Source organism: Castor canadensis, chromosome 10 (genome assembly GCF_047511655.1).
Source record: "Castor canadensis chromosome 10, mCasCan1.hap1v2, whole genome shotgun sequence".
In the NCBI taxonomy this organism is placed as follows: Eukaryota; Metazoa; Chordata; class Mammalia; order Rodentia; family Castoridae; genus Castor; species Castor canadensis.
In genome coordinates this window covers 110501346-110573434 of record NC_133395.1, presented here as the reverse complement: position 1 = coordinate 110573434, position 72089 = coordinate 110501346, and the positions used below count along the sequence as shown (strand labels likewise).

The following is a 72089-nucleotide window of genomic DNA, read 5'->3' as shown; positions in this document are numbered from 1 at the left end:
TACCTTTGAAACTCTCTTGTCTGATACCTTGTTCTGCTTTCTCCCTCTTGTCTGTATATTTGTTTTCCCCTTTTCTTTAACTTCTTGCTTTCCATCTCAGCTCACTCTTCCATTCTCAATATTACCATTGTTATTATTACAAGCTAGAAAATACTTAATTACACACAGTACAGGGACAGTAACAACACCAAGGACAATGACAGGAAGACAGAAAAAACAAGGAAACCAGTTTCCCCACAGCAAAAAATCAGTACAGGAACCAGAGGGGAATGAAGAGAACAGAAACTCAGAGCCAGACTCCAACAAAATGAAGATAAACTATGCCAAAGGACCCAATGAAGCCTACAAGAATAATTTAAAAGAAGACATACTACAAGTACTCAATGAGAATTTTATAGAGATGATACTGGATAGGGTCAACCAAAATGTACAGGAGACACTCAAGAAATTCCAAGACAATAAAAATAGAGAATTTGAAAAAGCAAAAGAAGAAATAAAGGAAACCATAGAAGCACTGTATAAACACCAAAGTGAAAGAGAGAACACAATGAATAAATGGATAAATGAACTCAGGACAAAAATAGACAACAATAAAGAAGAAAACAGCCAGGATATGGAAAACCTCAGAAAAAAGAACGAAACAGAACTGCAAAACAAAACGGAAGGCCAATCCAGCAGAATAGAACAAACAGAAGACAGAATCTCAGAACTTGAAGATGAAATGGTAATTAAAGGAAAAACTGAAGAACTATTAATTAAACAACTCAAGACCTGTGAAAAGAAAATGCAAGAACTCACTGACTCCATCAAAAGACCAAACTTGAGAATCATGGGCATCGAAGAAGGAGAAGAGGTGCAAGCGAAGGGAATGCGTAATATATTCAACAAAATAATAACGGAAAATTTCCCAAATCTAGAGAAAGATATTCCCATACAAATGCAAGAGGCCTCCAGGACACCAAACAGACCAGATCAAAATAGAACTACTCCACGACATATCATCATTAAAACAACAAGTTCAGAAACTAAGGAAAGAATATTGAAGGCTGCAAGAGAGAAAAAACAAGTAACATACAAAGGTAAACCCATCAAAATCACAGCAGACTTCTCAACAGAAACATTAAAAGCAAGAAGAGCGTGGGGTGAGATCTTCCGGGCACTGAATGAAAATAACTTCAACCCCAGGATACTCTACCCAGCAAAGCTATCATTCAAAATAGATGGAGCAGTAAAAGTCTTCCATGATAAGCAGAAACTAAAACAATATGTGACCACAAAGCCACCATTACAAAAGATTCTGCAAGGGATCCTGCACACAGAAAGTGACACCCAACTTAACCATGAAAAGGCAGGCAGCACTAAACTACAGGATAAGAAAAAGCAAGACAGTAGAGAATAACATCAAGTTAGGTACACACAATCAAACCTTCAAACAACTAAGATAACTAAAGGCAGGAATCACCACATACCTATCAGTACTAACACTTAATGTTAATGGACTTAATTCACCCATCAAAAGACACCGTTTGACAAAATGGATTAAAAAAGAAGATCCAACAATTTGTTGCTTACAGGAGACTCATCTCACCGACAGAAATAAGCATATGCTTAGGATGAAAGGCTGGAAGAAGATTTACCAAGCCAATGGCCCCCGAAAACAAGCAGGAGTAGCAATATTTATCTCTGACAAAGTAGACTTCAAACCTACATTGATCAAACGAGATAAACACGGACATTCCATACTAATAAAAGGGGAAATAGACCAAAAGGAAATAATAATCATCAATCTGTACGCACCCAATGTCAACGCACCCAATTTCATCAAACATACCCTGAAAGACCTAAAAGCATATATAAACGCCAACACAGTGGTTGTGGGAGACTTTAACACTCCATTATCATCAATAGATAGGTCATCCAAACAAAAACTCAATAAAGAAATCCAAGATCTAAAATATGCAATGGATCAAGTGGACCTAGTAGATGTCTACAGAACATTTCATCCAACCTCTACACAATATACATTCTTCTCAGCAGCCCATGGAACCTTCTCCAAAATAGATCATATCCTAGGGCACAAAGCAAGCCTCAGCAAATATAAGAAAATAGAAATAATACCATGCATACTATCTGACCACAATGCAGTAAAAGTAGAACTCAACAACAAAAGTAAAGACAAAAAACATGCAAACAGCTGGAAAATAAATAACTCATTACTTAATGAAGAATGGATCATCGATGCAATAAAAGAGGAAATTAAAAAGTTCCTAGAAGTCAATGAAAATGAAAACACAACCTACCGGAACCTATGGGACACAGCTAAGGCAGTCTTGAGAGGAAAGTTTATAGCCATGAGTGCATATATTAAAAAGATTGAAAGATCCCAAATCAATGACCTAATGATACATCTCAAACTCCTAGAAAAACAAGAACAAGCAAATCCCAAAACAAATAGAAGGAGAGAAATAATAAAAATAAGAGCTGAAATCAACGAAATAGAAACCAAAAAAACCATACAAAGAATTAATGAAACAAAAAGTTGGTTCTTTGAAAAAATAAACAAGATCGATAGACCCCTGGCAAACCTGACTAAAATGAGGAGAGAAAAAACCCAAATTAGTAGAATCAGGAATGCAAAAGGGGAGATAACAACAAACACCATGGAAGTCCAGGAAATCATCAGAGACTACTTTGAGAACCTATATTCAAATAAATTTGAAAATCTGAAAGAAATGGACAGATTTCTAGATACATATGATCATCCAAAACTGAACCAAGAGGAAATTAATCACCTGAATAGACCTATAACACAAAATGAAATTGAAGCAGCAATCAAGAGTCTCCCCCAAAAGAAAAGTCCAGGACCTGATGGATTCTCTGCTGAATTCTATCAGACCTTTAAAGAAGAACTGATACCAACCCTCCTTAAACTGTTCCATGAAATAGAAAGGGAAGGAAAACTGCCAAACACATTTTATGAAGCCAGTATTACACTTATCCCAAAACCAGGCAAAGACACCTCCAAAAAGGAGAACTATAGGCCAATCTCCTTAATGAACATTGATGCAAAAATCCTCAACAAAATAATGGCAAATCGAATTCAGCAACACATCAAAAAGATTATTCACCACGACCAGGTAGGCTTCATCCCAGGGATGCAGGGGTGGTTCAACACACGAAAATCAATAAACGTAATAAACCACATTAACAGAAGCAAAGACAAAAACCACTTGATCATCTCAATAGATGCAGAAAAAGCCTTTGATAAGATCCAACATCATTTCATGATAAAAGCTCTAAGAAAACTAGGAATAGAAGGAAAGTTCCTCAACATTATAAAAGCTATATATGACAAACCTACAGCCAGCATTATACTTAATGGAGAAAAATTAAAACCATTCCCTCTAAAATCAGGAACCAGACAAGGATGCCCACTATCTCCACTCCTATTCAACATAGTACTGGAATTCCTAGCCAGAGCAATTAGGCAAGAAGAAGGAATAAAAGGAATACAAATAAGTAAAGAAACTGTCAAAATATCCCTATTTGCAGATGACATGATCCTATACCTTAAAGACCCAAAAAACTCTACTCAGAAGCTTCTAGACATCATCAATAGCTATAGCAAAGTAGCAGGATATAAAATCAACATAGAAAAATCATTAGCATTTCTATACACTAACAATGAGCAAACGGAAAAAGAATGTATGAAAACAATTCCATTTACAATAGCCTCAAAAAAAATCAAATACCTAGGTGTAAACCTAACAAAAGATGTGAAAGACCTCTACAAGGAAAACTATACACTTCTGAAGAAAGAGATTGAGGAAGACTATAGAAAGTGGAGAGATCTCCCATGCTCATGGATTGGTAGAATCAACATAGTAAAAATGTCAATACTCCCCAAAGTAATCTACATGTTTAATGCAATTCCCATCAAAATTCCAATGACATTCATTAAAGAGATTGAAAAATCTACTGTGAAATTTATATGGAAACACAAGAGGCCACGAACAGCCAAGGCAATACTCAGTCAAAAGAACAATGCAGGAGGTATCACAATACCTGACTTCAAACTATATTACAAAGCAATAACAATAAAAACAGCATGGTACTGGCACAAAAACAGACATGAAGACCAGTGGAACAGAATAGAGGACCCAGATATGAAGCCACACAAGTATAACCAACTTATCTTTGACAAAGGAGCTAAAAATATACGATGGAGAAATAGCAGCCTCTTCAACAAAAACTGCTGGGAAAACTGGTTAGCAGTCTGCAAAAAACTGAAACTAGATCCATGTATATCACCCTATACCAAGATTAACTCAAAATGGATCAAGGATCTTAATATCAGACCCCAAACTCTTAAGTTGATACAAGAAAGAGTAGGAAATACTCTGGAGTTAGTAGGTATAGGTAAGAACTTTCTCAATGAAACCCCAGTAGCACAGCAACTAAGAGATAGCATAGATAAATGGGACCTCATAAAACTAAAAAGCTTCTGTTCATCAAAAGAAATGGTCTCTAAACTGAAGAGAACACCCACAGAGTGGGAGAAAATATTTGCCAATTATACATCACACAAAGGACTGATAACCAGAATATACAGGGAACTTAAAAAACTAAATTCTCCCAAAACTAATGAACCAATAAAGAAATGGGCATGTGAACTAAACAGAACTTTCTCAAAAGAAGAAATTCAAATGGCCAGAAAACACATGAAAAAATGCTCACCATCTCTAGCAATAAAGGAAATGCAAATTAAAACCACGCTAAGATTCCACCTCACCCCTGTTAGAATAGCCATCATCAGCAACACCACCAACAACAGATGTTGGCGAGGATGCGGGGAAAAAGGAACCCTCTTACACTGCTGGTGGGAATGTAGACTAGTACAACCACTCTGGAAAAAAATTTGGAGGCTACTTAAAAAGCTAGACATCGATCTACCATTTGATCCAGCAATACCACTCTTGGGGATATACCCAAAAGACTGTTACTCCAGAGGCACCTGCACATCCATGTTTATTGCGGCACTATTCACAATAGCCAAGTTATGGAAACAGCCAAGATGCCCCACCACTGAAGAATGGATTAAGAAAATGTGGTATCTATACACAATGGAATTTTATGCAGCCATGAAGAAGAACGAAATGTTATCATTCGCTGGTAAATGGATGGAATTGGAGAACATCATTCTGAGTGAGGTTAGCCTGGCCCAAAAGACCAAAAATCGTATGTTCTCCCTCATATGTGGACATTAGATCAAGGGCAAACACAACAATGGGATTGGACTATGAGCACATGATAAAAGCGAGAGCACACAAGGGAGGGGTGAGGATAGGTAAGACACCTAAAAAACTAGCTAGCATTTGTTGCCCTTAATGCAGAGAAACTAAAGCAGACACCTTAAAGCAACTGAGGCCAATAGGAAAAGGGGACCAGGAACTAGAGAAAAGGTTAGATCAAAAAGAATTAACCTAGAAGGTAACACCCACGCACAGGAAATCAATGTGAGTCAATGCCCTGTATAGCTATCCTTATCTCAACCAGCAAAACCCCTTGTTCCTTCCTATTATTGCTTATACTCTCTCTACAACAAAATTAGAGCTAAGGGCAAAATAGTTTCTGCTGGGTATTGAGGGGGGTAGTGGGAGGGGGTGGAGTGTGTGGTAAGGGAGGGGGTGGGGGCACGGGGGAGAAATGAACCAAGCCTTGTATGCACATATGAATAATAAAAGAAAAATGAAAAAAAAAATCCTCAACAAAATAATGGCAAACCGAATTCAGCAACACATCAAAAAGATTATTCACCACGACCAAGTAGGCTTCATCCCAGGGATGCAGGGGTGTTTCAACATATGAAAATCAATAAACGTAATAAACCACATTAACAGAAGCAAAGACAAAAACCACTTGATCATCTCAATAGATGCAGAAAAAGCCTTTGATAAGATCCAACATCATTTCATGATAAAAGCTCTAAGAAAACTAGGAATAGAAGGAAAGTTCCTCAACATTATAAAAGCTATATATGACAAACCTACAGCCAGCATTATACTTAACGGAGAAAAACTGAAACCATTCCCTCTAAAATCAGGAACCAGACAAGGATGCCCACTATCTCCACTCCTATTCAACATAATACTGGAATTCCTAGCCAGAGCAATTAGGCAAGAAGAAGGAATAAAAGGAATACAAATAGGTAAAGAAACTGTCAAAATATCCCTATTTGCAGATGACATGATCCTATACCTTAAAGACCCAAAAAACTCTACTCAGAAGCTTCTAGACATCATCAATAGTGATAGCAAGGTAGCAGGATATAAAATCAACATAGAAAAATCATTAGCATTTCTATACATTAACAATGAACAAACTGAAAAAGAATATATGAAAAAATTCCATTTACAATAGCCTCAAAAAAAAATCAAATACCTAGGTGTAAACCTAACAAAAGATGTGAATGACCTCTACAAGGAAAACTATACGCTTCTGAAGAAAGAGATTGAGGAAGACTATAGAAAGTGGAGAGATCTCCCATGCTCATGGATTGGTAGAATCAACATAGTAAAAATGTCTATACTCCCAAAAGTAATCTACATGTTTAATGCAATTCCCATCAAAATTCCAATGCAATTCCCATCAAAATTCCAATGACATTCATTAAAGAGATTGAAAAATCTACTGTGAAATTTATATGGAAACACAAAAGGCCACGAACAGCCAAGGCAATACTCAGTCAAAAGAACAATGCAGGAGGTATCACAATACCTGACTTCAAACTATATTACAAAGCAATAACAATAAAAACAGCATGGTAATGGCACAAAAACAGACATGAAGACCAGTGGAACAGAATAGAGGACCCAGATATGAAGCCACACAAGTATAACCAACTTATCTTTGACAAAGGAGCTAAAAATATATGATGGAGAAATAGCAGCCTCTTCAACAAAAACTGCTGGGAAAACTGGTTAGCAGTCTGCAAAAAACTGAAACTAGATCCATGTATATCACCCTATACCAACATTAACTCAAAATGGATCAAGTATCTTAATATCAGACCCCAAACTCTAAAGTTGATACAGGAAAGAGTAGGAAATACTCTGGAGTTAGTAGGTATAGGTAAGAACTTTCTGAATGGAACCCCAGCAGCACAGCAACTAAGAGATAGCATAGATAAATGGGATTTCATAAAACTAAAAAGCTTCTACTCATCAAAAGAAATGGTCTCTAAACTGAAGAGAACACCCACAGAGTGGGAGAAAATATTTGCCAGCTACACATCTGACAAAGGACTGATAACCAGAATATATAGGGAACTTAAAAAACTAAATCCCAAAACTAATGAACCAATAAAGAAATGGGCAAGTGAACTAAACAGAACTTTCTCAAAAGAAGAAATTCAAATGGCCAAAAAAACACATGAAAAAATGCCCACCATCTCTAGCAATAAAGGAAATGCAAATTAAAACCACGCTAAGATTCCACCTCACCTGTTAGAATAGCTATCATCAGCAACACCACCAAAAACAGGTGTTGGCGAGGATGCGGGGAAAAAGGAACCCTCTTACACTGTTGGTGGGAATGTAGACTAGTACAACCACTCTGGAAAAAAATTTGGAGGCTACTTAAAAAGCTAGACATCGATCTACCATTTGATCCAGCAATACCACTCTTGGGGATATACCCAAAAGACTGTGACACAGGTTACTCCAGAGGCACCTGCACACCCATGTTTATTGCGGCACTATTCACAATGGCCAAGTTATGGAAACAGCCAAGATGCCCCAGCACTGACGAATGGATTAAGAAAATGTGGTATCTATACACAATGGAATTTTATGCAGCCATGAAGAAGAACGAAATGTTATCATTCTCTGGTAAATGGATGGAATTGGAGAACATCATTCTGAGTGAGGTTAGCCTGGCCCAAAAGACCAAAAATCGTATGTTCTCCCTCATATGTGGACATTAGATCAAGGGCAAACACAACAAGGGGATTGGACTATGAGCACATGATAAAAGCGAGAGCACACAAGGGAGGGGTGAGGATAGGTAAGACACCTAAAAAACTAGCTAGCATTTGTTGCCCTTAACGCAGAGAAACTAAAGCAGATACCTTAAAGCAACTGAGGCCAATAGGAAAAGGGGAACAGGTACTAGAGAAAAGGTTAGATCAAAAAGAATTAACCTAGAAGGTAACACCCACGCACAGGAAATCAATGTGAGTCAACTCCCTGTATAGCTATCCTTATCTCAACCAGCAAAAACCCTTGTTCCTTCCTATTATTGCTTATACTCTCTCTACAACAAAATTAGTAATAAGGGCAAAATAGTTTCTGCTAGGTATTGGGGAGGGGAGAGGGAGGGGGCGGAGTGGGTGGTAAGGGAGGGGGTGGGGGCAGGGGGGAGAAATGAACCAAGCCTTGTATGCACATATGAATAATAAAAGAAAAATGAAAAAAAAAAAAGAAGTTTATAGTTTTCCTTGTAGAAGTCCCGTTCACATCTTTTGTTAGGTTTACACCTAGGTATTTGATTTTTTTTGAGGCTATTGTAAATGGAATTGTTTTCATATATTCTTTTTCAGTTTGTTCATTATTAGTGCATAGAAATACTAATGATTTTTCTATGTTGCTTTTATATCCTGCTACCTTGCTGTAGCTATTGATGATGTCTAGAAGCTTCTGAGTAGAGTCTTTTGGGTCTTTAAGGTATAGGATCATGTTGTCTGCAAATAGGGATATTTTGACAGTTTCTTTACCTATTTGTATTCCTTTTATTCCTTCTTCTTGCCTAATTGCTCTGGCTAGGAATTCCAGTATTATGTTGAATAGGAGTGGAGATTGTGGGCATCCTTGTCTGGTTCCTGATTTTAGAGGGAATGGTTTCAGTTTTTCTCCGTTAAGTATAATGCTGGCTGTAGGTTTGTCATATATAGCTTTTATAATGTTGAGGTACTTTCCTTCTGAGTATTTGCTTTTTTAATGTTTTAAAAAATTATACTTTTGGCATTTCCCCACCACACACTCATTTTGGGTTTCCTTTGGACCCTCAAAAACACAGTTGTCCCTGTACAACAAATATATTCTGATAAAAATGGAAAAAAAATCACACAGTCATGATGATTCCTTTTCACCTTCATCCCTCAAACACAGAGAAAGCCTGGCCCTTCCTTGGGTGTGCTAAGAGGTACTTTTGGGCCAAAATTCTTTTGAAAGAGGAATTATTCAGTTGCAGAATTATAGAAGATAGCAAAATCTGTACACTGAGATATCCAGCAGTAAAAAACAGAAAATGATGGTACAGCAACCTTTAATATTAGGCAACTATAAGTACAGTCATCATAAAGACTATCCTAGCAACACAGAAAATGCTCACACCAATGTGCAGACAGCCATATGCACGCGGACAGCTCTGTGAGAGAGGCTATTAGGAAGCTTTCTTGTTTGCTTGCTTTTTCAATTATATTTAACATGTTTTTTTTTTTTCTTTCTTTTTTGGAAGTACTGGAGTTTGAACTCAGGGCTTCATGCTTTCAAGGCAGGGTTTGTACTTCTTCAGTCACGCCTCCAGATCTTTTGATCTGGTTATTTTGGAGATAAGATCCAGGCTGGACCATGGTTCTCCTGTCATAGCTGGGATGACAGACATGTCATCCATGCCCAACTTTTATCTGTTGAGATGGGTTCTCACAAACTTTTTGCCCAGGCTGACTGTGATCCTCCCAATCTCAGCCTCCCAAGTATCTAAGATTACAGGTGTGAGCCATCAGTTCCAGCTTGTTTTTGTTCTTTCAATGAAAAAAGTGTAAAGAAGAAAGTTTAAAACCTGAAGAAGCAGAATATTAATATAATATAGTATTGATTTTGCATGGATTGTCATGTCTGATGTGGTTATGAAGTGATGGCTGGTCATTTACACTAAGTGTCCTGAAATCTCTCCAAACATCCCATCCTCCACCCCTCACCCCTGAACACGTGGCAGTTCCAAGGTCACTTTCAAATCTATCACCCTTATGGATGGCGTCACAAAGGAAAGACCAAATTCTGTAACATAAGATTCAGTTGGCGGGGAGGACTTGGGCTTTTGAAGGCTTGTGAGGACACAGGAGACCCCAACTCTCACACCTGGGGTCCAGGATATTAACAGCTCTGTGCCCAGACACCTGGACAGGCTCCCAGATTCCGTTGGAGGAACTATCAAGTTCCGATCACCCATCTCTGACCTCACGGCAGTCCTAGTGCCAAATCCACTTAATCCAACTGCATACTTGGGCCAGCATGCTACAAATGCAACCACCCGGTTCCCAGCTGGGAACCCAAGCCCTGAATCCTTTGCTCACCCTTCTTCCCTCCCCTCTGAACATCCCTGCCTGGCCACCCAGAGGCTCTGCCTGCCATGAGTTCGGCGCCTTGCTGGCCTTCTGAAGACAGACTCCTCCCACCCTGACCTCTTGGAGGAAACCAAAACACAGCAGGAGCCAGTTTTGTTCCAAGAGGAACATTTTCTCCCCGAGCCCACTTCATGAAGCTCCTTGGCCTGGAACACAGGCAATGAAACATTTACGAGGCTTCCCGGAGGTACCACGCAGCAGGCCAGCACCTGCCAGCTCCGACCTCACTTGGAGCTGCTCTGGCTTCCCCAGCACTGATTTTTTTTTTTTTTAAAGCCAGCTCATCCTCTGTGTGTTTACAAACAGACCTTACTCATACTCTTTAAAAAAAAACCAAAAACAAAACCGCCTTCCTTCTGAGTACCCTACTCTTACTCTGTTCAGTGAGTCAGAGTCATGTTTTATTTTGTGTTTTGGTGCCTTCTTCAAGCACAGGGTAAGGGGACATATTTTACATTTATTTATAGACAGCAACTAGCATAGTGCTCACACAGAATAAATGGCTTTGTGGCAAACTAGAAGCAACCCAAATGTTCAGTAATAGAAGAATGGCAGAACAAATTCTGGTTTATTTGTGCACCAAAATAATTAAATAATACAGTAATAAAAAGGAATGAACCACTGATATAATAGCCATGGAATAGCATGGATGAACCTCAAAAACCATTACACCAAGCAAGAGAAACTGAGACAAAAGGGTGTATACTGCAGCTGTACAATTTCATTTATTTGAAACTCTAAGACCAGCAATACTAATCTAAGTGCTAGAGGTTTACTGTGCCTCTACCTGACCAAAGTCATGTTGAAGTTCTAGCCCCTGTGAAGTCCAAATCCCTAGCAGCTACACTAATCAAGGTTAAATGAGGTCATAAGGGTGGGGCCCCAATCTGATAGGATTAGTGTCCTTATGGGAAGATATGCCTCAGAGCTTACATGCACTGAGGAAAGACCATGTGAAGACAAAGAGCAAAGAGTTGGCCATCAGTGAGCCGGGAAGAAAGTCCTCTCAAGAAAGAGAATTGTCCAGAACCTTGATCTTGGATTTTTAGACTTCAGAACTGGGGTATTTTGTTTATAACAGGGTAAGCAGACTAAGACAAGATCAAAGTGGTGATATCTTAATTGCAGCTGCTGTAACAAAAATACCATGGATTGGATGGCTTAAACAACAAATACTGATTTCTCTTGGTTCTGGAGTCTGGAAAGTCCAAGGTCAAGGTGCTGGGAGGTTCAGTGTCTGGTTAGGGCTCTCTCCCAGTTTATAGATAGCAAAATTCCTGTTGTATCCTCATATGCACAGAGAGAGAGAGAGAGAGAGAGAGAGAGAGAATGCATGTTCTGGTCCCTTCCTTTTCTTCTGAAACTAATTACTCCCAAAGACCCTTCCTCCAAATGCCATCACATTTGGGACTAGGTTGGTGGGAGTCAATACATAAATCTTGAAGAGACACAAACAGTTCATAGAGAAGGTGTTACTTACTGACTGGACCTGGAACTTCTAGGGTGAAGGAAATATCTTTTTATTTTTATTTATTTATTTATTTTTTACCATTTTCATTAGCATACATGAGTGGTACAAGAGGCTTTCACTGTGATAACACCATAGATATGTATACATTCCACATCTTGATAGGATGATGGTCCCTTGGATTATTACATACATATGCACAAAAGCATTGAGTTGACACTGAAGATGTGTGCATTTTCTACTACATGTAAATCACACCTCAGTAAAGTAGTGGAAAATGTCTGTTGGAAAGAATGTCTATTTCCTCCCGGTCTGATGCTTCTCTAACTGATTGGTTGGGAAGATTTGCCAATCACCCACCGAGGGAGGGGTCTAGCATCACAAGTATAACAAGAGGGATGGGGAAGTAACATCAGTAGATCCTGGGTCTCAGGGAGGCTTTTTCAGCTCTAAAAGCAAAATCTGGAAGTCCTCAAGTCACAGCCACTACCCAGATTGTACCAAATTCTAACAGCTCATTAAGTGACTTTTTGACACTCGGGAGGCCACCTTAACTCCATGTTTCCAGGGAGGCAGCTGTTTGTTGCCTGGTTCCTTTTAGAGCTGGGCAGACCCCAGAGCTTCTCAGCTATTGGCAAATACCACCAGGAAAAACAAAAAGGGAATGGAAAACCAGCACAGGAAGTCTTATTGAGACCAGAAACGATGCAATTCTCACTTTAAAGACTCCCTGCACTCAAGCAAAAGAAACAGAAAAATTACACACTCTCTCTCTTTCTCTCTCTCTCTCTCTCTCTCTCCAGCAATTGACACCACTGTACTGTGTGGTATTAATGGGGGTGGGAGGACCTTGGGGGTTCCCCTTCCTTTCTTCCCAGGACTTCGGTGATGCTAATGAGATACAGTCAGACAGCACCTCAGAAGCACCATAAATGAGGGTCAGGATCTCTTTCCATGTTCTTTCCCAGGGGGAACTGTGCCATTGCCTGTGGGGATTCCAAGCTGCCTGCAATATAAAAACCTGAACAGGCTATTTTCATAAACTCACTAATTCTAGAAAAGGTAACATGAGTGCCACTGACCTCCCCTCCTGTGTCCTTTACAGACATTGTTAATTGATTCCAGCACTGTTCACCACTGAGCCCAGTTCCAAAAATCAGCAATGTGCTGAGTTAGCTATCTGGTACTCACTCACACAAGCTAACTGTTCAATTTTATTTTATTTTTTTTGCTAGCCAGTTGTTAAACACACCCTGATTAAAAATTTAATTATATGAGATTATATATAAATGAATTATATTTAAGGCAAAGATAATGGAGGATCATCATTCCCCTATTAGTTTATAATTATATGTGGTCCTGAGTTATTTATATATACAGTATCTGGAAAGTCTACAAAATGGTAGACCATTATACATCATTCCTCAACTTTGGTTCTGTGTGACCTGAAATAAGCCACAGTGTTATAGTGCAGAAATTGCCAAATGCTACAACTCAGGGCATCCCATGCTGCCCCCCTCACCAAGAGACAGATGTTAAACATTGGTCAGTGCACTGCTGCATCCAGTGACAAGAGACACCAGACGAAGCAAAGCCTGCCACCAAAATCCATGCCCGTGATATAGGCAGGGAGTGTTGGTCACCATGCTCTATGCCACACGAGACTTGACGTAGAAAGATGCACCTCTGAGTACTAGATCCAGCCATGCCTGAAGCCAGCCCTGTTGTACTTTTTCCCAACATGAAACTAGGTCGAGATATCATTTTCTAACTCTCACAAAGATACTGTGTGGACTAGCAGCCAGGCCCTGCAGTACACAGGTCATTTCTCTGGAGTCTTTTGCAAGGATACCGTGCAAGTCAGCCAAGGACAATGGGCAAGTCTGTCAAAATCAGAACCAAACACGAACAGTTGCACCTGGAAGGGTTGAACACAAGGTGGCACTGGAGAGCCTGTTAGCCCTAATCGGGGTGCAGGCAGGGAGATCGACCCCTGGTCTAAAGTTGGGTTCTTCCCAGGCCACTTGGCCTGGCCGCTAAGGACAGAAAAACCCTGCTTCAGGAATTACAGTGGAAATACTTTTGTCTCGATTTCAGGCAGTGAAGCACATGACAGAGAAAAGTCCCCATCATCTGGGCCAAACGGGAACTGTGGACAGTGTAATGGCCTCAGGTTTTGCCTCCAGGGTCACCCACTCCAAGCTAGTCCCACTTCTAAGTTTCATCCCTTTTCTTTTGTCTGTGACGTAAAGTCCACCTCTGCCCTACAGTAGTGAAGCTTACTTCAACGATGCTTCAGAACTCTTTCCGGCCCCAGGAGCTTCTGGGGTGCAAGCTTGGACGCTGCACACCTGGGAAATTTGATTGAGACGGTCCAGAACTAAGCCTGGTAATCAGCCAGGCTTGGGAGTCCCTGAGGTAAAAATCCTTGAATTTTAGTGTCATTTTTTTTTTCCACAATGGCACCCCTGGAAGAGGAAGTACAAGTCAATTTGCTGGGGTAGAATGAAGGCTGAAATGTCACCTTGGGGCTGCAAGGGGCCATACAACTTGTGGGGACTGGTGTAACATGTTGGGCCTCTTGTTCAAACTCAAGGGAGGATTTCAAGACAGTGACAACAGAAGACAGCATGAAACCTGGGACCTTCTGAACACAAAGCCTGTGGGACCCCATGGGTCACATGCCCAAGAAGTTAGCCCTGGGGCAGGCTGCCCTGTGGGGTCTTATTTTATCCCAGGGACCTCCCTGGCCACACCCCCCTGATTTTCAAGGACAAAGTCTTCAGGCAGAAGGCAGAGAGTCTGGCAGGACTCCTGCCTGACCTTGAAGAAGAGCTGTATCTCTGGAGGACCCAACAGTGCAGATCTTCAGAGTTTGAGGAAGTTGTATTGTTTCCCCAGAGGCTCCAGAGCACTGGCTGGCCTCCACAGATATGTCTGGGGAGTCAGGAATGGAGGTGGAGGAGGAGAACGCTGAGTTCAGTAGCCCTGCTGTAAGGGAGACCACAGCCTAGAGGGCCACCACCTTGTTGTCCCTTACAACTAGTCTGAGGTGGCTCAGGCCTTAGTCTTCTTCTTGATGAAGCCACCTTGCTCCACTCTCAGAAAAAACTGAACTAATAGGGTGGCCCATTCATCCCCATTTACCTGGGAAATCCCTGTCTTCTGGTCAGCCTAGCAAACCAGGATGAATGGTCACCCTACAAGATAGTCATGGTGAATGTCCAGGAGAGGCCCTGTTCTTAAAGGGCTTGAGTCAATCCTGTGACAGGTGTTCCCAAGATGGCTTGGCTAAGATCCAGCCATCCAGTGCCACAGGTCACCATGCCCAGGTTCATGTTCCTCAGTGTCTCTCATCATCACTTACAACCACTGTGAGAATCAACTAAAGTCAGGTCTTTTCTGCCAAAGGAGTTAATGTAAAACTATCACTATGTAGATGCCAGCTCACCTCCCCAAATTGCCACCTACATGTTTTGTGAAATATTACTTGACCTTGCAAGGTTCTTGAGGTCAAACAAAGACCTGTTTATCACCAAGTATCCTAATCTCAAATGGCTTGCTTAAAGATGAATATTGTCCAAAAGAATTTTCTTGTTCTTCCTGCTTCAAGGTCCCTCTTACCCACATGCCCCCTTTTCTAAGTAACGGATTGCAAAGACTGTGAACCCAAATCCATCCATCAGGGTGAGGGCAGACTTGCATGAGAGATAAAAACTGAGCAGACTTCCCACTCAGTGTGCTCGCCTACCTGACTCTGGTTGGAGGTTCACCTTCTGCAGAAGTAAACTTTGCCTTGCCTATTGGCTTTTGAGCATGTGTCTGATTTGTGGTTGCCATTATTTCTAACAACCACAGCACTCACAACCACAGACTGTGAGGGTATCGAACTACAGCAGTGATTGGTGATTGGTAACAGCTGCCCTGAGTGTTGCCCCCTTGAAATCCCCACCCATGCCCTGGGCAGTGATTCTCATCCCTGGTTGCACATGTGGATTTCCCTGCGGGTTGGCTTTGGTGTTGCTTAGAGCTCCCAGGTCATCCCGATGCACACCCAAATTGAGAACCCCTGCTCTCAGGTCTAGAACATTCTGAGAAAAACCATGGCCCACCTCCCTGCAAGGGTGGGGAGGCCTAGATAGGCATAGATCCTAATTGAAGCAACTTTTGTTGTTTTTGGCAGTACTGGGGTTTGAACTCAGGGCCTCATTCTTGCTAGGCAGGCACTTTACCACCTGAGCCACTCCCCCAGACTTTTTTATGTGTTGGGCATTTTCGAGATAGGGTCTTAGAACTATTTGCCTTATCTCTGCCTCTCAAGTAGCTAGGATTACAGGCGTGAGCCACTTGGCACCCAGCTCAAAGCAACTTTGCTTAAAGCTAAAAAGCCTATCAATCCCACATTTGATTTTCTTAATCATCACAGCAACTGGTACTGTCCTTGCTGATTGACTTAGAAATTTTCTCCCCATTCTTGCCATTTGGAGGCAAAAACTCTAAGACTCTAGGTGTCATGGACAATGGTCAGGAGGATCTACAGACCCACTGGAGTGTTCTTGTCCTGGCCTCTGATGAGTAATCATGTTCCTTTCTTTGTATTGGCCGCTAGGAAGCTCAGAGTCAATTTGTAGCAAGCAGAGCACTTGTGCAGACTCTATGATATGTATGCTTTGTGTGCTAACTTTACTTTGGTTTCCTCTTACTGTCTAAGCTTACCTTCTACCCAGTGTCCTTAGTATTTGTGCCATCGTGTTGAACTGAATGTACCACACAAGCTGCCACAAATTCCTTTTTTTTTTTTTTTGCAGTACTGGAGTTTGAACTCAGGACCTACACCTTGAGCCACTCCACCAGCCCCTTCTTTGTAATGGCTTTTTCAAGATAGGGTCTCCTGAACTATTTGTTGGGGCTGGCTTCGAACCACGATCCTCCTGATCTCTGCCTCTTGAGTAGCTAGGATTACAGGCGTGAGCCACTGGTGGTCCAGCTGCCACAAATTCTTTCAGAAGCAGAAGGGTATACTATAAAGCATATGCAATGCAAATGGCAATAGCTATTATTACAAAGAGGCAAAGAACAAAAAATATTGGACAAATTTACAAAGCAGCCATCCTGATTCTCTTGATGCAAGGCTTTCAATTCTCTTTTTTCCTCTTTGGGTGGTACTGGGGTTTGAACTCAGGGCCTCATACTTGCTTGCTAAGCAGATATTGTACCATTTGAGCCACTCCACCAACCCCAGGGCTTCCAATTCTGATGCAAAGGTCACCTTCCCAGGATACAATGGGTTTCTTTCTGATTCACACAGACAAAGCACTAATGCTTGAATACTTAAGCCAAGGAGGGCCTTTCAGCCTTCCCACTGAGGCATCTTCTAATCTCTCCACACGGTTGCTGTAGGAAGCAGACAGCTTCTTTCAACAGCATGCTCTTCTTCCCATTCAAGGACACAATTATTTCCACTGGTTTACAAGCTCAACTCTACACTCCTGGAGAAAGAGGGCAGCCACAGTCAGTTGTTCTAATTAATTTATTTGAATTATTTGTGAGGTTATGAGAAGGCTTTTTGAAATCAATATGCAAATAAAATTTAAATCAATATTATGAGCCAAAAGCCTTGGCTCCCTGGAGTCACAGGACTCCAGGGGAATCTCAAACACTTAAAACACAGCTCCCTGTGCTGATGACTTGGCTCTCCATGAAGGTATATTTGCTTAGTCCGCAAAGTCACTTGCTCAGGAAGCAGGAAGGTGGTGTAGGATGCTCAAGATTTCTTCCTGTTCCTCCAGTCACATGAGTGTTCAGAGGCCCTGTGTGAATGGCTTGGGCAAAATCTCCATATTATAAGCACATTTACAACTCAGCCCATCAAGCATTTGTTCACTTTCCATCATAGGATCAAACATCCAGGGAACATCTGACCCTGCCCTTTCCTTTTATGAATTAAAAAGGTTAAGGGCTCACTCAGGGTCACACAGAGAATGAGTGGCAGGGTTTGGAACAGGAGCCAATTCCCGAGGCAACTCTCATGGGAAAAGCTCTCATGGGAAAGACAGTTTTCTGTTGGGGAATCTGGTTTTTCCTCTTGTCTGAAGTCAGGGAAGGCCTACAGCTGCCTGCCTTGCTCCTGACTTATTAACCAACCTCTCCTGTCAAGAGTCATCTCCCAGGCTGATGGAGTGGCTCAAGGGGTAGAGTGCCAGCCTAGCAAGTGTGAGGACCTGAGTTCAAAGCCCAGTACTGTCATACACACAAAAAAAAAAAAAAAGAAAGAAAAAGTCATCCTTGTGTTTTCTCTCTCTCTCTCTCTCTGGAACCGACTCGTGTTTTTGAGATTACACAAGGTTTTCAAAGTCTCCTAGATATCCCCACCCTTGCACATGGGACACAGTGCAAAGAACACCCAAGGAGGGAAACCAGCCTAGCCCCATCTTGGAGATGGCTGTCCTTATTGTTTTCCTAAACCTGGGACTTCCTGCAATGCTGCACCTCTCCTCTCCAGGTGGGCACACATCTAGAGAGAGTTGGGTACTGATCATATCAGACCTTCAGATGTGAGGCTAAAGGTATTTTCTAGTCTTTCCCAGAGGGCTCGCAAAGTGAGTGCTCACAAAGTCATCTCTTCCCCACCCATTGGGGTTTGATGCTGTGAACACTCACAGATCAGATCTTGCCAACATCTTCCCATCTCAAATGGCAGCCGAGACTGGATGAGCTCAGGCCCTGCCGAGATGCCGAGAAATCATGAGCTGTGGCTGCGTGACCCATTGTTTGGGTGTTCAAGATTCTAGTAACGCTGGCTGGAGTTCACTTCACACATCCACCCTGTTGTCTCCGGCTCTGATCCAGACTACAGAAGGAAGGCAAAGAAGTTTTTCAAAATGACAGTAAACAATGAGGTCACAGCCCAGAGCAGCCCAGTCCTTCTGGACTCAGCCAAGAGAAAACAGTCTCAGAGGTCACAGTGGCTGAGGGCCATTCCAGGTCAAGGTATTAATGCTAGTGAGAACAACCCAATCTCAAGATTGGGAGAGCCACGTAAGAGCAGTGGTTTACAACTGAAGCCTCTCACACCAGCTCCACTTTGTCTTCTACTCTAGGCTCTAATCTCTAGCACCGACTGCAGTGCCCAGCACTACTGTAGTTGCCTTCCCCACTTGGCTGTGATTCCATAACCCAGTGGAGGAAAATCACAAGAAGGGTGAAAAGAAATCAACAAGTCTTTATTTTCCCACAAGGAATGCATCCGCTCTTGGTTTGCCAGGACCACCTCAGTGAGACACAGGAGGGATTTTTGTGAGAACTGGAGGGCCAAGAATGAACAGCCATTTGTAGCTCACACGTGACTGATCTGCTGACTTGACTTCACTGGCAGGAAGCAGTGGCAGGGCCTGCAGCTGCTCTACCTTTTCTTATGTCCTTCTCAGCTTCCCTCCTCCTAGGGCCAGGTGCCTGTGTTTAGCTCCATGATGAAGGGCCACAGTGTCTCCAGGATGCCATACCAACTATGTCAGTGGCAACAGAAATTGACATGGGTTGACTTTGTATTTATAGGTTCTAGCTTGCTCTTAATCTCCCCCACTCTGCACCCATCTTTCCTTCCCAACTGCCCACCCTGTGGACCCTCCAGCTCAAGCATCCCATGTGAGAACAACACCCTACAGAGACTACTCACCCAGCATCTTCCATCATACATAAGTCTGTATGTTTTAACAAATCCATTTATGAAAAGATAGCCAAGTGTGGTGGCACGAGCCTGTAATCTCAGCCACTTGAGAGGTGGAGATGGGAGGATCATGGTCCAAGGTTAGCCCAGGGAAAGTTAGCGTGAGGGCCTATCTGAAAACCAAAAGGAGTAGAGTGTGGCTCAAGTGGAAGGCATATACAGTCATACACCACATGACATTTCAGTAAATGAAACATATGAGGCTGGTCCCATAAGGTAATATTGCCTACTGCTTAGTCTGTATAATGTCATGAAGTTCCCACAGTACATATCACCTATGCTCCAGTCATTAGGTGATATGTGGCTATATATGTATGCGTGAGTGTCTGTCTGTCCGCCTATCTATCTATCTCCTAGTAATTCCGCTTCTCTGGTTAAGCCCTGACCCCTGACTGATACGGGCACTCTTCTGCTCTCTTGGAGGCCAGCCAGCCACTGATGTCTTCCTCTCTGTGGGCTGCAGAAGATACCAGATGGTGGCTAGTTCCCTAGACTCTGCTTCTGCAAACACTGCCCCTGGACTTGCAAGCTCCTTCTGACAGCCTGTATCCCACATGCAGGTGGAGGGCTGGACAGGCAACCCTGCTCTCAGCTATAGGGGTGGAATGGCCAGCTGTGCAGGCTGGCAGATGCCAGATGGACAACCCAACTGGCACAGATAGTATCTCACAAGGAATGAAATGCCAAAGAGTGACAAGAAATCACTGGAGAGCTCCACAAGCCGTGAAGAGTGGTGATTTTTGAACACCTCATAAATCTAGAGGCAGGAGAGCAAGACAGCATCACTAGACAGGCACAGAGGTACCTCTCTATATGGACTTGAAGGCCCATGTCTGGGGCACCTGCTGATCCCAGAATACCTTAGTGTGCACAAGGTAGGCTTTGCATGTGTCCTATAGTGAAGTTACAAATGACAGCCCCTAGCCTGGAGTTGGGCTGCCACCATCTTTTGTTTGGCCTCAACATGCTTTAAATTAAAAAAAAAAATTTGCCAACTTGTAAAAAATGGCTATTTCACATTTTTAAAAGCCTAAATTTCTCACTTTTCATGAAAAATCAGGAGATTTGGCAAGCATAGTTTTGTTCCATGCATGGCAAAATTTGGCAGTAGTTGAATGACACTGGTTCTATCAGGCAGGGGTAGGAGCTCTCCAGTTCATGAGCCTCTCCTTCTCCCCCAGATGCTTCCCTTGCTTTTGTTACCTGCCTGGCTTCGGGAAGCTCCTAAGTTCACAAGCCCTGGTCTTCTTATCTGTAGACAAGGCTGTCTGGCCTCCTACTTATACCTCTCCCATGTGGCAGAACCCAGGCTGGACTTCCAGCTGCCAGCATTCCACGCCTTTGCCTGAGGACTCTCTTTTTCTGTCTACTTCCCAGAAGGCAAGCTATGCCCTTCTTGGTAATCCTCCACTTATGTGAGTTGGTGTATACATTCCCCAGCTCCTCCCCCTTGGCTAAAATAACTCCCAGGTCCATGTTTAACCCTGACTCTCGGAGTTCCTCCAGGATAATACAGTCCAGTTAGCCACAGTGGTAGCTGACTTGGTAGCATTCTTTCCTTTTAATTTATTATTTAAATCTCGATATCTATATGTGACATGATTAAGAATACAATGTATTTTAGTGTATTTATTTTTATTTATTATTTTTATTTTCATTGTACACATTAATGGGATTCACTATGATATTTCCATATATGCATATACCATGAATTGATCAACTCCATCCTCTTCTACCTGCACCCCCCCACACACCTTTCACAGTCCCTAGTAATTCTTTTTCTACTTTCGGATCAACTTTTTATTTATTTATTTTTCCTTCTTAGTTTCCACATGTAAGAGAGAACGTGTATTTGTCTTTTCTGTGTCTGGCTTGTGCTTACCGTGCTGTCCCTGCCCCGTTCCTTCCATTTGACTGCAAATGATAGAATTTCATTCTTCTTTGTGGCGGAATCAAACTCTACTGTGTGTATTCACCACGTTTCCTTTTTCCATTCACCCACTGATTGGCAGCTAAGCTGAGTCCGTGTCTTGGCTACTGGAATAGAGCCACAATAAATGTGAACACACAGGTATTTCTTTTGTATACTGATTTCATTTCCTTTGATAGATAACATGCTCTTTAAAGGCTGCTTTACCTTCCCTCTCAATCTTCTTTTCTCCTCTATCAGTGTTTATTTTTAACCACTGAATAAACTACGTGCACAGTTTATTGTATAATGATGAGAATTTGTAGTCCTATAACCTTGCATGAATACTGAATTAGTGAATATTGAGCCTTTCTTCCTAGGGGAGATAGACATTTAGGCCCCTGTAAGCTTCCAGTCAGAACATTCTTGTCTTAATCAAGATATGACTTTGTTTTATGTGTGTTTATATTTAAAGGCAATCAGGAAGATTTGAGTTCAAGGCCAGCCTGGCCTACATAGTGAGACTCTATCTCAAGAAAAAAAATTTAAAACAACACCCAATTTATTATATATGGTTGGTTAATGAGTATTGAGTGGCGAAATACCACTATAACTCATTCGTGAAAGAAGTTTACCAACATACGTGTTTTTTTCCATAAGGCACATCACACCCTTCTTGTGCTCAGGAACACTGAATAGCACTCAGCAGTACCCTGGGGAGTTGTTTAAAACAGCAATCACCAAGAAAAAGCACAATAATGCAAAATAATGCCAAATAAAACATGAAAAGATACTTTTTACAACATGAAAGCTGAAACAAGAAGGCAGAAGCATTGGTTTGTTTGACCTCAGCTGGGAACATGTACATTTTTTTTCTACAGTGCACAAATGACTGTGAAAATGCCATGAATATTGATTTGGGGGATTACAAGTAAATTTTAGTTAATAGGCAAATTTGCAAATATGGAATCCACAAATAATAAGGATCTACTATAGCCATACTCCAAGGTCTGCTTCTAGAAGATCCCAGATGGAGACAACACCACCAGACTACTTTCCTCTTCGAGTCATTCAGAGGCCACTAAAAAACTGGGAAGAAATAAACCCAGCAGTTTTCAGGTCACATGGAATGAGTGTGTGCTATGATTTCTTCAGTGTATTGCCTGGAGACAATTGCCAGGCTGTAGTGTAGGTAAGAGGAACCCAAGTGGAACCAAGTGGTCTCTCTTAGTTGAGGAGACAGAACTGCAAGTCTAGGGAGGCCAACGTGGTGAGAATGTGCAGGGTGGAGTACTAGAAAGCAGAGCGCTGTGTGCAGAGGAAGTAGTAGACATTTGCAGAGGCTCCAGATGAGTTCTGATCTGAATTTGCATGTGAGGAAAGAAACCTTATGTGTATTTTGGGAAATGACCCACCTGAAAGGAGCAATCCTCAGAGCACACACAGGGGTGGGAATAGTACCCGACCGGCCAGAGTGGAAAACCCTGAAATTCATGGGCCATCAGACAGAATATTCAGAAGAATCTTGCCTCAGTATTAGAGAAAAAATTGACCTTCAACTACATTGACAGTATCAGACTTTTCAATATTTTAATCAGTCTTTATTCTCTATTCTGTTTCATTCCTATGGCAATACCACATTATTTTAATGATCAAAGTTTTATGATTCGAGATGCTGTTACTTGGATCCTAAATGTCTCCCTTGTTACTTTTGGGAAGCGATGGAAACTTTGAGGTGGGGCCTAGTGGGAGGTCTTAGGTCACTGAGGGTATGCCCTTGAAAGGGATGTGTCTAGACTTTTCCTTTTCTACTTCCTCTTTTTCATGCCCTGGCCAAGAGGTGAGCTTTGCTCTGCCACACTCTCCCTGTCATGGTATGCTGTCCTACCACAGCCCCAAAAGGAACAGTGCCAATTGAAACCTTTATATCTATGAGCCAAAATCAGCCTTTTCTCTTCATAAGTTGATTATCTTAGGTATTCATTACAGTATCAGGCAGGTAACTAATAGTAAATATCTGATAAGAGAGATTTCTCTCCTTTTTCTTTATAATTATCTATTCTTGGTCCTTTACCCTCTATAAGAATTGTAGAATTGCTGGCCAAGGGCTCTAGAAAGATGAGTTAGGATTTTTAATGTAATAATTCTGAATTTCTAAATGATTTGGGGAGAACTGATGTCTTTGTGATATTGAGTCTTTCCTTCTAGAATCATGTGATATCTCTCCAGGTTTACTTTTATTCTTTCAATAAAGTTGAGAGGGCTGTCCATAAATTTTGTGAGATTTATTACAAGGTACCTTAAAGTTTTTGTTCCTGAGCTGCCATTTTTCGCTTAGCAGATAGGCAGAGATCAAAAAAGGTCAATAACACTTTCTACTGGTAAGATCACAGGCATGCTCGCATTTCATCAGTGCAAGTGGAAATAAATTAATGGAGATGCTTTGGAGTACAATTTGTCTTTTGAAATTTTTTTAATATGCATGTTATTTGACTCAGACATTATACTTACAAGAATTCTTTGCAAATATATGCACATGTACGTACAATGTTGTGTGTATAGAATATTTAAGGAAATAGTACTATAAAAGCACATAATTTGTCAACAATCTAAATGTGTATTAGTGACATATTGGTTAAAGCAATCATTGGCTAATTGATCTACTTAATGAAATAGTATGCAGCCATTATAGAGAATGAAGGTTTATAAATACTTATATAGAACAATGGGCAAGATTTTTTTCTTTTTCTTTTTCTCTTTTTTTTTTTTTGTGGAACTGGGGTTTGAACTCAGGGCTTTGCACTAGCAGAGCAGGTGCTCTATCACTTGATCCATGCCTCCAGTCCTCATTTTTGTCTTCTTATTTATTTTAGCTTTAGTTTTCTTTTCCAGCATATTGAGGTATTAGGTTAGGTTATTGATTAGGAATATTTATTTTTTATTATTTACTTATTTATGTATTTTCGAGACAGGTTCTCATTATGTAGCCCTGGCTGGCCTCAAGCTCACAATCTTCCTGCCTCAGACTCCTGAATGCTGAGATTACAGCATGAGTCACCACACCAGCTTTTCTTTTGCAAATATAGACCCTTAAAACTCTAAATTTCCTTTCAATTCTGCTTTAACTCCATTCCCCAATCACAAGTTTTAGCTTGTTTTATCTTCATTTTCATTTATTTCTAGGTATTTTCTAAGCTCTGATATGATTTCTTCTCTGACCCACTGGTTATTTCATTGTATGTAGATTTTTGGGGGGGAGGTTATTTGTTTTTTGGGGTGGAACTGGGCTTTGAACTCAGGGCTTTGCACTCACATACCACTTGTGTCATGCTACCAATCCCTGTCATTCCATTTTGGTCAGAGGATATACTTCAATCCTTTAAATTTATTGAGACTTGCTCTGTGGTTTGGCATATGGTCCATCCTGGAGGATGCTCCATGTGCACTTGAAAAGATTGTATTCTATCAGTGAGTGGGGAAACTCCTCTCCTCTCTTTCCCTACTGTCTCTTCCCTACAGTTACTTTAGAGGATTTCAGCCTCCAAACTTGAAATCCCTTCCTTTTGTGTCCTGTCCATAAGGTCTTCTTTTTCTTTCTTTCCTTTCTGCTTCCTCTTACCTGCTTATAATGTAGATCAGTTTAGCCTCTCTCATGGTAGCTTTTCCTTTTCTTTCTCCTCTGTCTCTTCCTCTACTTCACCCATCACTCAGATTCTCCCAGAACAAATTAGAACTGAAGAACTCCCCCAAACAAAAGAATTCACCCCTTTCTATGTCTCTGTAGTTCAGTCTTTGTCTACTCCCTTTTCTGAACCTGCATAACAGAAAACTCAGAAACCAAATGACCAGGAGAGAACTCTTTATATAGTCAGAATGCTAAGGTTAAAATGAGCTGGTGAAGATGACTTTTCCTTCTAGACTTATCGTCCATGGATCACAGGCCCAATGAGAGATCCCTTCAAATGTCTAATCAACCATGACAGGATTGTCTAACCCTATTCCCTCAAAGCCTCCCAGGTCAATCTTTTCTCAGCCCATGGCTAATGGAACTCAGTGTACAGCTTTGATAGTGGCAGCCTCAAGGTGGGCATCAATGTGGCCTTAATTCACTATTAACACACTACCAAGAGCCCTTTGAAGTCTCAGCACCGGCAGATGCCAAGAACACGAGACCAAATCCCTCAGCTTTCTGAGCATTTGCAATAGAGGCTTCTGTTGCACTTCTGTTGTTCATCTTCAGGCTTAGAGAAGAGCTCGATCTTTGCATTTCATTTTATTCTCTTTATAGTTACTCAATTATTGGTCGTTCCCATCTCTGATTGCTGTCAGCACACTCTGTGGCTGTAATTATTTATAGGCCTTACCAGCCGTATCTTGTTCGTCTTTTTTATTCCCCAGGCCTGGCTCTTAGAGAGTCTCCAACAGTTGTTTGCAGAATGAATGGAGATAGTGTAATAATAAATAGACCCAGTGGGGCTTCCCAGTACTTTTCTAGAAGAATAATTATGGTTCCTACAAACCTAACATATTAGTAACAAAACTGTAACTCAACATCCACTCCTGACCCTGTGTAATTTTTATCCAAGGTGCAGTCTCCAAACTTGGGCAGCATCTTCAATCCCTTCAACTCTACTTCCAGTCATCTGTGGTCTGTTTTGAGTGTGTGCCACAAATGTGCACGTGCATTTGCACACACTCACAAGCTACAAGTTTTCAAATTTTAGTACAGAGGATGGGCACCTACCCTGTCTACTGGGTACTGGGCAGGGCTATTGGGATAACAACCACACATAACCATTTCCTCTCTGGCTGTATGAATGACTGCAAAACACACACACACACACACACACACACACACACACACACACACTGGAAGAAGCAACTGAATCAAAAGGAAAAGCAATTTTTCCATGAGATTTTTAAGCTCACATTCTGGGATCAAAATCAGAACAGAAAACAATGAGCAAGTTCATTGCAGGAATTCCCCCATGGCAGTTTTGTCCTGTTCACTTCTATAGCCACCAGAAGAAACAGCTTACAATTGCCCTCAGCAACTCAATGGAGCCAGACAACTCTGAGCATATGGGTTTCCCTTCTCCCTCCTGTCACACCACTGCCTCAGTCACCGCAGGTCTCCTGGCATCCAACAGCAGCTATGTGCGACTGGGCACTCAACTTTGTATCTTCAGGCAAGACCTCTCCCTAACACCCAGCAACCATATGTCCTGTACACTTTATCTTCCCTGGGCTGTCTACAAGACATTTCCAGTGTTACATGTCCCCAGATGAGTCACTGATATTCACCTCCAGCCACCTGCTCCCTGCCTTCCCCTTCTTTGTTGATGGCAACTCACCAGCAAATTCTAAAAGAAGCTGCTCTCTTCTCAGCACTTCCACTGATGCCACGTTGGTCCAAACCAATGACATCCTAGCGGTTTCCCTGCTTCTGTCCTTTGTTCCTCATTGGCTGATCTCAACCCAGCAGCCAGAGGAATCTAGTCAAAGGCCAAGTCACCTGTGTCTCCTCTGTTCACAACCCTCCAAGGGCTTCTATCTCACTCATAGGAAAAGGCAAAGTCAATTCAATGTCAAGGAATGTCCTGTGTGGTTCCTCAACCCCTAATTCTCTCTGGCTCCATACCCCTGCCCACTGTGTTATGCACGTCAGGCACTCGCTCTTCAGAGCCTTCTCGTCTGTTGCTCTGTCTGCCCTATGCTTACCTACAGATAGCTGCAAAGCTAGCTCTCTTACGCAAATGCTGACTCTTCTGTGAAAACTTCCGTCAATTTTCCAGGTCAATCTTAAACCCAGCCCCCACTCCCCAGTGCCATCTCTGCTTCTTTTTTTTCTCCTTAGCCCTAGCCACTGTCTGACTCACTGTATATTTTAATTAATCATCGCTTTGTCTCCCCCACTGGTGGGTAAGCTCCATGAAGCACACAGTTTTCTTTCATTCACTGCTATACTCCTAGTCCCCAGAACAGTTCTGGCACATAGTAGGAGCTTATTTTATATGTGTGGGCTGAGCAGAGTTTCACAATGAAGGAGCATGCCATGCTGCCTCCAGAATGTACCCAGTAGGTCTGCATATGGTAAGTATTCAGGTGCTCTTGTGGGAGCAGAAGAAGCTTACAAGAGCATCCCCAACTCCTCAATTTCAGAAAGGCAAGGACAAGGTCCCCAGGAAGCAAGAATCCAATTCAGTTTGGCAGATCCCTCTTGGGATGCTGAAGGTGCACACAGTTGGTTCCAGGCTTCCACGTCACTCGTGCATCCTGTCTGAATCAGGAGGGAATACTCTTTCCTGCTGCTCTGGGTGGGGAAAGGTTCAAGTCTGAACTCCTGGGATGCTCCTGTTTTGATCTGGTTCTCGCCTGACACTGTGGGGTTGTGCAAAGCTTGGAACAGTGAGGGCATTAGGACCAGGAGCGAGGCGCACCCTTGGCTTGGGATGGGTCTGGCAAGGGCTCTCCGCTGAGCAGAGCGATGTGTGAAAGGAAGTCAGGCACTGCCTGCTGGCTCTACATCTGTTGATCTGACCTGACTTGCAGCGTCCAAAGAAGGATGGCTGTCAGCTCTGCTTGCCTGAAACTCCACCAGCTCACCCCAGACATCTTGTAGCAGCTTGACCATTTATGCAAAGGGAAAAAGAAAAACGTGGGACTAAATACCCGAGCAGAATGGACTCCTTATTTTTTTCCCCAAGGTGAAAAACAGGGTGAAGGGGGAGAAGCAACTCACTTTGAAGTCCCTGTGAATGGGGTTTCAGAAGGCAATTAAAGACATCCACTCACTCAGAGAGGACGTGGGGTGGACCTGTGGCTTTGTGATTGTAAGTGGAAGTAGGTTTTGCACACGCTGGTGGCAAATGTCAGATGGGATAAAAGTTTAAGCCACTGGCAAAAAAAAAAAAAGCCCTGGAAATGGAATGAGCAACCCAGGTTCTGCTGTAGGTTTGAAGGACCAGGATCGGGATGTGAATGCAAAGTTGAACTTGAACATGACCTGTTGCATATGGCAAGTTGCAACAACATGCTCCCAAGGAAGCGACTCAGGCATGGACTGTGCAGACTTCAGTTCCTCCTGCTGTTCCTGATGCTGGGATGTGTCCTGTTGATGGTGGCCTTGCTGCTCTCTCCCCCACCCACGCTGCACCAGGCTGTCACAGGTCAGGCCACCAAGCCCAGTCCTGAGTCTGGGTACCGCCTGGACTTTGGGGACTCCCAGGAGTGGATCTTGGAGGATGAGGATGAGGGTGAGGAGTATAGATTCCTGGAGGGTCTGCCACCTTTCATCTCACTGCGGGAGGATCAGCTGCTCGTGGCCGTGGCCTCACCCAGGGCCAAGAGGAATCAGAGCCAGAGCAGGAGAAGGAGCGGCTACCGTCTCATCAAGCAGCCAAGCAGGAGGCAGGATGAGGAAGCCTCAGAGAGGGACTGGGGAGCCAAGGAGGAGGATGGGGAGGTGTCAGAAGAAGAGGAGCCGACTCTGCTCAGCTTGGACTCACATGGCCTCAGTGAGGTGTTCAGTGCCAGCCTTCCACTGCGGAGGGCGCTGCCCGAGGTGCGGCACCCGCTGTAAGTAAGGCCCCTGCTTCCCCTTCCCTGGTCTGGGTGCGCGATCAGGTTCCAGCCGGGGTGCGAACTTTGTGTACTCTGCCCTCCCCTGTCCTCAGGGCAGCACCCTCCAAGTGTGGCCCTTGAGCCATCAGCATCAGCCCTGCTGATGAGACACCTGAGAGAAATGCAGATCGTCTCAGACCTGCAACATCAGAGCCCCCAGCCTCAGGGGTGTGGATTTAATGAGCTCTCCAGGCGAGAATCACTGTCCTGGAGACCCGGGAGTAAGGAGGTCTCACTTGCTCATTCCCTACCCTGTCCTGAGCTCTAGTCCTGTCCTTGGATTATCAGGTCCCACTGCTGCATCCGTGTAACACAACAGGGGAGGTCGGAGCTGGTCTTCCAGTTCTTTTACTCTCACTCCAGCCCATGTTTATATTAGGCTTATTGTTAGTGTTTGCCTTTATTTTGGATCAAAACAACAATTGCAGTTAACAAATACGTGACTCTTGCCATGTGCCTGGTTTTAATCTAAGTGCCTGCCATGTACAATTTGTAAAGTCCTGTGAAGTCCTGACAACTCTGTGGGGATGGGTGCTATTATGAGTATCAAGCTTATTTTATGGGTATGAAGATAAGGCACAGAGAGGCCAATTGGCTTGCCCAGAGTCACACAGTTAGTACAGGCGCCAAAGCAGGAATTTGAATTCAGGCATTTAAGCTCAGGTCTGATTGAATCACCACTGTCTGCTACTCTGCTTAAGCTGCTAGACAGCTTAAGGACAATTGCTTAAGGGGACAATTGCAGTGCCTGAGAGTGCTCCCGGTAGGAGGGCCCCAGCCCCAGGAAGTGTGCATGACATGTGGATCTGTGCCCAGGAAGATGGTGGTCTTTGTCCCCTGCACCCTGCCTTCCTTACCATGGTAGCCACAGTGCGTGGCCAGAGGCTGCTTACCCTCACTGAGGAGCAGTGTGGCTGGTTGGTTTGGGTGATCTGGGGTCCATCCCCAGAGCCCAGGGGGTTTCCTGGAAAGCAAACACATCCTGTATCCCTTGAAGCAATAGGACATGTGTACAGAAGCAACTGGGACCAGGGCCACACTCCTCAGATTCCTGATCTGGTCCCTCTTGTCCTGGCTGCTCAGCCACTCACACTCAGGACCATGCAAAGGCAGCTCTGGCACCCAGAAGTGAATGCCTCCTTAGGTGGTGTGCCCTGCAGGATCACCTCCCGCGAGTCCTAACTCCACCACTCTGACTTCAGGCGTTGGCTTTAAAAGCTCTTTTCAGGAAACTCCCACCCCTTTCCAGCTTTGTGCTCTCTCTGAACTCCCAGCACAAGTATGACTGAAGCTAAGCAGCCATTGACACATTTGTTCATCCCCTGCCATGCTGTGTATTATCGAGAAGGCCAGGACTGAAAGTGTACATCCATCCCAGTGTCCAGCACATCATAAAGAGAAGCTTGTTGCATGAAAGAACGGCTTTCAAATTCTTTTGATGTATTTTTTCCATTGGCTTAGAGCAAGCACGAGAGTCCTCTTTGTGTAAATGAGAACGTGGCTTTAAACAAGTTTCTGGCTTCCTAAGAGGGCTGCGTGTGTGACTATCGGTGTCTGCACAGTGCCTGGGAGCTGTGCATATGCACGTTTGTGGGTACATTGTAGATGTGTGTTTGTGTGTATTTGCATGTGCTGTGTGTGGTGTGCGTGGGTGTGTGCAGTTGGTGTGATGTGCTCGTGGACTGCGCCTGCGTTGTGATGGAGTGTGTGTGTGTGGTACTTGTGTGCATGTGGATTTGTTGTGACTGTGTTGCACGTGTGAATTGAAGTGTTGCAGTGTATTACATCATGCATGTGGTAGTGTGCACGTGTGCAAGTATGTTGCACGTGTTGTGCATGTGGTGTGATGTGCAAGTGGGTACATTTTGTTGCAGGCCAGCTGTGTAATGTGTGCATACGTGTGTGTACACCTCTTCAGTGGCTGCCTCTTCCAGCCAGGGTTACCTTCTTGTCTCAGTTTGCCTGGGACTTTCTCTGCCTTAACACTAAAAGTCCCTGGCAGTAGGGAAAACCCTCAGCCCCAGGCAAAGGGTTACAGTGGGACTCTCCACCCCAGCCTGCCAGGCTTCTCACAACTGCCAGCTCTGTACAGATGTGGGAGGCGCCATCTGCTGGCTCCACCAGTGAGTGCAGCTTTGCAGCCCAGGCCTTGGCCCCCAGATTCTTGCATTTGCAGGTCAGGGTGGACTGATCTTTCCCTTCTCAGTGGCTCCTGGATACATAAGAGTCCCTGGGAAGCTAGGCACAACCCTCACCCTCCCTCAGGGTGACAGTGCTCTCCAACTCCCTCCCCTTCAAAACTGGGTTAAAATACAAGACACAAAAGAGAAAGCAATGTATTGAGCACCTACTGTGTGGGGGCCTGCACTGCCACTTTCCCACCAGGGCTGGGAGAACACTAGATATCCGGGGCCTGCACCTCCTGTGCGGGTACCCCAAACCACCTCCTGACCCTGAGTTCTCTGCAAGCCCATGCTTGACTCCTAACCCAGATAAGCACTGATCCCAATTCTTTCACCAAAACCCTTACACTAGTTCTAGCCTTTGTCCAGTAACTTGCCCAAGGCCCAAGCCTTGCCTGGATACCTTGAGGGTCATGTCTGGAGGTTAGTTTGAACAGGGGGCATGCAAGGAAAGTTTCCCAATAATTCAAGACCAAAAAAGAAAAATATCAATGTAAAAGCAGTCAAAAGATATCTTCAGGAAAGAAGCAAAGTAATAGTGAGAATCTAGGGTGCATTTATGTACTAAAGACCCTGCTATCTGGTTTTCATTTGTTTAATCTGCATAACAACCTATTAAGTGGGTTTCATTTTATGGATGCAAAACCCAAGGCACACAAAGGGGAAGGGACTGGTGCCATGTCCTCTGACATGACTAACACCAAAGTCATGCTCTTAACCATCATGCTAGACTTTCTAAATCTGCCACTTCCCAGACCAGACTTTGGGAAGTCACATAGGCTAGAAATATTTCAAGTTTTACCTTCTTTTTTTTTTTTTTTTTTTGGTGGTACTGGGGTTTGAACTCAGGGCCTCATGCTTGCTAGGCAGGCACTCTTAACTGCTTGAGCCACTCTGCCAGCCCAGGTTTTACCTTCTTAATGCAGGGAACTTACACAGGTCTATGGGGAGACACTTATCCCAGCATTCTCAGTGGTACTTGGCGTGGAAGCCACCCAGGGTTCAGTGGCCTAGAACAACAGGCTCAGCAGCAATTGAGACCTGAAACTCTCCTGCTGAAGGAAAAAAGTGAGACACAGAAAGGCCTACAGGGCATATACCTGGGGGAGATGCAACCCATGCTCTCTACCAATCTGTACTCATCAGGATGGTTGTGCTGTGGGGAGAAGATATAAGTGAATCAGAATATATAAAGAGAATAAAGAGGTTTAGGATTAACTTGCTGTCAACAAGCAGGCAGAGAGGAGTGAGTCCTGCCCATTTGGCCTCCTGCAGTGCTGACAGCTTTCCAAGCTCTTCCAGGCCCCAGTTGTCCTTTGATCATCCTGGCATTCATTGTAGGGCAATGGGTTCCTAAGATCAAGAGGCTCCCAAGTGAGCCAGTGCTTTACTCCTCAGTGTCCTGGGCAATGGCTCTCCACATCAGAGCCTGTGATGGCTTGTTATAATACAGATGCTCCCTCTTCCACACCGCAGCTTACTATTCAGCAGGTCCAGCCTGGGGCTCCCACATCTGCACTTCCCAAGTCTCTGTGCATTCTCAAAGACACCCTGAGAACCACTGCTCTAAGACATGCTGTTCTCTGTGCCAAGCAGACTGGCCAAAGCAGGGCTCCTCCAACTTGCTCATGCATGCCAGCCACCTGGGCAGCTTGTTAACATTAATTCAGAAGGTCTGGGATGCAGCCCAAGCTGCTACACTCCCCTGGGGCCAGCACTACTTTGGACCAGCAAGGAGGTACCCCATTGGTCCCCAAAGTTTGGGTATTCCAACTGCTCATTCCTTGTGAAAAACATTCATGTTTCTGTCCTATCACTGAAGTCTCAGTAGTTCTTAGTTGGAGCCCAGTAATCTGAATTTTGCAAAGCAGAGTGAGTGAGAGATTGTTTGGGAAGTTTCCTCCTGAGCCATAGTACTGGAACTGTCTCTTGGCCTGCACAAGCTTGTCCTAGAAATCTAACTGGGAGCAATGGGAGATTGAGAAAGGACAAAAGACAGAAGACAAACATGCAGAAAGCTGGGGTCAGGTGGGCTGGGAGCTCTGGTGGAGACACACAACTGCAGCATCCACATCCAGTGAGTTTATTATATACAGCGGCAAACCAGGAAGTAGGGCAACAGTTCCTGGGGGGCCTGACATTGTAGTTATCAGGAACAGAGGGATCCTGTGATCACTACTCTCTGCACATAAACATCTTAGGAAAAGCAGCTGTGCTGCATTTTGCCCTCGTCCCCTTCTGCGGCTGGGGGCTGTGCCAACCCAGCCTGTAGACATGCTGTGCTTATGTCAAGTTCCCACAGGCTTCTCATTCTCCACCCTCCACAGAACTGGAAAATGAGAAAGACAGGCAGAGAGGAAAATAGTCTCCCTATAGCCTGGGAGCAGGGGTTTGTACTTGAACATGTCAGTTCAGGGGCAGCTAGCTGCTTCCTACCTGTTTTCATCGACTTAAACTTGCATTAAACATGGATTACATCAGCCCAGGGTCAGGTACTCCCAAATGTGACTAGTTTGTATGCCCATACAACAATGAACCTGGAGTCAAATCCTGCAGCATCACCTCTCACTGTGTGACCTTGTGCAAGCCACTCAGAGCCTCAGTTTCCTCAACTGTAAAATGGGATGATAAATACACATTTCATAGGGTTGGAGAGAAAATGGGATAAAACCTATGATGATTTTTTTCCCCAGAGGATTAAAACTCAAAGACATAGTGCCCTTATCTCACTCTTTAGTAAAGGACCCAGGAGTGAGTTAGAGAGGAGAAAAGATAGCAGAGTGGCTCAAGTGGTAAGTGCTTGTCTAGCAAGCATGAAGCCTTGAGCTCAAGCCCCAGGACCATGTAATGAAAGAAAGAAAGAAAGAAAGAAAGAAAATGGAAGTGTGGCTGTCACATCATAGTCCTGTCTCTGATCAGAGTGATTTTCTGTCCCTGGGGGCTGATAAATCTTCACAAATATGGCAGCACATTAGATACCCAGGCCACACTTGGGGGATGCCTATTTAGTGGGTCTAGGTGAAGCCAGAGCACGGGGAGTTTTAAACCTCCACAGATGGCTCTGATGTCTTTCTTCCTCCCTCCTGCCTGAGGGTCACCTGGAACAGGGCAGGGGAGCCATTTGGTAGTGACCTTGTTGTCAAACAGAAAGCAGTGTTGCAATACGAGCCTCTGTCCCACCAGGCAGTGAGTCATGGGAATGACTTCTCTCTTGTTGACTCTCACAGCCTGGAGAGAGAGAGAGAGACAGAGAGAGAGAGAGAGACAGAGACAGAGACAGACAGAGAGAGAGAGAGAGAGAGAGAGAGAGAGAGTTGTGACATCAGTGGGTCTGGGCAGGCAAGCAACCTGAGAAGCAGGGGAAAGAGAAAGGCCAGAATAATGTGGGACTATTGTGTTTTCCCGCCTACCCCGCAAAAAAAGAGGGAAAAGCCAACATGGTCAGTACGAGTGCTTCTGGGCACCTGGCTGGACATGTCCTGAAGGGAACCCACAAACACCATGCTTTCAGCCCATGTGGTCACTGTGGGGCACGACCTCCTCTGATCCATACGCCCTCAACCAGCTGTGGTGCCAACCTGAGGGTTCAGTACAGAAGAGACTTGCTCTGTGCTTCCTTTCTGTGACCTTGGGGATCAGATTAGAGGTGGTCATCCTGCACCTTGCCTTTATAATTCCAGAGGACTAAAGGGGGAGCTGGAGTTATTTATTCCAGTGCCACTCACAGTGTGGTTCTCCAAACCTGCTGCATCAGAAACGTACTCTGGGGCCCCTCTCAGCCCTACTGACTGAAAATCTCAGTTTCAACACAATCCCTGGGGCCTTAGATTCATGGGAAAGTTTGAGAACTGATGAGTAACCAACTAGGGTGTTTCGCAAACCCTCATGGCCAGACTGTAACCTAGACCAATTCAATGCAAATGGCCAAGCTGCACCAGTGATTTCACCTACTCCTTATAGGTGAAAGAACAGAGCTGCTCACGTCACTTAAGGTGATGGGGTTATGCAGAGCTCTGCAGGAAGTGAGGAGCAGGCAAGGCAGGCGGAAGCAGATAGACAAAAGCCTCACAATCCACACTACTCTGGGGTCTTGGCCTTCCTGACGTCCTTCAGCAGCAGGTGTCCTGGCACCTGCCTAAGTCAAATGACCTACCACTGTCTTGCCACTGACAACCACAGCCCTCTACTCAAGCTGTAGTCCAGGGGCCAGGTCCCAAGCACCACTTGGGAGCTTGCTAGGAAGGCGAATTCCAGGCTCCAGGCCAACCTACTGAATGGGAATGCTCCTGGAACAAGATTCCAGGCAATCCAGGTGCACATTCACGTTGGAGTGCACTGAACTAACTCTTGGCTTCTGCTGCCTCTCGTTGGCTTACTGCCTGTTCTAGGGCCTGCTCTCAACTGCTGATCCTCTATGGATGTCTGAAGAGCAAACTCTTGAGTAAGAGGTTCTGGAAGGTTCATCTGGCCACTCTCCAGGGGAGTTCATCTCTGGTCCAGGGTTAGGGGGCCGGGATCACAGCAAATAAAGGATGCCTTGGAGCCCCTCACAAAGAGGTTGTGGGATGTCAGAGGACCCCAGAGAGGGAGAGGGAGAGAGAGAGAGAGAGAGAGAGAGAGAGAGAGAACTACATGCAACTTTTGTGACCTGTGTCCTTTGACAGAGAATGGTAAGCTGGCAGCATCAGCCTTCATTGCAGATTCTGGTCCTTTCCATGCCTCTGTATCATCCAGGAGCACCGTTATCCACACCTCTAAGGGCTCATCTCCAGCTGTGCCCCAGCCCTAGTGTCCCCAGGACTGGCCTGGAAGTTGGTGTTTCCAAGACGAGCCCCAGAAATTACAAGCTGGGCTCAATAGTATTTTCTCAGGCTGGGCAGAGTGGTTCACACCCATAATCTCAGTTACTTTGGAGGGAGGAATTGCAGTTTGAGGCCAATCCAGGCCCCGTAAGCCGGGCATGGTCATGGGCCTGTCATCCCAACTATGCAGGAGGAATACGTAGGAGGATCCTCACCGAAGGCCAGTCTCGGGCAAAAACAGGAGACCACATGTGAAAAATAACTAAAGCAAAATGGGCTGGGGGCCTGGCTCAAGTGGCAGGGCACCTGTCTAGCAAGTATGCGGTCCTGAGTTCAAACCCCAGTACAGTCCAAAAAACCTGGAATTTTCTCACAGTGTTGGAACTTGGTTCTGTGGTATTCCTTCTTGTCAGTTAATATTGACACTATCCTGTACACTCTTTGAGAACAAGAACAGTGTCTTCCTTTATTCACTGAATAAATTTTATTTAGTAACAAAGTCACAAGTAACCAGCCCCAGCTCCAACTCCAAGGAGCTTGGGTGCATTCAGGGACACAGAAAAGCAGCTAGCTGTAACACTAGCGGGAACAGGGCTGAGATTTGGAGGCCCACCTGAATGGGAAGCTTCTGCTGATTTGGTGGGAGCTGGGAGCCAGGAATCCCCCAAACAACTTTAGAAATCCCAGCAGAATCTTTTCTGGCCAGGCAAGGGAGGTGTGGGGAGCATCAGAGCTATAGCCAGGCCATCTGGTGCAATGTTGTGATTTATTCTCTTCTGAAGCATCATCCAAATGTATTTTCCAAGTTCATATGGGATCCTGGGGCTGCAGAGAGAGGGGTGTTCATCTGTGTGTGAACATAGGACCTCAGCCTCCTCTGATCTTTAGTGTGAACAGATAACACAAACGTGTGCTGAAACACTGTCTGAGACCAGAATTCTCTCTTTTGGTCCAGGCTGCACCCCTGGACTGGAGCAGGTTATCAGCCTCTCTGTGTTAGGCAATTAAGAATGTACATAGTACAGCCAGGATCGGAGCCTGGGCTGGCTTGATTCCAAAGCCCTCGGTCTTTCCTCTCCCCCTGCTCCACTCAGAAGATGAATGAATGAGATCATGGGTGACACTTGCACCATACACAAACAGATAGTAAAATATTCACTAGATATCTGATGCCAATGCCATGGAAGTAGCCCCATTCTTCAAAGATAACAATGTGTGTACAAGTCACACAAGTGCCTCCTCCCCTTGGCCATGGTTTACAAAACCCCAAAGCCTTTGCTGTCCACTGCTGCATGGATTTGCTCAGTGATACTGTCTGTGGCACAGGTACAGCAGAACGAGTGACATCCCAGTTCACACACAGAATCTGAGACACCCAGAGTGGTAGTGTCTGGCTTGCCAAGGGCCACTGGCTTGGACCACCTGCTGTTTGTTCATTTGTATGAATTGGTCAGTAGGTATACTGAACTTATTCCTTCAAAATATTTGAAGTAGCTCAAAAAAAAAAAAAAAAGCTACAAAATACACAGCACTGTGGTGCATGCCTGTCACCCCGGCTCCATAGGAGGCTGAAATAGGGAGGATCACAGTTCTAGCAAAAAAGTTCACAAGAGCCCATCTCAACAGAGAAAGTTGGGTCCATGGGCAGGTGTGCACCTGTTATCCTAGCTACAGTAGGAGGGTGCAGTCCAGGCCAGCTCGGGTTATTTTGGAGATAACCCGAGCAAAATAACCAAAGCAAAAAGGGCTGGAGGGTGTAGCTCAAGCAGTAGAATGCCTGCCTAGCAAGTGTGAAGCCCTGGTTCAAACCTCAGCACCACCAAATTTAAAAAGAGTATAAAATAGAAAGCTGCTGTTACCAAAATTTTTAGACAAGATAAGAGGATGTGTATTTTAGAATATCTTTCCTTGGGATCCTGGCACATTCCAAGCCCCTTCCTTTCCCTGGGCCTTTGCAGAGGTTCTGCCACCTGTGGGAAGGACATGCCTCGCCCACACCCTCTCCAGACTGTCCAACTCATCCTTCAGGCTTTGGCTTGGATTTCATGTTCCCAGCTCTTGAACACCTCCTCTGGGCACTCACTACAGCTGTGGAGTGCTGATTTGTTTATCTGTGTAATGATATAAACCATGATATCAGGGGCTACCTTTATACCTGAAGCAGACCTGAGGCAGGATTTTCTTTATAGGGGCCCCAGGTATGGCATGGCCTGACATGTGGAGTGGAGAAAAGAAGGGAGCCAGTGCAAGTGTATCTGCAAGGCAGGTGCCTCTGGGGAGCTGGAGCTCAGGCCTGCTGGGAAAATCTGAGACGTGCAAAACATGCATCTGGGTGTCACCAGCCTCTGCTCTTAGGTTAAGTGTGCCTGGTACTTCACCTCTTAGAGGGAGAATGCCGAGGACAAAATGCTACCTACAGATGAAGGAAGAGATGTCTCACACCAGGAGTGGCCAGTGGAGTTTATAGGTAACTCAGATGTCACAGAATGGTGACCACACTTGGTTTAGCCACACGCAGTTTTTTAAAAATTGGATTAGTGATCAACATTTGAAAATCAGGGGATTTTACAGAAATGATTCAGGTTTCTGGCTTAAAAAAAAACCAGAAACAGGATCAGGTGTGGTGGTGCATGCACGTAATCCCAGTGACTCTGGAGATGGAGGTAGGCAGATCACAGTCCCAGGCTGGCCTGGGCAGAGCTAGCATGAGACCCTACCTGAAAAAGAAACTAGCAGCAAGAGGGTTGAGGATGGCACAGTGCTTGTCTAGCAATCCAGTACCACAAAAAAAAAAAAAAAGGAAGGAAGGAAGGAAGGAGGATCTGGCAAAACTGGGCTGAATTTCTGCCTGGTGACATCGGTTGTTCCTTTATGTGGCTTGCATGGTCTCTGGCTCCTTGCCGTCCCCACAGGGCTTTAGTCACTGTCTCCCTGGCTGTGCTCCAGCTTCTGCAGACATTTGAACTTGTGCTCTCTCAGACCTGAACAAAGGAGCCTGCACTGTGTCTTGGCTGTCTTGGTCTAAGGTAAACTAACAACCTTTTAAAGAGCCTTGCGGCTGAAACTTAGAGGGCTTTGAAGGCTTCCAGTGGCTTCCCTGAGTTCTGTTCAGACTCTCCCTCATTCTGGGGTTGTCCCCCACCCCCAATTCCTTCTTTCAACCTCCAAAGGGAAATCATCCTGCATTTTAACAAAATAAAATAGAAACCAGCAAAGCCACCCAGGTGAGCAAGGAGCATGGGGGCCTTTGCTCCCCATCGCTGCCACAATGATGAAGTGAAATTCAGCATTGGGCCAGGGTTCTGGGAGATTGGGCCCAGCTGGGAATCCACCCGGGCTGCAGTCACTCACTTGGGCTCCTTTGCCTGTGATCCTGTGTGGGACAGTACTGCCACACCACACAAGTCCAGGAGCCAACATGGCATGATGTCCTCTGAGTGTGGCACGTGTTGGGGTCGGACAAGAATTAAGTCAGATAGATAAGAAAGTTCTAGCATTCGTCCCAGCCCCTGTGCCTGTGTTGGAGGAAGAGCTCAGAGGACAACAGCCAGTCCATACTCCCCTGAGTGACAGTATCAGCTTCTAGTCATCGAAAGCTTCCTGTGGACAAAACACACACCTCTCTACTTTTATCATCTTTCAGTTGCCCTCCAAAGCCCCTCTACTTCTTACCCTCATTGTAAGAGGAATAAATTGAGGCCTGCACAGTTGTGGAGTCACACGAAAGGTTGGCAGTAACAGTCACTAACGTTTCTTGAGCTCTTCCTGTAGGCAAGGCACTGACGATTGTTTGCTCTTTCCGACAACCCTATTTCATGGATGAGGAAACTGAGGTTAAGTATGTCTCATGCTCAGAATTTAGTTTAGACACACACAGTTTTGTTTAGTTTTTTAAATTGGATTATTGGTCAACATTTGAAAATCAGGGGATTTCACAGAAATGATTCAGGTTTCTGACTTTGTTAAAAACCTGGAAGAGGATCAGGTATGACTTAATAAAGCCAAAAGGATCGTAAGACATGAGGATTGATTACTAAAGACGACACTGGGCCTGTGCATCTGAAAACTGTGGAAAGGAAGATGGTTTGCAGGGTTGATGTCACCTGTTCAAATCACGTAAGGGCAGATCCAGACTTTGAACCCAATGGTCTAACTCAGTCTCCTGTCCCTCTGACATACAGCCTCCTCCTAAGGTGCCCTCAGCTAACAGTTTTGGGGTAAGGTGATGTGGCTGCTCTCAGGGTATCCACATGTCACCCCCTCTCCTCTACTCTGCCACCACCTGGGCCCATGGGCATACAGAGGCCTCAAGTGTCCATCCCTACCCTGCTGCATGCTGCCCAAAGGCTGAGGGGTGGTGACTCTGGAATCCCATAGCTTTGTTGGAGCTGCACGTGTATCTGACACCCTCCCCTCCCTTCAGTGGGAGCTGCGCAGCCTGTGCCACCCACAGGCCACTCCTCCTCAACCCAGTTCCACTGTGCACAGGAGAAAACCAAATGTGAAAGAGGTCACCTGGCATCCCACGCTGCAGAGGTGGTCTACACGGACGATCATAAATGCAATATTCCTGCTAACTATGTCCTATCTTTTTCTGAGATGCTGATAGTCACTGTCTCCCAAGTGCCTGTTAATATCCTTTGATCCTCATGACAAGCCCATAGGTAAAAATATTGCCATCATTATTTTTCAAATGAGGAAGGAATGCTTATAAATACTGAATGTATTACTCCCGGAAGCTTAGGAAGCAGCACGGTAAAAAATTTAAATCCAAATATATGTGATTTCTATGTCCAAGTTCTTCTGAACTCTGACCTCTGTACTACAAGGATCCAAGCAGGCACACGCACGAACACATGTGCGAGCGTGTCACACATGTGTGTTGTTTGGGGAATAAAGAAGGGGCCAGACCTGTGAGCAGAGAACAGATGTGACAGATCTCAGTCTTTAGGCCCCCACAGGAATCCCAATTCCTTCCTCTCTGTCACCCCACTCTTTTTCTATCTTAGGTAGAAAACAGCCTGCTTCCTGTAATACACCCAGTCACTGTGTAGGGTTTTCTACACCTGCTTAATGCACTGAAACAAAGGTTCCTTTCCTGGCCACCAACTCCAATCCTAGGAGCTGTCCATAGTCACAGCTACAGAGGCAATGAAGATGACACAAGGACATTCTGAGCCGGCTTGTGAACACTTGAGAGGAACTCTAAGGACAAAGTAGAAACTCTTGAAAGTTGAGTGGATTGGAGGAGGGAGAGGGGTTGGGGGAAGGGAAGCAGGTAGGGGAATGGAGGGATCAGAGACTCAGCAAAGGCTGTCGCATGCACTGGAATGGGAGCTCCCGTTATCTTCCTGAGCCCTTACAGGGACGCTGACTCCACTTTGGATGTGATATTGCCATAGCTCTGAACTCTGCCTGTTCATTATTTTATTTGTCTTAAGGATGGCTCTAAGGACACAGTCACTCATTTAAAGACTTATTCCTAAAGTCCATAAGACTGTCTTTTAAAAAATGGTATTAGATATAAGAATCTATAGAAATTCACAGAAGGTCTAAATTTGAATTACTAGTATTGTGCAATGTCAAATTCCACAATGTTTTATTCTTTGAGGATGGTTATATAAGATGTCATTATTGAGGATGCTGGGTGAAGGAAGGATGAGAATTTTGTACAATTCTGGCAATTTCTTGTGAGTCTTAAACTATTTCCAAATAAAAAGTTATCAATTGAGTGGGTATGGTGGTGCATACCTGTAATCCAAGCTAATTGAAAGGCAGAGACAGGAGGGTCTCAAGTTTGAGGCCAGCCCATGCAAAGTTAGCAAGACCCTATCTCAAAAACAAAAACAAAAAAACAAGCTAACAAAAAGTTGTAAATAGAAAGGCTAAAATCTACTAGTGTTGCTTTCCTTAAAAACTGGCCTGTAACTTCTCTGACAGGGATAATTGAGTCACAGAATCAACCTAAACCTTCCCATGTACTTTGGCTTCCAAAACTCTCAGAATCAAATGTCAGATCCATTCTAGAAATGCCTCAGCGCGAGGGCCTGTCTACTTATCCTCCTCCAGTCATTGACTTTGCACTTACATTGACTTCCACCTTCTTTCGCTTTGTCATTGTTCCATCATATATATGTCGTGTGAGAGGCTTTTTATCCTTTCTGGAAAGAAATCACATATAAACTCAAAAACCACAAAATAATTAGCTGACTTGTGAGATGTCCATGGGTTTCTGTAATTATCTAGAACCTCTCATTTCATTGCCTTAAAGCACTTACCTAGGACCAGCGGTCCCCTCTGCAGTACTAGGGATCAAACTCAAGGCCTTGCACTTACTAGGCAAGTGTGCCACCACTTGAGCCATGTCCCCAGTGTCCCCTCTCTCCAGGACTTTTTCCCCAAGAGTCCCACGGCCTTCCTGTGCACTGCAGGCTTCAGCTCTGATGAGCATGTGACAGCAGAGGGCCCCTTGGCCAGAGAAGCACTGCAGTGGACACACGTCTGTCCCTCGGTGGTGGACCTACTCAGACTCCCCACTGATAATGCCAAGTGCACCCTATTCACCTGGAGGGGCCCCTCTGTGGGCAGCGCCAGTCACCCTGCCTGTGTATGCAGCCAGGGACCAACTAGGCAGGGCTCTGCAGATAGAACTCCCAGCCCTAACCATGTACCAGTGATGTGACTTTGACAAGTCTCACCTCCTCTCTGAGCCTCAGTTTCCCCACCTGTAAAACGAGGCTAAGAGAGCCCAATGCTGAGATTTATTATAGGATAAGTGTACAGGAACATCGTACAAAGGACTACGCCTTGTCTGCAAGTTGTCTATACCACAAATGTTTGACGCTTGTCCCTCCCTTAGTGACAATAACAATGAGCTAACATTTATGGCAGGCTGAGTGCTGTGCTTGGTTGTAGGAATACAAAAATAAGGAGAATAGTGTCCCTTCCCTTGAACGATGGCCACAGAACCCTTAATGTCGTGCTCCATCCCATTTTAGCCTCACCCCAGCCCTGTGAGGTTGATGACACATTCTCAGTACTGCTGAGAATGGTACTGACGCCCCTGGACTGCCCTGCGGGGGATGAGGATTAAACACAGCCAGAGCTCTTGGGATCTCGATCTGAGAGCAGGCACTCCTGCAGGGGGGGTTGGGGTCTCTTTAATGGCAATTTTAAACAAAGCCAGGGAGAGCTGCTGGGCTGGGAGGGGCCCATGACGAGGGGCTTAGCAGAGGTGGGGCATTTCTTATAGTGTCCTGGCTCTCTGTCCCTACAGGTGTCTGCAGCAGCAGCCTGAGGACAGCCTGCCAACAGCCAGTGTCATCCTGTGTTTCCATGATGAGGCCTGGTCCACCCTGCTGAGAACTGTACATAGCATCCTAGACACAGCGCCCAGGGCCTTGCTGAAGGAACTCATCCTTGTGGATGACTTTAGCCAGCAAGGTAGATGTGGGTTTGCCCCAAGCTCCTGGGGGAATGGGGCAACGTCTCCGGGGAGATCCCATGCAAAAGATGGGGGATGGAACCCACTAGAGACAAGGTTCCCATCGTGCACGGACTCAAGTGTAAGTCACTCCCCAGGAGAGGCCAGGAAGGCAGTGGGGGAAGCAAGGCAGAGGAGGAGAAGCTTAGCAAGGAGAGAGCCCCAGGAGGGTGTCTTCAGTCTGTCCCATGGGCCTTTCTCAGGCCCCAACCTCCACCCATTCCCAAGACCCTCTGCAGAGTCACAGAGGGTGACCATTGTGGGGGGCTCCCTCCCCACAATGGGCAGAGCCCTTTATAATTCATCATTGTTTAGGTCAACCTGCCTACTGTCCCGATGAGGAAACCAAGGCCCCAAGTAGAGACATAGCCAGAGCTGACTCAAGACAAGTGGGGCAGAGTAGGGTCCAGAGCCTATAAAGGGCGGATTTCATCCAAAGGCTTCCTCTGTCAGGAAACTCTGCACTGGAAGAAGATAGAGACAGACAAGCCCCTTGCCTGACTTCCAAGTTCGTGGTTCTCAAACTTTGGCTGCCTGAGAACCATCTGGTGGTTTGTTGAGACTCACCAGAGTTTCTGGATCTGGGGTTGAGCCCAGGAGTTTGCACCTCTAACCAGCAGCTACGCTGGCACTGATACTTTCAGCGCACGGACCGCACTTTGAGAACCGCTGCTCTCTTCTTTGGCTTGAGACCTGTGCCCTCCATTTTTGGCTCAAATAAATGACCAACAGAGGCCTCTTCTGGCTTCCTGGGAAGATGGGGCTTCTCAGAGGGAAGCCGAGAACAGTGAGGGGAGTGGCAGGTGACAAGACAGAGGGACCAGGGCCTCTGATAGTCCTTTCTAAGATTCTCCAGTCAGGATCTGGGCATGTGTGGGGCACCTGGCTGGGTATTAGGCAGGGCCCCAGACTGGGCTGGGTTGGGCCAGTAAAAATGACCTGGAACTCTCTGAGCCCTTGGCTGGGGCAGGGTCCTCCTGAGAGAATGCCTGTGGTCCCTCCCTGCTGGCTGAGGAGCTGAGTCATGTCGCTGTTCCTTGGGAGTGTGGGAAGTGGAGGAGCTAGTTCCCTGGGGGGAGTGGGTCCTCCAGAGGGCACTGGAGTCCAGCAGCTAAGCTGTGGCCTCCTTGTCACCTGTCCCTCTGCCCTCAGCACTAGGCCAGTGCTTTGTCCACAGGTCCCACATTTCCTGTTGACACTGAGGTACAAGGACTTTCCCACAACCAGGGCTGGGCTCCATTTGTCCCTAGGTCACTCTGGGTCTTCATGTGGAAACCCAGAGCTCAGACAAGACCACCAGGCACACCATTCCCCCCTACTTCCCACAGCCATCCTGCGCACGGAGTTCACAGCCTCACTTTTCACATAAGGAAAACAGACACACGGCACTGCTGCAAGTTTTCTAGAACCACCGAAGTGTCATCAAGCTGACAACCATGCAACATAGCAACGACTGCCTAGATGCCCTGTTGATCCCCTGTGATAATCTCTAACTGCGTCACAAAATCAGAAAATGCTGCAGGATGTGCCCGGTCCAGGAGAGGCCCCTGCAAGTGGATTTCATTGCCTTTGCTGTTTCTGGGAGGAATGGGTCAAAAACCACACCTGCTCCTTCTGAGCAGGGCCCACCACCCAGTCCTTAACTGCTTGAAAAATCCAACATCAAATTACCATTGCAGCCTGCGAGTTCTTCCTCAGTGTCCTCTGCAGCATTCTTTTTAATTTTCATTCTAAATATCCTCAACTAAAGAGGTCAGCAGTCACTGATTTTACTCAGGCACCGTGAGTAACATTTAGTGAGGACATTAGGGAGAGAGCATGTCTGGCTACTTGGAACATAGGCATACATCACCAACCAGTAGAGGTTTACTTTTTTCTGCAGTATAGGAAGACCACAGGTTGGTCTGAACTGGTATGGAAGTCCCACAATGACACCAGAGCCCCCAGTTCCTTCTGCTCAGACTATGATTTGGGCCTCATCATCACAATGAGGCTGCACTACCCCTGGGGATCACATGCATATTCCTGAAGGAAAAGGAGAAAAAGCAGATAGACCTTTTAGGTGGAAGAAATCAGTTAAAGCAATAGCTTCCCAGAATCTGCTCAGTTATTATATTTCTACCCTGCCCGTAACCAGGAAGTCTTGAGAGGTGAGTGCTTTGAGCTACCCTGCAACAAGAGCCACGTTCTGTCAGGAAGATGAGAAGAGAGGCTGGGGAAGAAACTAGCAGTGTTTGATACAGAGGAGCGACCATGAGGCTGGTTCTCGATGTGCAAATTCAGAAATGCTAATAGCTCGATGATCAGAGCTCCTCACTAGGGAGTGGACCAGAGCTAACAAAGAAGTAGGAAAACAGCACGTCTTACACTGTGAAAGGCAACAGCAAGAGCCTGGCAATCCCGGGTCCTAGCTTGGGATATTGATCCCCCTGCAGAAATCTGTGATGCTCAGAATGCTTCTTGGAGAGGGAGTGCAGGGAGTCTGTTGGGGGCTCTTGGGAAGGCTGTCTAACCATTCCCCACCTCCCGAAGCAACTGGCTAAGTGCCCCACCATCAGGGTGGCTTCTGGCCCTGTCCTAGGGGTTGGAGCAGCAGAGACACATAGGGTACAATTCCTGCCCATGGGGAGGCCTTCGTCCAGGGGGCTGGGGCTCCCCACTGCCCATGTTCACAGAGGCCACTGCTTCTTGTGAACACGTTAGTCCTTCCACCTCTACTAGCTCATTCCTCTTGGCATGCAAGTGTCCCCTGCCCTTACCCATGTGTACATGTGTGCACACACCAGCACATGCACACACACACACATCAAGTTTTTCTTACCTTAACCCAACAAGCATCTCTCATCCTTCCCGTCTTCTCCTCGAGGCTGTTTGTCTCCCTCCCCCATTGAGCCATCCTCCCTAAGTCCTGTCTGGACTTTTTAGCCAAGCTCTTGCTTTGCAGACTGAAGTCACTATGATGAGACCTCTTCAGCCAGCACCCTGATGACCTACAGATGCCAAATGTCATGCCCCTCTGTCCTTAACTTCCTTGACCCCTGACTGAGGTTCTCTCGAAGCAGGCAGCGTGATTTTTTTTTTTTCATTTAGAGAGCATTAGCACTTCTCTCCTGTCCGGGATTTACACACCACCCTTCTCGGTTGCTAGCGGAGAGAATGGTGAGTCATCCCAAACTAAGGGAGCTTCTGACATCTTAGCAATGACCACGCTGTAACAATGCAGTTGAGTCCCAGGAGCCTGGCGCTCACCATGCCTTCTGAGACAAGGGCTGACGGTGATCTTGACAATGGCACCTGTGACCACACTGACCAGAGCTGTGTCATTTCTAGGGCAACTCAAGTCTGCTCTCAGCGAATATGTGGCCAGGCTGGAAGGGGTGAAGTTGCTGAGGAACAGCAACAGGCTGGGAGCCATCAGAGCCCGGATGCTGGGGGCCGCCAGGGCCACGGGGGACGTGCTGGTCTTCATGGATGCCCACTGTGAGTGCCACCCTGGCTGGCTGGAGCCCCTCCTCAGCAGAATAGCTGGTGACAGGTAACTCATCCCTTCATCCTCATGGTCTGCAGAGCAAGGGATGGTTCTGGAGAAAGAACCTGCACACTTGACCACTCACAGAACAGAACACAGATCCACCTTTTGAAAAAGAGCTGGGGTCTCTACCCTTAGGAAGTGGTTGGCTTCTTGGGACTTTTCGGATGTTTAAGCCTAGGTAGTTAAAGTTGGGAGGGAGCTAGAAGTCTTCCAGGGCTGGAGAACAAGCTTCTGTTAAGTCACAAATACCTAAAATCCCATTAAACTGCAAGGCCAGGGCAAAACATACCATTTGTATCATTAACCCCTCTCCCCTTTTTGGCAGGCCTGGAAATTGAACTCAAGGCCTCACTACCACCTGAACCATGCTCCCAGCTCTTTATGTACTTTTTCCCTGGGTTGAGCTCAGACTGCAATCCTCCTATGTCTGTTTCCCAGGACAGGCAGGCACCACCATGCCTGGTCCTTAACCTTGACTCTTGTCAGCAATTTTAGTCAGGATTGTAATATAACCTGGGAAGGGTGCATTTCTGAACTAACCCTGGCCATAGATTACTCAGTCATAAAACAAAAGAATTAGATTCTGTGATTGCTAACATTTCACTGGGAACTAGCATTCTTTGCTTCTCTGGCTTATAGAAAAGGTCTCTGATTTTCTAATTAAGGCTAGCCCTGAAAAGGTGAGGTTAGAGAACCTTGTATTTCACACTCCACAACTTACAATTCTAAGAGCTTTCATTAAATAGGTGGAGTGGAATGGTGAGTGACCTGAGAGATAAGCCTAGTTATCAGCCTTGGTCTCCTGATCATAACCATGGAGCTATCCTACCAACATGGCAACTTTGAATTATTTGTTTTTCATGACCCTTTACACCCATTCCTCAGAAATTTTGTCGTAATATATTAATTTTGCTAGACTAAGATATTTTAATGCCAACAGCCAAAAATTGTAAAAATTAAATGTACAAATTTATAGTATCTGTAATATTAGAAGTGTTCCTAGGGTTGAGCAGTACACAACCCCTACAACTGGACAACACAACCCTAGACAAAGAGCAATTGGTTTTAGTGCTGATGGACAGCCAGTTTCTACATAATGTGGCCATGAAAAATCAAGGGTATTTGTCATATCCAGTTCCCAACTGCCCGATGCTGTCAGCCACCCAAGCCAAGGGGGAGATGTCACCCCCAGAGAAGTGGAGGTCTCTAGAAACAGACAGTCTTTAGGAAGCACTGGGGAGAAGAGTGCAGCAGGGAACGGAGCCCTTCCTGCCTCTCAGCCCTTCAAGGGCTTGCATGATGGAAGGCAGTCAGAGAAGTCCCTGTATGTGTGGCTGAGAGTGAGGACAGGAGTGCACGCCTGTGCGCATGTCCGTGTGTGTGAGCGTGTGTGCACGTGTCCGTGTGTGTTGTGTGAGTGTGTGCGAGTACAGGAGCGTATGTCTGCATGTGTGCACAAAGGAACACAAGGGGGATCTGATGCCCAAGCAAACCCTCTAGACCTCATCTCCTTCACAACGCTTAGCATGACAAGTCCTCAGTCTGTCCCTGGAAGAGCCCGCACCAATCTTGGGTCGTTCCTGAGCAAGATCTCTGGGAAGAGAAAGTTCAGAGCCTTCCTCTTCTCAAACACCCAGAGAAGCACGAACCCTCACATTCATGCACGGCAGGCCTGGAGGAACATCTAGGCCCAGGAAAGATGAAGACACGAACTCAAATAGGGCCATTTTTTTTTTTTTTGGTGATACTGGGGTTTGAACTCAGGGCTTTGCACTTGTTAGGCAGGTGCTCTATCTCTTAAGCCATGCCTCCAGTCCTTTTTTGCTTTAGTTATTTGCAGATAGGATCTTGCTTTCTGTGTAGCCAACTGCGACAGAGATCCACCAGCTGGGATTACAGGTGCATACCACCACTCCTGACTTGTTTATTGACATGAGGGGGGGTGTCTTGATAACTTTTTCCCCAGGCAGACCTGGAACTGTGATCTTCTCCCAATATCCTCCTTTTGAGTAGCTGGGGTTATAGGCATGAGCCACCATGCCCACTCCAAAGCCATTCTTTATTGTAGTGAAAGTTTTTGTTGGGAAGGTTGAAAAACCAGTCAGCTTTTGAATATCTGGGCAGTAGTGCATTAGTTAACCCCCTGTGCTTCAGTTAACCAGTCTTTTTTGATAGCTTGATAGCCTCTCTTTGTCACTCAAAACCTATGCACTTGAATTTCTGGAGTCTAGAAAGTCTTCGCAGAGGACCAGCCTTGTGCCTGCCTGGAGTCCACACTCGTTCACAGGAGAGATTGATGCAGTGTGCAGACATAGCCAGCTCTTCAGTCAAACGGGTTTGCTTTGCTCTTTTGCTCTAAGTGAGTTCCAGGAACACCAGACACCTCTGTAGTACAAAAACAAAGCTAAAAATAACTCCATAGAGGTTTGTTTTAATTAATCTCCCTTCCTGAGTCCCTAGCCTGCAGTTACTCACTAATTCATTCCTGACTAAGCTGCCCCAATTGTCCATGGGAATAAAAACCAAAATGGAAAATTGTCTCTCACATCATTCATTGACATATGGTTCTTCATCTTTTTCCAAAATACACTACAGAAGACCCCTGGCTAATCTGTACGAACCCATTCAAAGTAGAGGGAAGGAGATTTCGGAAAAAGAAAAGAGGGCCTTGGGCATCAAAGGAAACATGGTTATTAGAAGTGAGTTTCCCATACGTGACTGTGAGCTCCCAGAAATACAGAGCAAAAAAAGAAATGCAGTGAGTGTCGGAGTTCTCATTTACTGATAAAAAGTCCTACCTTTTCAAGAAGCAGCAGCTTTGCTCAAACTCCTGTTGTTCAAGACTGCTCTCCACTGTGACTGGGTCTACAAGTCATGTCAAATAGATGATTTATTGGTTTTAAAATTTCACATCAGAAGAAAACGGATATTTTATGCATATATATATATATATATATATATATATATATATATCTTCATTTCGTCTAATATCCGCAGTTTAAAGTCTCAGAATACAGATTATGGTCCCCAGAAGTAGGTACCCAGGACAAAGGCCTAGAATAAATTGATTGTGTGAATGCTTGCATACCATGTCCCTTCTTGTCCTGCTGATTACTGAAGATGACATGATTTGGTGCAATTTGAAATTCAGCCACGCAGCTTCCTTGGCTCTTGATTCTGAAATTCCACAGAAATGCTTTGGGAATAGCCTGGTGCTTCCCCCCTGCCCAAATCACTCCACAAGACGTGGAGACTTGGGGGTGGGGGGCTGGGTGCCCTCCTTTCTTCCTTGTTCTTGCTTCACAGTTTTCTTAGGGGAATGCGGGGCATCCCCAAATAGTTGAGGACTAGAGAAATTAACTTGCCTCTGCCTTCCAGTGGGCAATGGGTAAACAGCAAGACAGGCCTATTGGGTCTTTTGTCTAGCTTCAGATCCCGTGATGCCCCCACCAACACCACTCTCTGTGGGCCACGGGGAAAGCAAGTCACTGAATCCTGGGGTCGCACATGTAGGGTGGCTTGCCGTGCCTTGACCCATTCACAATGGATAGAACACAGTGGTTGGCATGCCTTTTTCCAGGAATCTCACTTCTCTCAGAGGAGTACCTCCAGCCCCCCTGAATTCAGGCCACATTCATCCCATGGGACTAGGTTTAGAAGGATTTGTTGTGAGGGACCAGAATAAAAGTGGGATTAAGAGATTGGGTGGCTGGAGACCAGCTCCTGGCACACCTGAGTGGCCATCTGATTCATTAAAAGGTGGTTTCAAACTGTACCATTTTCCCACATGGCTCTCTCTGAGATCAAACTGCTAGGTTGTGGGAAAAAGAAAAGAATAAAATACAACAGTAGGAAATGAGCAAATAAACCCAGATTCAGGATCCTGGTCTGCTCATAGACTCTGTGTGCTTAACACCAGGGATACTTTGAACACTGGGCAATCCTGATTTTGCCAGCCAATCAAGTTTTATGATAACAGAGGGAAACAAGAACCAGACCCTAGAGCTAGTCCTTGACCTTCTGACATTGCACACTACACACAACATTTTGTGTGTGGGCACATAAGGACTTTTCTCAGGAAGGCCTATAGTTTCCTCTGGTTCCCAAAGATATTGAAAACCCCAAAAATATCTAAGAACACTGGTCCTACAGCATTTCAGCTGAGAACGACCTTTGTGGGAAGCTGTTATACTTCCCACATTACAAATGAGGAAACTGAGGTCCCAGAGAGTGTAGCAGCTATCTTAAGGCCACACAGTGTGTTGGAGCAAAGCTGTGCCTAGAACCCCATTCTGCTGCCTCTTGATGCTGTCAAAAGAAATTTTTAAAGAAAGGGGTATGAGATTTTAATGGAATGGGCCCCGGTTCCATATGGAGAAACATATTTTCAAGAACAGTGCTACATGACAGAAATGTAACGTGAACCACATGTATAGTTAAAAATATTTAATACGCTGGACACTGGTGGCTCATGCTTGTAACCCTACCTACTTGAGAAACTGAGATTGGGAGGATCACAGTTAGAGGTGAGCCTGTGCAAAAATTTAGCAAGACCCCATCTCAATGGGGGAAAAAGCTGGGCATAGTAGTACAAGCTTGTGAGCCCAGCAATGACAGGAAGCATAAAACAGAAGGGTCAGGGTCCAGGCTGACCAGGGCAGGAAGCAAGACCCTATCTCCAAAATAACTGAAGCAAAAAAAAAAAAAAAAAAAAAAAAAGAAGGACCAGATGCTTGGCTCAAGCAATAGAGCCTAGCAAGCACAAAGCCCTGATCTCAAACCCCAGTACCACCAAAGAAAAATTTTAATAGTCATATTACAAGATGAAAGCATAAAATTAATTTTAATACTACATTTTGGAAAACCCAATATATCCAAAACATCATTTCAACATAAAATCACTATAAGATAATCAAGATATTCTTTTTTCATACACATCTTCTCCATCCAGTGTGTGTTTTGCACTTAATTTCAACAAAACACATTTCAGGTGCCAATAGTTAGCAGTGACTGGTGCTGGGGCAGCACCTCTATAGACGTCACTCCCTCCCCAGCAAGTGAATGGTTTAGGTGCCTTGCTTGTACCTCACTTCTTTCCAGGAGCCGCGTGGTGTCTCCAGTCATAGATGTGATTGACTGGAAGACTTCCCAGTATCACCCTGCCAAGGAGCCCCAGCGCGGGGTGTTGGACTGGAAGCTGGAGTTCCACTGGGAGCCCTTGCCTGAGAGGGAGAAGAAGGTCCGCCAGTCCTCCATCAGCCCCATCAGGTGAGGCCTGTGACACACCTACCCTTCCTTGGGCTCCACACTTTCCTGGCAACTTACTTAACTTGTGCCTCAGTTTCCTCATCAGTAAATTGATGGTAGTAGTACTCCTACCTGATAATATCGCTTCGAAAACTTAATGAGGCAATACAATAAAAGCGTTCACAGAGTCCCAGGCCCCCAGGCTAGGTGTTATTATCACCGTGATATCAGTGGAGTCCAGCCTGGCCCTTCCACAGCTCCAGGGGACACTGGAGGCAGGTAGAAGCTGAGCTGGACCTGGACTCAGCTCTCACCAGATGACACTGGAAATTCCTTGGCCTGGAATCCTGCCCTGCAAAAAGGAACAACTCAGTCAGGCAAATGCTACTACACCATGAGTCTCAAAGTATATCGGTTTTATGGGTCGCTTCACCCATGTTTGGTTTTTGGACAATTATTCCATTTCAGTAGACACTCTAGATCTCTTCTGCTGTGTAAGAAACCATGGCAAACTTAGCTGTTTTACTGAACTCAGAGGCTCTGTGGGCCATGAATTCCAAAAGGGCGCAGAGGGGTTGTTTGTCTCTGTGTCACTGCGTCTGCAGCACAGACAGATTCAATAAATTACCCAACACCATAAAACTGAGAGGTAGATCCAGAGGTAACACCAGGACAGCCAGTCTCCTGAGTCCTGCCTCACCACTGGGCCATGCTGTGTGGTAAACGCGAGTCCACAGCCCACTGTTCATGGTTGTAAAATCCAAAGACTTCTGAAAGCCAAGCATTTTTTCCAGGATTCGCTAGGCAGAAAAGGCAGCCCTGAAATGATGTGAGAATCTGCATAGGCCTGACTCATCCCACTTACTGTGAATATTCATACGTTTCACTGAGAAATGAATATTCGTATGTGTGTTTGACTAATGGGTACTGGACCAGACCCAACCAGGGCTGATATGTAGTACATGATGTGTGCCCCTTTAAAAAATCCACAAAATTCTGATTTAAAAACCACCCTGAACCTGGTATGGTGGCTTATACCTGTAATCCTAGCTACTAGAGAGGTGAAGATTGGGAGAATAGCAGTTCGAGTCCAGCCCTGGGAAAGAGTTCACAAGACCCCATCTCACCTTAGCTGGGTATGGTGGTGCATGCCTGTCATCCAAGCCAGGTGGGGAATAAATAGGAGGATTGTGGTCCAGAACCCTATGTGAAAAAAATACCTACAGCAAAAATGGCTGCAGGTATGGCTCAAGTGGTAGAGTGCCTGCCTAGCAAATGCAAGGTCCTGAGTTCAAACCCCAGTACCACAAAAAAAAAAAAGAAAGAAAGAAAGAAAAAGAAAACCCACTCTGGCTCCACAGGTTTCAGAGAACAGTGAATTTTCAACATAATAATTTAACAAGCAATTAAAATATGGCAAACAGTGCTATGTTTTTAAATACCCTCAAAACCCAATTATGAAACAGTGTTTTATCTAATCAGAGGTGAGAAAACTGAGTTCAGAGAGTTTACATACCTCACTTAAGATCTTACAGACAGTGAGTGGCGGAGTGAAAATTGTGTCAGGGAATCACTTGTACAACTATTCTGGTTTAACTCAGTATTTTCAATAACCTAAAAGTCAGTGCTTTTGTTAATGGCATACTGTTTCCTTAGCAATTAAAAAAACTGAAACCTGAGTCACTTACGTTTTATGACATATCCAAAGTTTGGCTGTATTAAAATTTGTTTCTGAATGAAAGGATTCTTGTTCAAAACCTTCTGGCTACATCTTTCCCTGGGCAAAGCCCTCTCAAGATATTACTGTCATCCTAGTTCCCTTACGCAGAGTGTCTAGTTTGTTGTGCTAATAAGTTACGTGTGTTTCCCCAGAGCAGGTAAGGGGGCTATCTACTTCCAGCATTCCTAGTGGATTCATCTTAGAATTGGAGAGGGGGTGGATGATCATTAAGCACTCAGGTGACTGAAGGACTGTGAGTTCAAGGCCAGCCTGGGCCATATTGTAAGGCCCTGAAGAAAGAGTGAAAGAAAGAAGGAAGGAAAGAAGGAAGAAAGAGAAAGAAAGAAGGAAGGAAGAGAAAGGAAGAGAGAGTGAAAGAAAGAAAGAAAGAAAAAGAAAGGGAAGAAAGAAAGCAAACAGGGAGGGAAAAACAGAAGATGGTGAGGGGAGAGAAGGGAGGGAAAGAACTTGATTGCATCACTTTGTCCAGGCCTGGAGCTTATTTTGACCAAGGCCTTCTGGTGTCTTATTTTGACCAAGGCCTTCTTCCCAAACCTTTCTCCTGAGACACTCAAGTCAGGGCTTTGGGAGCCTCAGGTGCAGTCCCTGGGTTCTCTCTATAGGAACAGACCTAAGGGCGGAGTGTAAAGGCCCAGGCAAACTTACTCTCTATAAAGTACTTGCATTTTTGACATCGTTGCTTTGCTCTGGTCTTTCAATTAAACATTTTGAGGTGCACTGAGCCCAGAGCCTGCCCTCAGCCACTGGAGCTAGTTCCAGGGGAGCCCCCAGCCCCAGCCTTGCTGTGCCCTGGATCTCAACTGCTGTCTGTCTGTCTTCTGCACAGGAGCCCCGTGGCACCTGGCGAGGTGGTGGCCATGGACAGGCATTACTTCCAAAACACTGGAGCTTACGACCCTCTCATGTCGCTTCAAGGTGGTGAAAACCTCGAACTGTCTTTCAAGGTATGTCCTGCACCAAGAGAGGATGGACACAGGTGGGGTCTCACAGCTCGGTGAGAGCTATCAGAAATGCCATGGGTCAGGGATGAGTCTGTGGGCAAATTATAAAGTCATTGCAACGAGGCCACCAAACCTCCAATTTCTGCACATTCTCATCTCTCTTGCTACCCACTTGGTTTTACTCAGCCTCCCTGGTGAACTTGACTTTTTTCCTGCCCTCAGGAAAGGCTTTCTGACAGTCATTCACAGCCCATGAAGAGATTCCAGAGATTCTTGTAAATTCTTTGTTCCGGCACCCTTAGCATCTGGGTGATCCTTTGACACCCACAGGCCAAATACTAACCAAATCTGTGTAGTGAGAAGTTCAGCCCCAACAATTTAATAAGTATTTGCCCCACTCAGCTCCCGCTGGGCACATGGGACACCCACCACCCTCACTTTCTGTTCCACATTGATTTTAGCATGATACTTGCTTTTACAGCATAGTAACCTCCAAAAACCCCACCCAGCAAAGGTACACATCGTGTACAGTGCAGCGCTATCTTCTGAAGAACTCCATCACCTCAAACTTGTAGGTTGAGTAATGTCCAACAGAGGTCGCTGTTTCTCACAAAAGTACAAATTCCTCCCTCCCCCGACCCGGGGGCACCCTTTGAGTTCTCTGGGGTGCCCAGTCTTACTGTGTTTTCAGTTCAAGGGCTGCCTGTCCTAGGACTGTTTCCATTGCAACCACTGTCCCCACTGCGTGGAAGGAAGGCTTCCTGTCAAGTGAACCTCAGACACTTGGGGGTGAAAGGGAGCCAGGGGTAGCTGGTAGAACCTTCTGTTAGGAGTGAGAACTAAGGAACCTCATCTTTCATCTCCACCACTTGTGGCTCTGGCACCTTTGCAGCAGAAGACCTCACAAGCTTCTGGAAATTCCCTGGTCACCGTGGACATCATTTCCCTGGGGGTGTGCACTGGGGAGTGGAGATGCAGACCCTGCACTGCTTCTCTGTGTACTGAATCTGCGCTTGCACTTCTGGTGGCACAAGGGTGGGGTCCCTTGCCCCTCACTTCCATCCTGGGACAACTGCCTCCATTCACCCACCTTGTTGCTCCCCTAGCTAGACCCCCAGATCTGGAAACTGCTCCCTGAGGACTGTGGAGTTATGGTGACCACATTGTGCTCACGATTTCCTGTGCGTTTTTGCCAGCCTCTTCCTTACCACTGTTCTTGGAGGGGGAGAGGAGAGTTGGTCACCTCTTCCTTCATGGCAGGCCTGGCTTTGTGGTGGCTCCATCGAAATTCTCCCCTGCTCTCGGGTGGGGCACCTCTACCCAAGACAGGATACCCGTGCACCCCTGGACCAGGAGGCCACCCTGCAGAACAAGGTCCGCATTGCTGAGACATGGCTGGGATCCTTCAAAGAAACCTTTTACAGGCACAGCCCAGAGGCCTTTGCCCTCAGAAAGGTAAGGAGAAGGCCAGCGGGGGTTTCTGTGCCCAGCCTAGGGCCGCCAGCTGGGGGCTGGGCCAGGTGGGCCCCCTCTCCCCTGCTTCTAGGGGAAAATGGAGTTTCTGGTTTGAGTTTCCCCCAGTTGTCCCCTTTCCAGTGGCTCCTCTACCTGGTAGGACTGTCCTCTGATGCTTCCAGCATTTCCATGGGATATCAAACTTGACCTAGGCCTCACTGATGTCTTGACTTTGATGGAATGCAATCATTCACTCCAGGCCAATAAACAGCTTGAACACAGATAAGCGATGAGACACATCTCTGAGGTCCTTTCTTCCTGAGCAGTGCTCAAGGCTAGGGAATATCCAATAAAAGTATGGGAATAAATAGAGTCCAAAAAAGCCACAGAAAAAATAAAATTTTAAACATTTAATTAAATATCCACAGTGCATTATGAATCAATCATTTGTTATGAGTGACACATAAAATGTTACTTAATGTGAGCTTCAAGTTCTCATTAATATTTGCTGGGCTGAGAGTGGGGGCTCCAAAGGTAAGATTCCCAGGACCCCATGTCCCTTTGCCAGCCCACAGGGGCATGCACTGGATGTGAGGTTCACCTGCCATTGATGAAGGGGGTTCTTAAATGGAGAGGCAGCCAGACCCACTGAGTGCAGGGAGGGTCTGATAGAGTGCTCCATGGAGGAGCTCTGGTGCCTCCCCTTCCTCCCTGGTCCTCAGAGTTTTGCTCCTATCTATCCTAGTCCACCTCCTTCCCTACAGCAGAACAGCCTCCAGGGCCTGGGGCATTGGGGCTCCTTAACTTCAAGGTTGTTTGTTTCTTTAACTGGGGAAACTGTTAATGACACACAGAATCTTGATTCAATCCCAATGTCTAGACAGGCTAGAGTCCCTTCTGATCCCCATGAGTTGTCACATTATTGCCTAAAGTGGCACGGGGCTCCTTTCCCCCAGCAGAGTGATGGCAGCCTCTGTAGTTACTCCAGGAACGGATCTGAGATGAAGGGGAGGTTCTCACAAGGACTCCACTGTATCAGCTTTCATCTTCGTTCTCCAGTCTCCTTCTTCTTCTCTGTCTGTGGGAAGTAGAAGGGTGTGTTCAAGTTTTGACACTATTCCAGCCGTCTAATGGTTACACCCATGGACTGAGAGGATGATTGTCTGTATTTGAATATTGGCTTTTTAGTTGTATGATCCTGAAAGTTCCTTATTCACTCAGTGTTCCTGCTTGCTCCCTTAAGCCTTCCCTATGTCGTTCGGATGATTTAATAAGTTAATAGATCTAAAACACTTAGAAGTCAAGGCAGGGTAAACCCCGAGTGGGTGTTTACAATAAGCATTATCCTAATGACTACTAGTAATCAACAAAAGTCAGCAGAGCACTGCCCTGCACCAGGCTCTGGACAGGTCCTGCAGGGGATACCAAACCATGCCCAATTCTTTCAGGTTCCTGGTGGGGATAGGAGCTCCCCTCAGAGGGACAATGTCCACAAAGATGAGTGACAGATTCTAGACAGGCCCAGATGGACTCTTCAGGGGAGTGGTGTTGAACTGTGGTTGGATGGGTTCAACTCTGACAACCAGAGGAGGAGTTAGGGGAAGAGTCTGGTCCCTGAGGGTCGGGCTAAAGAGTGTAGACTCTACCCAGTTGGCAATGGGAGGCAGGTGGAGTCCTACAGAGTTCTACAGAGGTCCACAAAACTGCTCTGGCTTTTAATCTCTTGGCCTTCTTTTGGCAGAAGCATCTTTTTCTCTCAGGGAATGTCACTCTAGTGGACACTTGGTTCATGTTAATACAGACTGAAGTGTTAAATAGAGCCATGTTTCTGAACCACTGGACAGCTTTCTACCGATAGGCTCTCTAGAATAGGGTATCAACTGTAGCCTGCCCAATGCAATAGGGTGCCAGTGATTTACAGACCTCCCTCCTTCTCCCCACCATTGCTAGTGCAATTAGAAGCACCTGTGAATGTGTACGTGGCTCCAGGTAGTTAGAGAAACTGGAAACTGGCATGATTTTAGTATTTCCTTAGCGCCTGACTGGTCTGCTTTTGAAAAAACTCAGTTTGTTTATCTAGTTGGTAATTGGGAGATTTGGGTTTTTTTTTTTTTTTTTTTTTTGGGCAGTACTGGGGTTTGAACTCAGGGCCTCCTACTTGCCAGGCAGGTGCTCTACCACTTGAGTCACATCTCCAGCCCTATTTTTTCCCCCTTTTGGTTATTTTTCAAGTAGGATCTTGAACTTTTGTCTGGGGATAGCCTGGACTTCATCCTCCTACCTGTGGCCTCCTGCTTAGTTGGAATCCCAGATGTGCACACCTGGCCCAGATTATTGATTAAAATGAGGTCTTGAGAACTTTTTGTCTGGGCTAGCCTTGAACTGCCATACCCCCACCCTTCACCTCATGAGCAGCTGGGATCATAGGCGTGAACCACCACATCTGATTGAAGTTTTGGGTTTTTTTTAGTACTTGTTTGTGTTCGGTCAAATCCTTCATCCTATAACATAGAAAGCTGAGTCCCCATTGGGGAAGTAAGTTGCTAAAGAAAAGCAGGGAGCGAGGCAGAGAACTAGAAGTAACATTAGGGCTGGGGTGTGGCTCCTATCTAGCAAGCATGGGCCCTGAGTTCAAATCCCCACACCACCAGGAAAGAACAGTTAGAAGTAGAACTAACCCAAACTTACAGTAGTTTGTTTTCTGCCTCCCACTCCCTAATCCTCAAACCTGACCACCACTCCCTTCTGGGACTAGCTGGAGTTCTTTGAAGCATCTTCCTGTAGTTCTATCTGAATTTGCAGGAGCAGGAATGTATTTGGTATACAGAAGATGCTCATAAATGTTTCACAGACTCGCAAGCTCAGCAAAGGCAGGGGCAGTATTCATTCTGCTTACTGTGGGAATCTCCAATGCTCAGTTCAATCCCAGGTGTGTACTAGGAGCTCCGTAAATATTCATTGATGGAACGAATGGATCATGCAAAGATGGTCAAACTGAAGCCAAGATTTGGCTCTCGCCTTTTAGAAGCCAGTGACCCTGGGAAGTCATCTTCAAAAACCATTGTGAAAATTTAGTGAAAAGAAATGTAAACCAGAGGACCAGCTAGACACTAAGCTTCCTTTCATAAAGCCTCGGGTCCTTATTCGTTTCTTCTTTTATTACTTGGGCATCTTCTTTCTGATGAGGGACACTGATGAAGAAGGAGGAAAATGTTCTGATGGTTGATTGATGACTTTTGCAAGGAGAATGGGATTCATTCAGAAGACATTCAGCAGAGGAGTCTCTCTCTCTCTTTCTCTCTCTCTCTTTCTCTCTGTCTCTCTCTCCCTCCCCTCCCCCTTTTCTTTCCTATTTTATTTATTTTATTATTTTAAGGTTTTGGTCATATTAATTCCTCCTTAGAGCCTTTCTCTTCCCTAAAAATAGGATTTAGTTCTAAATTTCTGGAGGGGGGTCTTTATATCTTATCAATATAGCCCAAAACATTAAATTATACTAATATTAAGGATTTGCCTTGATGTCCAACTGAATCCAATTGTATAATAAAAGAGAATCAAAGGAGAGGAGACAGTGTCACCCAAGTGAATAATCACTTGGAAGGGGGTGACATCACTTATCTTGCTGGTTCCACAGCTCTCTCTAGAGCTATCCCTTCCAAATCCTCTTCTCCCAACATGTGCCCCTCCCCACTGTCTGCAGCCCTGAGACCTGTGATCTTGAGCTCCTTGCTCTGTTCCAATCCTTCATCCCTCTATTCCTCCCCTACTATGTGAATTCTGGTGTAAAATAAGCTTTCCTCGTCTTGTTGCTGGTGTCTTTCTCCCCCAGGCTGTGAAGCCAGACTGCACAGAACGCTTGCAGCTGCAAAGGAGGCTGGGTTGTCGGACATTCCACTGGTTTCTGGCCAACATCTACCCTGAGCTGTACCCATCTGAGCAGAGGCCCAGATTCTCTGGAAAGGCAAGGCATGGCCCAGAGGAGATGGGTAGGATGAAAGGGAGAGAGTAGCTTGCCAAGAGAAGAATTGCATGTTCAAAAGCTCTTCCATTATCCAGGACATGTGCTCAGCAGGACCTCGGAGGCCTTCAGTCCAACCCCTGCCTCCCTGCCACCTTGAGGGATGTGGCTAGGTTGTCCTATAACCCATCCCAGATCCCCTCATCAGGACAAGTGTCACCTGCCTCCTTCCAGAGGCTTGTCCAATAGGATCAGTGGTTTCGGTTTGACTCCACTCATTGTGGCCTGAAGAATGCACCTTGAGCTGCAGTTCAGAGAGTGAAGAAGAGGGATGGAGCCCAGCCAAGGGGAGTCTTCACAGTGGAACTTGGGGTTCACTTCTGTGTGGGTGTCCACTTTCAGCTCCACAACACTGGGCTTGGCTTCTGTGCAGACTGCCAGGTAGAAGGGGACTCCCTGGGCTGCCCTGTGAGACTGGCTCCTTGCAGGGACAGCCGAGAGCAACAGGTAGGTGATTAGACTTTCCAGGATGGAAAATACCCCACAAACATTTGCACTCGGGTGCTGTTTTTCTGGGATGCACTTCAGTTCCTTTGGCTTGGGTTGAAACAGAGCAGAGACCAGGGCAATAAGCCAGGGGAAGGATCTAGATGCAGGGGGTCATTCTAGCATCCAAGGAGGACTCTGGGCATTAGGAAGGTCACATGGAATATTGGGGTATATCTGTGTGTCTAATTCACATCAAAATTTCCATCATGAGAATAACTGCCTGAGACGGTAGAAGGCCTCCTTGGCTGCTTGTTGAGGGTTCATGGGTCCACTTTTTTTTCATAACTTGGATGATAACCTAGTAAGTATAACCTGTCTCCAATGTCTCTGCTCTCAGGGAACTTTGAGTCAAGCAATCATATCCCAAAGGCACCCAATAAATTCGAACAACAAAGTATAATTTATGGAGCTATGCATCGGATGAGTTTGGTGAGGCCTGGAGAGCCTGGGTGAGGGAGGGAACGTCTCCTGGAAGGTCTGGGGTCCAGCTCTGCAAAGAGGCCCTGCATGGAAGCCTTGCAGAGAGAGCCACCAAGGCTGGGCTTTGCAGTGCATGCCCTGGGTCTAAGGAAGGAGGGATTCAGGGTCCCGCTGACCTCTTCTGGTTCTGCCCTTTACCAATCTATAACATACTGATAGACATTCACATCTGGTACAGGGGATGAGGACATAAATTTAAAGTAGTTAGCAAAGAAGCCATAATATTTGGGTATATAGGGTAAAAATTATCCAAGCTTTCCTGTCACACATAGCTGGGTTTGAGTCCCAACTCCCCCCCACTCGCTAGTTATGTGATCTCGTCAGGCTTTTTAACTTCTCTGAGTCTTTGTTTCTTCATCTGCAGTTGGGAATGATACAGTCTCCTTGTGCAGACACAATATTTGCCCTTTTTGTATGTTTATTCATTTTATTTTGTGGAAATTGGGAGAAATTAGTGAGGGCTGAAAGCCCTTCCTTAAAAACATGTAGACATGATATGCTGGATACAAACATGAAACACACAAGTCATTGAGTTTACAAGAAAGGAAAACCTCCAGGGACATTTAAGAGGCAACTGAAAATGGAGCCATCGGGCCCGGGCTGCAGGGGATGGGAATCCAGGAGTATTGGCTCCAGGCAGGGATAAGCATCGAGAACCCAGCTTCAGCCCATGAGACGTGAGAAGTTGGGAATGAGACTCCCATATAAAGTCAGCTTTGACCTTCAGCCTGTCCTTGCAAAAGTTTAATAAGAAATATCTATCCACTATCACAGGAAAATGGCAAGGAAGCTTGTCTGTCACTACAGGAGGTTTGAGTACAAAAAATATGACTCTTCCCTGAGAATGGTCCTTAAGCTTGTCCCTAATATGTGTTTAGGGTCCAAGTTTATGCTGTTTGGAAGCCTCAAGCAGAGCAGGCTACTTAATTTGCAGGGCCCTATGCAAAATAAAAATGTGGTATTTCTAACGCAACAATTATCAGATACAGATATAGATTTTTTTGGCAGTACTTGGGTTTGAACTCAGGGCTTCTCACTTGCTGGGCCATGCCACTTGAGCCACACCTCCACCCTAAACTAAGCATATTGAACCAAGAGCATTAATCCCATCTCGGCATGAGGCCCCACGTGACTGCACAGGTTTCATGCCCATGAAGCCAGTCCCATCTCCAAGCCACAAAATTAATATCAAAATTAATTCAGGCTGCATTTGGCAGGAACAAACCAAAAATGATTTTCTCAGGACATGCCTTTGATTGATCTGCACAGGTTTCTCCTGGCTAAAGCCCCTCTACAAAGTTATGCACAGTCCAATACTACAAAACCCTGGAGCAGGGCCACAAATAGCAGGAAAGTTAGTTTCAGGGGCAAGTGACCTCAGATCTTTCCGGAAGGAGATCAGCTTGGGCCTCAGAGAGCTTCCTAAGCTGCCTTCCTACAGTGCACTCACGGAACATGGCATTCTTCATAGCTTTACCTCTGCTACAGTCAATAGAACAACAGAGAAACATGCCAGAATGTATAAATAGGAACATGAGGACCAGTGTCTCTGCATGTTTACGAACTTGACCATGAGATACGGCCTTGCTGACCCCTGCAGAATGTAAAGTTGGTCCCTAGACCTCAGCTCTATGGTAAGTCCTTGCCTCATCTCCACTCTGGACAGGGTCTCTTTCTAGCTGTGCTAACTACTGTCCCCTCTGTCCTAGCACTTGGAACTCACCAGCAGGAAGGAGATCCACTTTGGCAGCTCGCAGCACCTGTGCTTTGATGTCCAGAGAGAGCAGGTAATCCTTCAGAACTGCACCGAGCAAGGTCCTGCCATCCATCAGCAGCTCTGGGACTTCCAGGACGTGAGTAATCCTTTCTGGAAGGCTCAACAGAACTCAAGGGCGGTACCCAGGCTCTTCCAAGAGGTCAGGTATTAACAAAGGTCTGAGACTTTGTAGTTAGACTTAGTTCATGGCATTAAAGCCTCAGAGCGAGGGAAAAGCAACCCAGCAGAGAGGTGGGCCACCGCATCAGGAAATGTACTTTGCCCCATCTTGGGATAGCTCTGGCCTTGATCATGGTAGAGAGAGCGATTGGCCCCTTTTTATTAGCTCGGGTCATAAGTAGATGGTGGAGCATGTTACAGAAGCAATCAACCAATGTGCTGGTGTGGTCTTAGGAGCAATGCAAGTCCTTCTCTCCAGCAAAAAAAATAAATAAATATATGATGATGTATAGATATATTGATGGTACCTTCTTCCTTTTAATGCAAATTCATCATTTTTGTAAAATTTTGACGCCTACATCCCTGGGGCAATGAATTTCTAGATCTTCCCAGAGGTTATGTATCAACAGAGAGGAAATAGGGGGTAAGTAAGTACTTAGGAGAGGCAGCAGGTTCCCAGATACAGGATTGGGAAACCGTATTCACAAGTGTGGATGCACAGCCTTTTCTTCTCCTCATATCCTTTCTGAATTGAATTAGGTTTTCATTTTACAAATACACACAGTTTTAAAATGTCTTTTCTTTTAACTTCTGCTTGGGAATAAAGAAGATAAAATAACTGAGTGGAACTCTGCACAGGTACTGGAGTACTGGGGTTGGAACTCAGGGCTTTGTTCTGACTAGGCAAGTGCTCTGCCACTTGAGCCACACTCGGGTCCTGCACTGGTATTCTTAAAGCAAGTGGTGGGGAAAGAAAATAACACTGTGGGAAACTTCACCTGAATTCAAAATAAGCTCCTGAGAACAAAACTCTTTGAGGCTTTGGTGACAAGGAGGTCACACTCACTCAGAGAAGTCTTAGAAATCAAGTTAAGATCTCTATGGAGGATCTAAGAGATCACTGTATGCAAGTCCTATGAATAAGATACATTTTAGAAATAGCACTTGAAAACAAATAAAAGATTAGGAAGATATACTCAAAATAGTTCAGGCATTAAGAAATGAGAATTTAGGAGTAGGGACATGGCTCAGGTGATACAGCACCTGTCCAGCAAGTGAGAGTCCCTGAGTTCAAACCCCAGTACCAAAAAAAATGACAAAAATGCCCCAAAAAATAAAAGAGAGAGAATTTTAAAAGACATCATCATTCAACCAGAAAAACGAATGAGGCACTGTTCATAGTGGCACTACTTATAATGGCTGAAAGCTATTATGAATTATTATATTAAATATTATATTTATGAGCGCTGACAGCAACCCAAATGTCCATCTATGAATGAATAGATAAAATGTGGGCACACGTTTATTCTAAAAGTGTATTACTTAGTTGCGGACTAATTACCTCCTAGAAATAATTCCATATAATAGAATATTATTCACTCTTAAAAATGTAGGAAATCCTGTCACATGGGTGAACCTTGAAGATATTAGGCTAGGAGAAATAAGCCAGTCACATACAAAAAAGTCAAAAACCTTACATTTCCATATGAGGTAGCTTAAGTCACCAAACACAGAAACAGGAAGTAGAATGGTGGTTACCATTCTCAGGGGAGGCTCAGGGGAGGAAGAAACATGAAATTGTTATTTAGTGGGTCTACTGTTTCAGTTTTGCACAATGGAAAAGTTCTAGAAATCTGTTTTACAATGATGTGAATATATTTAAAATTATTAAAGTTTATACTTAAAAATGGTTAAGGTGGGCCAGGTGCTCATGGCTCATGCCTGTAATCCTAGTAACTTGAGAGTCTGAAATCAGGAGAATCGCCAATATTTTGCAACATCTCATCTCCAAAATAACCAGAGCAAGATGGACTGGAGATGTTGCTTAAGTGGTAGAGTCTGCTTTGCAACTGTGAAGCACTGAGTTCAAACCCTAGTCCCAAAATAAGCAGAACTAGAGATGCGGCTCAGGTGGTAGAGCACCTGCTTTGCAAGCATGAAGCCCTGAGTTCAAACCCCAGTCCCACCAAAAAACAATAATTAAGGAGGTAGATTTTCTCGTATTTTTTACCACAGTAGAAAAAAGGAAATTAAGTACTAATTTATGCTACAACATATATCAATCTTAAAACTATTATGCAAAATAAAGAAATCAGTTACAAAGGGCCACATAGTTCATAATTCTCCTTATGAGAAGTATCCAGAATAGGCAAATCCATAAACACAGAAAGTAGAAGAGGGAGGAGTGGGCAGTGACTGCTAATGTGTTTCTTTGAGAAGTGATGAAAATATTCTGGAATTAGATGGGGTGATATATATTTTTAGTATATTCACAACTTTGTGAATATACTAAAAATCACTAGTTTGTGTCCTTTAAAGGGGCTATATAAAGTAGGTGTTTTCAGCATTGATGGCTAAGGTTGCTTAACTTCAGAAAGAAAATCAAAATTGTCTTCCAAAGGGAATATTAGCTTCAACATTAAATCTTGTGGGTTTTGAGCAGGAGGCAGCCATAGACGGCTGAATATGGCTGATGTAGGTCTTACTCTCTACTGCATCCTGCTGGCCACAATACTAAATTGCAAGATTGATGGCGGGAAAAGCTGATTAAAATCCTTCTGAAAGCAGACATTTATAGTACACTGATAACAGTGAATATCAGAAATACTATGAAGTCTGAACAGACACTATTCCCTGGAATTGTCCTAACCATAACTTTTTAAGAAAGAACATAATTACACAACTACAATAAAGAAAATTGGATTTCAAAAGCCTCCCAAGGCTTTGAATAACATCTAAATTTTAGGATCACCTAAATTATATTTTATATTAATCAGAAATACAGTCATTCTTTTCCAGGCCGGTTCATGCTGCCTCTATTAGTCTCTCTCTCTCTCTCTCTCTCTCTCTCTCTCTCTCTCTCTCTCTTTCTCTCTCTCTCTTGGCAGTACTGGGGTTTGAATTCAGGGCCTTATGCTTGCTAGACAGGCCCTCTACCATTGAGCCACTCCACCAGCACTTTTTTTTTTTGCATTGATGTACCATATTTATTGTTTGGAAGTGAAAACACCAGCACTTTTTGATGATGGGTTTTTTCAAGATAGAATCTCGCAAATTATTTGCCTGGGTTGGTTTTGAGCTGCAATCCTCCTGATCTCCACCCTCCTTGAGTAGTAAGGATTACAGGTGTGAGCCACCAACACCTGGCTTATTAGTCTCTTAATGATCAACACGAGTCTTAAAAATGTCCTTCTTTGCTGACTGTGTGGGGAACTGGTTTTCTTTTCTCTTTTCAGAATGGAGTCATTGTCCATATTCTTTCTGGGAAATGCTTGGAAGCTGTGGTTCAGCAAGACAGTAAGGATTTGTATTTGTGTCCATGTGATGGAAAAGCCAGCCAGTTGTGGCGATTTGACCAAGTTCACACTGTGGATGAACGATGAATGCCAGTGGCAGAAAGGAAATGAGAATTTTGGTCAGCCCCGTTCTGCCCCGAGAGAACTAGAAGAGCATGTTGTGTATCAGACACCATGTCTGTGCGCCTGGTATAGGAGAGAAGAAGCTCCATGGAAGAATACAGAGAATCCCTACTTCTTACAGTGTCTTTGAGTGACTGCTGGTTTTTTTTTAAGGAAAAATAATGGACTCATTGCCTTTATCATGAGAGTTGACCATCATGTAGCACAGAAGATTCTTCATTTTATCTGTTGAGCACTTAATAATTGCTTTTGTCTCTGATTAGGGAAAGAGGCCTGGACATTGTCTGGTGGCACCACCAGGACACATCAATCCAATGGATCAGTTTCCTTTTCTTTACATAGCCTTAACTTGAATTGTCTATGTGTCCAACCCTGAAAATGAAACAGTGAAGAGGGTATAATGGGGCTGACAGTGTAAAAATCTTGAATTAGGTCTGCAAGCACAAATTTCATGTTCATTGGTCTCAATCCTAGTTCAGGAGGAAGGGAAGGTACAGAAAGGAGCAGGTTAGAGTTGGAGGGAAGCTAGAAGAGAGTGTTGGCCTAACTCTCCAACTAGCCTAGCCCACCAAAAAGACAGCAGAGCTGGGTAAGATGCTCATCTTAAGGAGAATTTCTTCAGAATTGTCTACCTCCATTCACTGGCCCCAGCTCTGGTCTAGCTTAATTAAATCTTAAGCAGATTCCCTTGCAATAGATTTCTTGTTAGTCCTTGGTTTTGTGAGGATCACTGTAGACTGAATGTTCTTATTTATGAAGGTGTTTATACTTGATAAACTCTCTTGATGCTCTGTTATGTCAGTTGGCACTGACTTGACAAGAAATAACCTGTGCAAAGGGCAAAGCTCCCTGGAAGAGAGATGCCAGAGTCTAAGCCAAATGTCTTTTTTTTTTTTTTTATGGTTATCATTAGCTTATCTTTATTTTTTTATTTTTTTTTTCATTTTTCTTTTATTATTCATATGTGCATACAAGGCTTGGTTCATTTCTCCCCCCTGCCCCCACCCCCTCCCTTACCACCCACTCCACCCCCTCCCGCTCCCCCCCTCAATACCCAGCAGAAACTATTTTGCCCTTATCTCTAATTTTGTTGTAGAGAGAGTATAAGCAATAATAGGAAGGAACAAGGGGTTTTGCTGGTTGAGATAAGGATAGCTATACAGGGCATTGACTCACATTGATTTCCTGTGCGTGGGTGTTACCTTCTAGGTTAATTCTTTTTGATCTAACCTTTTCTCTAGTTCCTGGTCCCCTTTTCCTATTGGCCTCAGTTGCTTTAAGGTATCTGCTTTAGTTTCTCTGCATTAAGGGCAACAAATGCTAGCTAGTTTTTTAGGTGTCTTACCTATCCTCACCCCTCCCTTGTGTGCTCTCGCTTTTATCATGTGCTCATAGTCCAATCCCCTTGTTGTGTTTGCCCTTGATCTAATGTCCACATATGAGGGAGAACATACGATTTTTGGTCTTTTGAGCCAGGCTAACCTCACTCAGAATGATGTTCTCCAATTCCATCCATTTACCTGCGAATGATAACATTTCGTTCTTCTTCATGGCTGCATAAAATTCCATTGTGTATAGATACCACATTTTCTTAATCCATTCGTCAGTGCTGGGGCATCTTGTAAGCCAAATGTCTTATGAGAGAAAACAGAGTTGGGTGTTAATGACCGTGAGCTCTGATGAGGCCATCTTTGAGCCCATAGTGACTGGGATCCCTAAAAGTGGCTGCACGTTGAATGCTCAATCCAACTAGAGCAGATCCATGGCTAACAAGAACTGAATGGCTCTCCTTGCTGTGCCCTGGCAGACCTAGTTCTGCCAAAAGAGTTGCTGAGCAGGTTGGTTCTGCTATTGAGAAAACACCGTTCATGCCCATTTGTCTCCTGGAGGGAGTCGCTGTCCACATGGCAAACTTAGAAACCTCTGCCTAAAGATGTGGCTCTCCTTTGGACTGACTTAGAAGACAGTGTGTTTCAAATAAGAAAAACTAGGTAGGAAGTGTGAGATTCCAAATAGCTATCATAATTATGTCTTCATTCTGTACCTGTCAAGTCAACAGGCCACTGCATTTCTCTAGCCTTAGAATATACCTTAGATCTGTGCTACCTAATATGGTACCCTCTAACCGAATGTGGCCATTTTAGTGGATATTCATTAAAATTAGAGAAAATGTAGAACAGCTCCTCAACAGTACTGGCCACATTTCAAGAGCTAGAGTTCTATGTGTCTAATGGCTACTGCATCAGAGAGTATAGATACAGAACATTCCATCACAGAAACAGTTCTGTTGGAGAACCTTAGTCAGTCATCACTCTATCTAGAGAAATTTTAACTACTGTCTTATTGCTTCAGACCTGCCCATATTTAAGCAAATTTCCTTAATGTCCTGAGAGGGAGCTAAAAATTCTCAGACGACAACCATCTAAAGGGTATTCATGGTTGAAGAATAAAAATTAAACAAGACCTTTATTTTTAAATGAACTTTATTATCAGCATTGTGGGTACTTGAAGTTGCTGGGATAAATTAATATAATTAAATTCAACGTGAATTCAATTGTGTAAGTTGTATTTGGTGGGAATTAAAAAGGGACCCAGATGGCTTATTGCTTAATTGGTTGAACAAAGCAAGAATGTGGCACTTCCTTAACCATCCTGTGATTTATTACTTTATTACAGAAATGGCTGTCAGCTCAATCCCTGCCTGGTACTTACAGACCCTTAATTTTAACAAAACAGATGCCTCCACTTATTTTAAAAGACCGTCCTCCTAACAGTGCAACCAGTGTTCAAGTTCCCTTCTCCCTGGGCTCAACATGCATTAATCCACAATGATTTAAAAGTAGAGAAACTCAACAGTCAAGAGATGTGACTCCTGAATTGATTTCACTTGTCTGCCTGATTTTTATGATCAGCCTTGTTTGTTTCTTAAGATTGAATTTTGTCATTACTCTCACTAAGTCGACATTACTATTATGGGGTGTAGGCGGTAGAAGTGTTCAGCTAGCAGTCCCATACTCATGGTTGTGTTTTGTTTGTTTGTTTGAGACAGGGTCTCATTATGTAGCCTGGGCTGGCCTTGAACTCATGGTCCTCTTGCCTCTGCTTCCCAAGTGCTAGGATTATAGCTATACACCACCATGCCCAGCTCCATACCCCTTGTGCTATTTTGCAATAGTAAGAGCAAATGTCATCCCTGGAGGGGCCCTGATCCATTTCTTCTTTTGCTTCAGTGCCATAGATTCAAATGGCAAATTCAGGATTCCAACCCCTACAGACATCAAAAAGACTCCCAGGTCCTTCATGATGATGCTGTCACTCTACCAGAATCTGACATTTTAGAGGTTGTGTTATTATACCCAACTTGAGGGAGTTCCATTTTCAACTGACAGGTCATGAAAAAGTCAGCTGGATACCAAGTGATCTGTGATCAGACACCAAATCTGGACAAACAAAATGCAAACAAGTTGCATTTTTTAAAAAAGAAAGAACATTGAAAGAATAAGGATAAATAGCTTACATCATATTAGAGTTTTGCAAAACACTGGCATGAGCTTTCTTGCAGGGCACAGCTCCACTTTTTTATGTGCACTGTTTATGGATGTTATTTAAAATCTCTTTTAAAAGTGCTTTGGCTAAAGCCTAGGGCACCTACAAATCCTGCCCTGATTATTCAGACACCTTGACTTAGGCATATTTCAAATGATGTGTTAAGCACAAGAACCAAGGAGGTGCTTTTTTAGGGTTCTGCTAGCCCTGTTCTATTCCTGTATTGATAGTCATCCCTTCAATCTTCTTTCCAGTTTCCACTCTTCCCTTTGGCTATGGAGGTGTGTTCTTAACATTGTTTTCCTATTGTGAGGATCTTTGCTGGAGTGGGAGTTTTTTTCCCATAGGTATGTGGGATGTTTTTATTTTCTCATCACCAAAGTCTCTACAGACTATCAATACACTATCATAACATATAAAAACTTGCCTATTTTGGCTTAAAAGCAGAATCATCAAACCACTTCACCCATAGGGCAGTGGTTTGCAAGTTTAGCCCAAATAGATGGGATTCGTGTTTGAAGATTGAAGTTTCCTCAAAAACTCCCAAACAATTCAGCGAAGTCATAGTCAACCCACGATGGATACCAAAATGGCAGAATCTTCTCTCTCAGGAACAAGATAGGACCAACTATGCCACAGTTTATAAAAGGCTCTTAACTTTTCAGTAAAGTGTGGCCTTTTATTCAGAGACCACCATGAAGGCACAGCTGATCGTTCTCCTTCAGGCACAGGCCAAGGGAGACACTGCTTAGGGTTTTATTTCAGTAAGATCCAGGAGAGCCTGAGAAGCTATCTTTAAAGTCAAGACCTTCCCAGATGTACCAGCACTGATGATATGGGGGGTGGGCAGCCAGTAGGATGATCCATCCAGCACACAAAGGGGAGTTGCCTTGTTCCCATTGCAGGATCCCACCCCCTCCTCCTGGTTAATGGACTACAGGGAGAACATTTGATCCAAGTTGGACCAATCAGCACATTCCTCAGTAATTTTGTTACTAAGATGAGTTTCTCTATAAGTGACTTAAGAGGAACTATAACGAGACCTCGCAAGCTTTATTTTCTGCATATGGCCCTAAGAAGTACCTAAATCCAGGCTGGAGAGAGAATTGGAAAGGGAAGATGGGTTGGGATCAAATCCACAAATAGGAGCAGAGAGGCAAGAGATAGAACATCCTGAATGTATTCACGTGGCTGGCTCCAGTTGCTCCCCACCCCATGACTTGCTAGCTCCTTGCCCTCAGAGTCCATGAGAAGCCCCCTTTGTTTTTGTTTAATCCAGTGGTCACAAAAAACCTCAGGATTGTGTTGAACTGCACATTGTGATTCAAGCCGTCTGTGCTGGGACCTGATCTTCTAACTGCCTGTAAGTTCCCAGGTACTCCTCATGCAGCAGGTGTGACAACCATTGTCAGAGCGGCAAACGTTGAAACTTTCTCAGTAGCTTTTCAATTGTTATTTGAGTCTTAGCGACTCCTCACTGAACAAGTACTTTTGACTATTCTCCTTTCTTTCTCATAGGTCTCTTTTTGAACCCACAAGCAGGATCTTTCCGTCCTATGCTGAGTACAATGCGTCTTGTTCGATGTAGTAACCGTTGCTGTCAACTAATCTCCTCTCTTCTCTCAGCAGTCTTCCTCGCTCTGAATACCAGTTCTGCTCTGGACCATGCAAGCTCTTTACTTTTTG

General features: G+C 44.8%; 1 protein-coding gene across 6 annotated transcripts; it reads left to right on the top strand.

Annotated features, from left to right (window-relative positions):
- The first annotated feature begins 27806 nt into the window (after positions 1-27806).
- Positions 27807-69411, top strand: Galnt15 (polypeptide N-acetylgalactosaminyltransferase 15). 6 transcript variants are annotated; one of them, XM_074043852.1, is made up of 10 exons: positions 27808-29086; positions 43393-43559; positions 46930-47134; positions 52232-52399; positions 54946-55063; positions 56321-56515; positions 60345-60476; positions 60876-60980; positions 63212-63289; positions 66675-69411. In XM_074043852.1, exons 1-10 carry the CDS (start codon positions 28524-28526, stop codon positions 66819-66821), a joined length of 1878 nt encoding a protein of 625 aa, XP_073899953.1. In that variant the 5' UTR covers positions 27808-28523; the 3' UTR covers positions 66822-69411. The 6 variants fall into 6 exon arrangements, with proteins under 6 accessions (XP_073899956.1, XP_073899955.1, XP_073899953.1 ...); XM_020157529.2 differs by having other exon boundaries at positions 27809-29086; positions 56390-56515; positions 63212-63355; XM_020157528.2 differs by having other exon boundaries at positions 27810-29086; positions 63212-63355.
- Positions 69412-72089: the final 2678 nt, after the last annotated feature.

Coding starts and splice junctions, on each gene's coding strand:
- Galnt15 (XM_020157528.2), top strand. CDS start 28,524: ATGGCAAGTTGCAACAACATGCTCCCAAGGAAGCGACTCAGGCATGGA. Junction 47,135..52,231: donor AGCAGAATAGCTGGTGACAG/GTAACTCATCCC, acceptor ACTTCTTTCCAG/GAGCCGCGTGGTGTCTCCAG. Junction 52,400..54,945: donor TCCTCCATCAGCCCCATCAG/GTGAGGCCTGTG, acceptor TCTTCTGCACAG/GAGCCCCGTGGCACCTGGCG.